The 72,089-nt window shown below is 40.7% G+C and overlaps 1 protein-coding gene across 1 annotated transcript; it reads right to left on the bottom strand.

Annotated features, from left to right (window-relative positions):
• Positions 1–19,810: 19,810 nt before the first annotated feature.
• On the bottom strand, positions 19,811–62,922 carry LOC146716532 (protein TANC1-like). The gene is made up of 13 exons (XM_085441570.1): positions 62,916–62,922; positions 61,997–62,323; positions 54,176–54,298; positions 51,482–51,763; positions 51,036–51,190; positions 47,521–47,752; positions 47,244–47,410; positions 42,008–42,615; positions 39,809–39,917; positions 39,449–39,571; positions 38,007–38,243; positions 20,279–21,022; positions 19,811–20,117 (listed from the first exon to the last, which is right to left on the bottom strand). The coding sequence occupies exons 1-12, from the start codon at positions 62,920–62,922 to the stop codon at positions 20,897–20,899; spliced, it is 2,496 nt and encodes an 831-aa protein (XP_085297696.1). The 3' UTR covers positions 19,811–20,117; positions 20,279–20,896.
• Positions 62,923–72,089: the final 9,167 nt, after the last annotated feature.

Here is a 72,089-nt window from a genome sequence, read left to right as displayed (position 1 = left end):
CTAAACTCATTTTCCTGTTTAGGTGTTGAGGCAAAGCCGCCCATCTACAATGCAGGCAACAGCAAACGGAGCTATTTTTGATTCCCTTTGAGTTTTTTCTACTTTTGTGCTACAAAATGTTCAAGCTGATTAAATTCATTAGAATAAAAGTTCAGATAATTTTCTCATATTAATGTTGGAGGTAGAAATTCAGGGAACTTTGCACAAAAACTGGCAGAAATTTCCTTCAAAGATGCAGTTTTTACTTTAATACTGTGAGTACATTTCAGAGCCTGGACTCTTTTACCTTTACTTGAGTAAAGAAGTTGAATCATTATTTCAGCTTTAAGAGGGTATTTTAACACAAACATCAGTCCTTCTACTTAAGTATGTTTGACACTTTGTTTAATCATCATTTTTAATGATCAAATATAATTATGTTTGTTATTTGTGGATTTTAAATGTCCTTGACAGAGACAGATGATGATCATTATCCTGCACTGTGGTCTCAGGTTTGGTCGAGCTAGCACAAAGAATGGCTATGTTGAACTTCCTCCTGGGATCTACACTAAGAAGTGAGTCCAACATTAGCAGGGTCTCTTTCCTTTATCTGATTCACTTTAGCATTCACAGTCACGTGAAGCTTGTTATTAACTCGATAAGTCAACCCAGGGTTTCAGCTGAGCGCTCACATGAAACATGGCAGCATCTGATCAATCATATTCATGGAGACGTGTATCAGCAACAGAGCAGCTGAGTTTGCAGAAGGAAGTCAAACTAAACCACAGGAACAATATTTGGAGATTACACACATAATAAAATACTAGCAGTAACACAGCTGCTGCAGACAAATCAGTCGTGTGATCGTGTGTGAGAGGAGAAGGACTGTAAAGGAGTTTGGTGTTAAAAGCTCTGTATGAATGTGGGAGACTTTGAAGGGCTTTAAAAAGGCCAATATAAAATAAAAGGCAGCAAAATTGCTGAGTGTGAAAGTCACCAGACTTATCAGACCTCTGTGATTAAGACCTGCAAGAACACCTGTTTGTACTTGTTGGCATTATATCAAACACACACGTATATTAAGCCTTTGTTTGAACTCTGGTTGAATTTGTTACTTTCAGACTGTGAAACATCACAGAGGCTGCAGCTGCAGATCTTTTATTCACCTGGAAATTTACTTTAAATGTTAGATGGAAAATGTGTTGCTCAGTTTCACCAAAGTAAGAACAATAATCCATAAACCTTCATAAAGACAAACATCTCCCAGAACATTGAGCTGCTGAAGTGTCACTGAAGGGAAAAACTATTTGTCCTCCTCCATCCAGCAACACCTGAAACACCTGAGTGGAAGCTCCTCCCTACACTGTGTTTGAAGCAAAGCACAAAGGAGACACCTGCTGGAGCAGCTGGAGTCCTACAGACACTCAGCCTCTTCACTACACAAACACCTCCTACAACATCCACTCTTTCCACTCTGACTGCTGTGTTTGTGGAAACACTCCAACACACACCGCTTCACACACCAACATAGAAATGTGTGTGAAAAAGAGCTGAGCTGATATTAAACATGAGGATTTATTCAAAAATACAGAGTCAGGAACAACATCTAGACACACATTACCTCTCAGCAGCAGAAGAACAGCCTTTAAAGTTTGCACCAAAATCCTTCGACCTGTTGCTCTTTAAGGAAACACAGCTGGGTTCAGGTCCAGGAGATTCTGGCCTCTTATTGATCCTAAAAGAAAAACAATAAATGTCACAGCTTCATGAGACAGGAAGGAAAAACTGGAAATATTAAATTAAAGACATGATGAACAATGTGAAACTCATAAAAATAATGTACTTACTCTTTGTCACATAACAGTCTTTTGTTAAATTTTACAATAACACCCTTCGACATGTTGCTCTTTAAGGAAACACAGCTGGGTTCAGGTCCAGGCTCTGGATTAGTTTCAGGGTTATGTCCAGCTGAGCCTGGTACGCCCCACAGCTCTGGGCTTTAAAACAACACACACAGAGGTATGAGTGTGAATAATGATGGCGCAGTGATGTGAGTGCTGAGCTGTGACATGGAGAAGAGTCATGGACAGTTAGAGATGGTCATCTCACCTCTGAGCTTTGGTCTGGCTCTCATGTTCCCCACACAGAGTGCTTTTAGAGGGAGGGACTCCCTCCTCTCTGTCCTCACACTGATCCATGCTGCTCAGTTCACATCAGCTCACACACACTTTCTACCTTCACCTGCAGAGGAAACACAAATCATTCATGTGCACATCAACTGAGAGCTGCAGAGGTCGTGTCTGATGTGTTGGACTAACATCCATCTGAGACGCAGCTTTCATCAGTTCACTACAAAAAGTGTCACAGAGCCCAGTTCAGCCTCCAAATCCTCCATTACTGTAGTCCTACAAAGCAGCAGGTCAAACATGGCTGCAGAGAGCAGCTTTATGTCAGTAACCATGTCCAGGACCGAGCTGACTGCTTACAGAGTTCATACTCTAACTGCTAGCTGCTCTGCTAGCTAAGCTAACTCAGTAACAGTGACTCTGACAGCAGTTACTGTGGAACAGCGGCCGAGCTCAGGACACATTCAGTGTGTTTAGTCTGAGTCCTGGACTCTGATTCAATGGATTCAATCCAGCTCAGAGTTTCATGTGTTCATCAGAATAAAATACATGTACTAATATAACAGAAGTAATGCTCTGAATGCAGGACTGTAATGGAGGATAAACAAGGTTTTTACAGCCTGAAAGAAACATTCAGTTCATATATTTGTAGACAGTGAAGCAGTTTTTAATACTGCAGCTGTTTCCTTCACCTGTGTGTGTGTGAGCCACACCTTCATGTGCTGCTTTAGAAATATGTGGTCTGACTGCTCAGACTGAGTCTAGGAGGAAAGTTCACACGCTGGAGAAAGTTTTGTTCCTAACTTTGTCAGAGTTCGGCTCCAAAGACAAAGAAGACGGAGCTCACAGTCTGTAGATGGTCCTCAGTGTGTGTGTGAAGCCAAGAAAGCACACAGGAGTGTGTTTATGTCAGCAAATCAGTGTGTGTGAAGAGTCTGAGGGAGTGTGTGAATGAGACTAAACACTGAACAGTCCAAGAAAAGCGTCTGGATTTCTTTAAGTTTAACTTAAAGAAGTCCAGACGCTTTTCTTTTTGTCTCCATAATGTCTCCATAATGCTGCAATGTTATCTGCCCCAGAAACACTGTGCAGAAGCTCTGATGGTGACACAGAAAAGTCACAGTGGAGATACTTCTGTCCACCTTTGATTAGACTCATTATAAAAAGGAAACAAAGTTTGAACACAGTCATGTTTCCAGTTCACTGACTTACATTTATTCCATGGACACTCACTCTAACCTGAAGCACAGCTACAACCCAACATTGTTGAGGCCTCATCTCCTCCTTTCCTGACTGTAGAGGTTAAATATGCAACAACCGACAAATAAAAGAATTTGGTTCATTTCAAAGAAATTCACACGGCGACCAAGTAAAGTAACCGTAGTAAAGGAGACAACATCCCGTTGATGGTGGGATTATTTGAAAGATTTGCTTTAGTCACGTCACCAAATGCAGTTGAACCACCCGTGGATCCATGTTTGACCATTCTACCACTCTGAGCTCTGCTTTTGAATCATTTTATTATTATCATCATTCATTTATTCATTCTTTGGAGGGGGGCTATTTCCTAATGCCGCCCTAATAAGCTGATGTTCAAGGGGAAATATAACAGAAACTCTTTCAGTGTTATTCATTAATAAATTAACAGATAAACTGTGAAGAAGAAAAAAACTGAGATTTAAAGGAGAGAGTGAGAAACTTGATCATCCATCCTCATAATACATGTTTATCAGTATCTGCTGTGACCATACTGCAGTAATAACTACAAGTCTACATTTCTGTGACTGTTGATCAATCACAGCAGGAATCTGAGCTCATCTCTGCACACAGAGCAGCTTCAGCTCTGGGATAAACTGCTCGCTTCACGTCCTTCTCAGCTCACAGACACTCATCCTGATATTTTCCTTTAACATTTGATGGTATAATTCATCTGAGTTTACACTTTATCTGCATAAATACAGAAAAACAGACCCAAACACCAGAAACCATCAGTTTCACGTTCAACGGGAAGTGGCTCAAACGTCACAGTTTCATAACGTCACCCTGAACTCCACTCACGGAGTTTCTGTCGCCATTGTAGTTTTTAAAGTCCCGTGATAAAGGCGGGTCTTTCTGTGAATCCGCACGCTCATTGGCTAATAGCTCGAGATTGACACATCGTTATCCAATGAGCGTGCGGGAACTTCCGACATAAAGTTGTTTCCTTTGAAAAACCAAAGTCTGATTATTTTTGCCTCCACTGACGGAGCCTGTTGTTCCCGCCACAGAGACACAGTAATGTCAGAGCGGTGTTAACACTCACCCTGCCTCAGCACAGCTCTCACTCTCCTCCTGCTCTCTCACACTAAACGGAGGCTCAGCTAAACTCACTTCCTCTCTACTTACAGGAAACCAGCGCTCAGAGGAGCCGACCGGCCTCACATTTCACCCACAGACACGAACAGCGTGGAATTATTTTATGTCATAAGAAGAAACATATTCATGTTAACACTCACCTGCCTCAGCTCCACCTTCCTCCTCCTGCTTTCACTTTCACTGCTGCTCCCTAAACACAGAGGATGCTGGGACTTGTAGTTGTTTCCTTCCGGTGCGGTCTTCCTCTTTGTTTGTTTGTGTTTGTGTTCAAGTTATTTCGATCATGTAAACATCAACAGAACACGTGAAGCCACACAGAGTTTGTATGTCGAGGTGGGTAGGAGGGTTTGAGGGTTTGGGGAGGGGTCAGAGGGAAGAGGTCTCTCAGTCTTGACAATCCACATTGATGGCATTGCATCTTTCAGCGTGTTTGTGGGTCGATTTGGATGCTCCAGGTGTGAGAGCAGCCACTCAGCCTCTACTGCAGATGTGTGTCACAAGTTCATCTAGTAGTAGGCTATGGCACTTGGCCACAGGTGGCAGCAGTGGACTGGCCTCCATGTGAGACTGCTCCAGCTGCTATGTGATAGTCCAGCTGCAAACTGAAGATCATATGCAAGTTTTGGAAATTAAACTGTACAATATAAAGCGCCTTGAGGCGACTGTTGTTGTGATTTGGTGCTATATAAATAAAATTGAATTGAAATTCAGAATATTCTTAACTTAGCTTTAAAACCAACCCAATCTCTCCTCCACACTCACAAACAAAGACAAACCAACTGACACATCTGAGTCCCTCACTTTCTTCAATCCACTCACTCTCACAAGCTCCACTTAGTCACACTGGCTCTGTTTATTACTAATTACTATTGTCTCCCCAGAAACACTTCTGTTTTCTTTTTTCCTATTTGTGTTTTCGTTTTTTGTATTTGTGTTTTCTTTTTTCCTATTTCAGTTGTGTTTTTTGTGCTTTTGCAGCGTTTTTTTTTTTTTTATTGCTGGTGTTTTCTTAAGTTGCAGTCCGTTTGGCCTCTCAGGGCCACCGTAGCTATAGGCCAAAAATAAATACATAACATCATTTCAAATCAGTTTAAAGGTTTATTTGCAAGACACAAAAACAGAAAAAATTAAAAGTTACAAATGTATTGTGCATGAAACAGGAATTCAAACGTGGCTCAGATGTGTGTCACAAGTTCATCTGGCTGTAGGCTATGGCACTTGACCACAGGTGGCGCTAATTGACTTGACTCCATTTGAGTGCACACAAAGTAAACTGCACACTTTAGTTGTGAAGCGAAAACACTGAAATCGCAGTAATAACACGCACGAGGGGAACGATAACGAAGACCAGATGCTCCTGATCGTTACTCTTGCTGTCCTGTGAACAGCATCGGCGTGGTGTTAATGGTTTGCTTTTGTTTTGGCGAGCGCCCCGTGAATGAGAATATGACCAGGTAAACCCGCGACATTTTTAAATAGTTTGTCGTTCAACAGCAACAAGACTGACGGAGTGTGTTTGAGGAAACCTCACAAATGTCACAGATGAAATATTTGGTGTTTATTTGCTGGTTTGTCGGTAGCAGCTCCTTCAAAGTAAGTCTACCACACATCTGTTTGACCAACACCAGTTGATTTGGATCACCGGTCCAAACAATTTGAACCATTGTTGTGTTTCCTTTTGTGTTGAGTTTGACTGATATTTGCTGGATAGCAAATGTTTTAAAGCTATGCAACCTTTATCTGCACATAGCAGTTAAACTGTTTAGATCAATCTTTATTGATAATATACATTATTTATTTATGAATTACTGTGTACACAAGAATAAGTTAATGTATTAAGTTAAACTGGCTGAAATCTTTGTATTATTCTTGTGATTTTTTTTATTGGCCCTGTTTAGTTACAGGCCAGGTGACCCTTTAGGGGTTTAAAATGCCGAGCCAATGAACGGCTGGGAGCAGGAATCTTTCTTCACTGAAGCTTCCACTTCCACGGGTCTGGTAGGAAGTTGTCCAAGCCAACAAAACAAACAGACAAAAAATCCATCTATCAATCACCTGGATCACCTGTTGAGAAAGAAAAAAGAGAAAACAAGCAAACAAAAGAGAGCAATATAATAAACAACAGCATCGCGATGATCTATGTGAATATAACTGTAAATACTAAATATTGAATATTATTGTGCAGCACGTAAGATCGACAGCGCACAGTGTGCTTTGAGGTAGCAGCCAAAATGCAAGGCAAGTTTCTTTATATCGCACAATTCAACAACAAGGTGATCCCAAGTTCTTTACAGAACATTAAAAAACAAAAATGGATAAAAAGCATGATTTAAACGTGACGTGCCCGTGAGCTCCGCCGGCAGCCAGCTGTGCCAGAGTGACCGAGCCCCAGGCTGAGAGGCCAAAGGCACCGCACCCTGAAGGAGCCCGAGCGAGCCCCAGGCTCCAGGCCCCGACAAGCAGTACCTGGACGCCCATCCCCAGACACAAAGAACCACCAATGCACCGATGTCTGAAGGCGTCTGCCACTGGCAGGGGGAGTGGTGGGGGGAGATAGGCCTCCATACCTTGGAGGGCCTGAGATGTCCCCAGAGAGGTGGCGTCTGATACCCGACCTGACATATGGACACAGACAAACAGGCACACACAGATACAAACATCCATTCCCACCCTCATGCTCTCATATGCAATTACTCAGCAGCAGGTAAGTGCATAGCCCCTCCTGGTACCCCTCAATGTCTACGTGTATTTAAAATTGAGAGGTGGGCAACGGCGCCAGGGGTGAGGTTGTACACCCTGATGTGATTCTGATCTTGGAAACATTAAAGACATTCATAGCCAGACTGCTGACTTTGTGTTTTTATTCAGTCGCCTAACAGAAGTGCAGTGAGAAACGATTTACCCCATCCTGATTTCTTAGCTATTTGCATATTTGCCACACTTACGTGTTTCAGATCGTGAAGCAAATTTTTATGATAGATAAAGATGACCAGAGTCAGCATAAAATAAAGCTTTTACATGTATTGCTGGGAGGTCGGCAGCTCCCTCCACTGCTTGGCCCTCTGTGAAAAACAACTGGGATCCAGCTTCCCTGTGATGCTGAATTATATAAGTGGACAAAAATAAATAGATAGAAGGATGGATGATTGTATTTTGTGTACAATCGTTGAAGTGTAAAAAGGGTTGGCCCTCCGTGGTGCCCTAAGCAAAGTTTGATTTTTGGGGCCCTTTAATAGTGCCAATAATAGTGATTAATGATCACCTACTATAAATGTATTTCATTTTCTAATGTTGATGTTGTTGTAATCCACAGTGAAAAATGTCATAAAAACAGATAACAAATTTGCAACTTTCATGAAAAATGTTTTCATTAATATTTAAAAAAAAAAAAAAAAACACCTCCCCCTGCTGGCCACACAGAGAAACAATAGATAAAACCTGAGAGCTGCACAGTTGCAGCAGTGTGGTTTATGTCATTCTGTTGTCAGCCTGTTTTACACATCGGTGGTTTCTTATTGACGTGTAAAAAGATCTGAAATCGTAGTAAATTCAGCTGCTATTGTGGGCTGCGGATGATTTACACTTAACATTTTAATAACTGGGTATTGAATGTCAGAGGCCCAATGTTCCCTCTAATTTTTCAGGTGTCTGAGCGAACACACAAACTCCCTGAGCGGTTCCTTGGACCACTGTGAGCGACAGCAGACGTGTGCACTGTGGTCACACCGGCATCGAATCCATCCAAGTTTCATGGTTTATTAAAATAATCAAATTACAGCGTTTACATTTATGTTAGACTACTTTTAATTAACTGCTTCAGCCCATTTACAATGAAAATGTAAAAGAAATCTTGTTCATGACCTGTGTAGTATGTTAACACTATTGGAAGTACAAATAACTTGAACTCCAATTTCGAAAACACAACATATTTTTTTTATAAAGCTCTGACTTGTATTATGAGTCCGTGGTCTGGGAGAGAGTCTGTAACTCTCTGTCTCCAAAATACAGGATATAATGACCAATGCTGGGAAATCAATCAATCAATCAATCAATCAATCAATCAATTAATCAATCAATCAATCTTTATTTATAAAGCACTTTTCATACAAAAAAAGTAGCACAAAGTGCTTTACATGGTTAAAAGCAGCCCACCCCACCCTGCCCTCCAACTAACCCCCCACACTCTCATTAACATAAACAATCATGAATGCACCCATATCCACCCCCCCCCAGCCAGGCTGAGAGGATCCCCAGAGCCCCAGCAGCCACGGTCGATCACAGCCCCGGTGCAGAGAGCCCCCTCCGAGGAAACACTGGAGATATGTCACAATAGGATATATACAGGGTAAAAAGATAAAGTAAATAAGAACGGGATACAATAGAAATAGTAAGAAGATAAAAAATGAGTAAGAATAAAATCAATAAATATTAGGTAAAACCTAAATTAATAAATAGAATAACAGGATAGAATAAATAAGCATAAAATAAATAAACGTTAGGTGAAAGATAAATTAAAAAGGTGGTCTTGAGCCTGTTCTTAAAAACATGTACGTTCTCTGCGGCCCTGAGCTCCTCCGGCAGGCTGTTCCACAGACGAGGACCATACCACTGAAAAGCTGCCTCTCCGTGAGTATGTGTGCTGTCTTTGGGAACAGTCAGAAGGCCAGTACCAGAGGACCTCAAGGTCCGCGAGGGTTCGTATGGTAAAAGCAGATCTGAGAGATAAGACGGCCCAAATCAAATTCAAATTCAAATTTTATTTGTCACGTATACAGTCGTACACAGTCATACACAGTACGATATGCAGTGAAATGCTTGGACAACTGCTCGTGACCTAAAGAAAAAAAACAAAAAAGGAAAAGGCTATGAATAAGATAGGAAATAAATATGAAAAATTAAAAAGGGTAAATTTAACTAGGAAGGAATAAAATATAAATTAAGGTTAAAAATGAAATAACTGTACAACACAAATTAGAATGAAGGGTAAATTTAACTGGGAAAGAATAAGATAAAATATATAAATTAAAGTTGAAAATAAAATAACTGTAATAACTATTAACTGGAAATGAAGAATATAGTGACCAGTGTTGTGCAATCCACATTATGTCTTGTGCAGTGCAAATATGCTTAAAGTGATTTAAGTGATGAAGTGAAAACAATGTCCAGAATGTCCAGTGTGTGTGTAAGAACCATATGTGTGGGTCAGTACTGTGTGGTGGTGTGATTGAGAGACCGTATCGCCTGCGGGAAGAAGCTCCTCCTCAGTCTCTCTGTGTTGGTCTTCAGGGAGCGGAATCGCTTTCCTGACCTCAGCAGAGAGAACAGTCTGTTGTTGGGATGGCTGAGGTCCTTCACGATCTTCCTGGCCTTGGTCCAGCACCGCCTGCTGTAGATTGAGTGCAGGTCAGGGAGCTCGGAGCGGATGGTGCGCTCAGCTGACCGCACAACCCTCTGTAGAGCTCGTCTGTCCTGCATGGTGCTGTTCCCGAACCAGGTTAAGATGTTTCCCGTCAGGATGCTCTCTATGGTGCACGAGTAAAAGTTCCTGAGCACCTTGGAGGGCAGTTGGAAGTCTCTCAAGCGTCTGAGGTGGTAGAGATGCTGTCGGGCCTTTTCACCACGGTGTTGATGTGACAGGACCATGACAGGTCCAGCGTGATGTGAACTCCGAGGTATTTGAAGCTGTCCACTCTCTCCACTGGGCACTCGTTGATGACGGGGGTCTGGTAGTTCCTCTCCTGCTTAGTGCTGAAGTCCACTATCAGCTCCTTTGTCTTACTGACGTTTAGAAGGAGGTTGTTCCTCTGGCACCAGTTCTCCAGATTCCTAATCTCCTTCAGGTAGGCCGTCTCGTTGTTATCAGAGATCAGGCCCACCACGACGGTGTCGTCAGCAAACTTGATGATGGTGGTGGAGCTGGTAGTGGCCACGCAGTCATATGTGTACAAAGAGTACAGCAGGGGGCTCAGAACACACCCCTGGGGGGCTCCAGTGCTGAGAGTGGTGGAGGCTGAGACATGTCCGCCCATCTATTTCTTATAACTCAGCAGTATAATGCATCATAAAACAATATCATTCATTCACAATAAATCAGCAGTCTAATGTAATGCAAATCAGTTTAACTAATGCAATAGTTTTACTGTTAGAGACAGAAAGGTTAAAACATTTTGGCAGAGGGCTAAAAGGGGCTAAAATTACCCAAAAAGAAATTCCATTTGACCAAAAACACTTAATTTTTAAAAAATTAAGTATATAGTTATGAATAATGAACAAATAATTAACAAACTGGGGTTTATAAATCGTGTAACACATCCTTATGGTAAGAAATTTTACCTTAATGCGTTACATGTGTTAGAAGTCAATGTATCTTTAACAATATACTCCTTATTTTATATCTCCTGATCCTTCACAGAGCTGCATGAACCTGTTGTTGATGTCAGAGAGTCAAACTCTGCTGAAGAGTGGGTTGTTTCCTGTTCAGCCACTGGTCGACCTGCTCCCACTGTAACACTCTCACAACAACACCTCAGCTTCTCACAGTACAACACTGTCAGTGTGTCCAACACCAACGCTACATTCACTGTCACCACTACAGCTGTGCTCTCAGGTTCACGTAAACACAGCACACAGGTGGGATGTGCAGCACGAGTGCTCTCTGCTCCTCACAGAGAGGTGATGGAGACGATTCCTGAGGTCCAGCAGACGTCAGATTATCAGTGATGGTGAGAAACTGAGATGCAATAACAATGCATTGTGGTAGTATGCATTTTCTCTTTGATCAATAATTGATGTATTCATTTTGATCAGTGTCACATTTTTCCTGCTTTTTCAAGTTTCCTCCTGGATCATTGTATTAGCTGCAGTATTGGTGATGATGGTGTTTGTCAGTGTTGCTGCTCTGCAGTAGGCTACTCTTTAAAGAAAAAGACCAGATAACTTTCATTTTTCATTTCTTGTCATTTTTTTCTACACCAAAATCTATCCAATAATATCTGCATAACATTTTCTACTTGTGAATTAGTTATTAATTCTTTGCTTCATGATTCAATCGGTCTTTGTCTAGTATTAAATTTTATGTTTCCCATTTAATCCCACTGGCTTTAAAGTGTTTCACCAGATTTTTACGAAGTATTTCCAGTCTTTTATTGTCTCTGTCCCAAATGTTCTGAAATGTGTTGCATGTATTAAAAGAAGTTGGACCAAAAAATGTACTATGTACTTATAAACTTACATTTATGAAAGCTGAACAAACATTGATGTACTTGACTTTTGTAACAGTGAAAAGGCGATCTGTTTTTATTGATAAATATATATGTTTGCATTACTGTTATTTAGATTGCCATGTTAGAACGTAGCAAACAACATTGTTTGTTCCTCTATGGTTTCTTTATTTTTACAAATCTAAATGTTTTTTGTCAAAAGATTAATAATTTCATATTGAGGTCAGATGGTCAGCAGTTTTGATGTTTTTGCAGAGATTTTATTTTTTTGCAAAATAGCACAAGTAAACATTAAAAGTAGTTCCTAAATCAAGGCATTTATTATTAAGGCGGCCATTATTATGGCCCTGTGTGGAAAAAGTGATTGCCCCCTAAACCTAATAACTGGTTGGGCCACCCTGAGTAGAAACATCTGCAATAAAGCGTTTGGGATAACTGGCAATGAGTCCTTTACGAGGTGGTGGAAGAATTTCTGCCCACTCATCTTTGCAAAATTGTTGTAATTCAGCCACACTGGAGGGTTTTGAGTATGAACCACCTTTCCAAGGTCACAGCACCTCAATCAGATTCACGTATGAACTTTGGCTAAGCCATTCCAAAGTCTTTCTTTTGTTTTACTTAAGCTGCTTAGAGGTGGACTTGTTGGTGTGCTTTGGATCAAGTGCACTTCAGCTTGTGGTCGTGAACAGATGGCCAGACATTCTCCTTCAGGATCCCAGAAACTGGATTCTGTTCATCTTGACGTTGCATCTCCAGACTGAGAGATCTCAATTACTTTGTTTCTTATTTGCTTCTGAATTTCCTTGGATTGCGCCATGATGTGTAGTTTTTGAGGATCTTTTGGTCTACTCTACTTTGTCAGACAGGTCCTGTTTAAGTGATTGATTCAGCACAGGTTTGGCAGTAATCGGGCCTGGCTATGACTATGGAAAAATTGTATATTTTCTATTGATGAATGCAAATATTTTATGTCTGTTATGTGCATTGCCGTGTGGAGAATATAAGGAAAACAATTGTGTGGTTTACCTTGTTTCTTCCTCTTAGATTTCTTGATTTTTTTTAAAAATTGCAATAACTTTATGTTAATTTCAGTGCACTTTCACATTTCTTTAAATTCAAACTACAGTCCTGTGAATAACTAGAAACACTTCTAGCAGCACAAATGTGAGCTAATTGTTTTCTGCTTGACTTTATCAGTCTCTCATATTGTTGTGGAGGAATGTTGGCCCACTCTTCATTACAACGTTGCTTCAGTTCTTTGAGCTTTGTGGGCATTTATTTAAGCACAGCTCTCTGAATGTCCCAGGTTGAGGTCTGGACTTTGCTTTTCAGCTATTCTGCTGTAGATTTGCTGCTGTGTTTGGGATCATTGTTCGACTGCAAGACCTAAACTTTACCTATTAAACAGTTAACTCTGTATTTTACACTTTATGTGAATATTGTTGCAGATTTCAATCATTAATGTTTTTATAACTTTGTTCTTTCTTATATTTAATATTATACAATATTTATACTTCATTTCTCTGTCTTCTTTTGAACACTCCAGCACAGCATCACTATAACTTTGTCCTCACTGACAATAAAGCTGTTTTATATATTTCATTGCAAATGTTTCAAGCAATTTGTAGCTGTATCTTAAGATATTTTGTTAATAATATAGTATTTTATATTGTTTTTTCCCCATATTTGAGAAATATTTAACATGTAAAAGTCTGTTTATGTACAATTTGGTGATATTAGCCCTGATTATTGGAGGAACTTGTACATGAAGCAGATTTCTGAGACTTCAGATTTGAAGGTTGTTGTCATATAATCTAAATGATGGCAGATTAACGTTCCCTACCTCTGTCCTACAACCACAGGACTCCTTTGCATTCGACTGATAGAAATTTCAAGCTCAGTGTTAATGAAGATTTCAAAGGCCTTAGTGCAGGGGTAGGGAACGTCTAAAACCTGCAGGGACACCGGCCCTCGAGGCCTGGAGTTCCCTACCGCTGCCTTAGTGTGAAAGGAATGAAGCTGTAGCGCCTCCCAGTGGTTGAAAAGAGGTACACAAGAGGTTTTTGCAACCTGCTGTTTAATGAAGGTAATCAGCTGGGACAAAGGTACATTATGAGAATAATATCTCTGACAAACCTCTCCCTCAATTAAAAGATGCATTTTGATTTACATGAATGCATTTCATCTTCTCTGCAAAGGCTACACAACCTTCTTTGCCATTTGAGTGTGTCCAGTCCAGCTGAAACCAGCTCATTACTGATGGCATGAAAACGATCTGTGAGGTAACATTTTTACTGTCATTCATTCCTGTTGAAAACTTGTCACGTGTTTGCTTAGGTTCTTCTCAGTAATCCTCCCGTATCCTGTGTAAAAACTACCCGAGCTTAAAGTATACAGACTGCCGGGAGGGGCGAGACGGGAATTTTCATTGCATATATATATATATTAAAATACAGATAGCAGCAGCCACGAAAACATAGGCAAGAGAGAGCATAGCAGTGTCGTAGATGTAGCCAAATAAGACAGATAAATTAAGATGGAAAATCCCCAAAACAAAACCCAATCTTTAGTGTGGGAGCATTTCCATGTCATTCCCAAAGGTGTAATTATTTTCAGCGACTGCAAACTGAACACAAACTTTTCATAACTGAGTTTGTTTCTTCAGTTGTATTTTGGTAATGCTGTTGTACAGCAGGGAAGCAAACACAAGTGCTAACGCTAACAACATCCAATCAGGATTTATTGGATAGATCAAAGCTAACATCTGCATTACATGTGAGCACTACACATGTTATTTAACATATATAACGTATAAGATTTTTACATCTTTCTCTTTCCCTCGAGAAGAACTGCTAAAACTGTAGAAATAACATTACAGAAAAGCAGGACATGCTCAAGCAAAACATTATAGAAAGTCTGTCACGGTTCTGGGTCAGTTTGACCCAGTATTTTGAGTTGTCATGTTTTTGCAGGTTTAGTTTAGTTCCATGTGTCATTTTCTGTCTCTCTCTCTATGTCGAGTCTGCGTCTTAGTGTGATGGTTTCTTGTTCCTGTTTTATTGTGAAGGTCTGCGTCTCATGTGAGTGTGTTCAGTTTTACCTCTGTCTCGTCTTGGTGATTATTCCCAGCTGTGTCCACCACCTGTGTGTAATTCCCCTGTGTTTCTCTGTGTATTTAAGTCGTGTCCTCTGTCATTGTAGTTGCTGGTCCGTCTGTGTATCCACCATGTCTCACCCGTGTGTTTGTGCTCTGTAGTTTAGTTGTTTCCAGTCTAGTTTACTTCGTGCTCCATTTGCTGTTTGTCCATATTTATTTTTGTGTTCAATAAACCACCTTCACTTCTCCACTACTGCCTGCGATTGGATCCTCATTTATTATTTTCACACGGCTCTCCTCACCCGCCGTGACAGTACGGACCAGCCAGATATGGATCCAGCGGCAGTCACCCCACCTAGGGAGCTTCAGGAGGCCGTTATCGACTCTGCTTCTAAATTGATTTACCAGCTGTTAGAGCATGAGGGAGAAGTGTCTCTTTACACTGTGGAAGCCAGCCTACAACACCTTATTTCCAGTTACCCCTGGTTATTGGACTCACTGCGTCCGCTCGTACAGAATTTTGTTCTTCACGAGCTTCACCTACACCCCCCCGCCGCTACCGCTCGCCTGCTCATGCAGTGATATCATCAGTGACAAGTCAGGTGATAGAGGCTAATGCAAAATGGTGTTTCAGTGAGGCAGAATTTATTATGACAATACATTTTTTTTAAATACTCAGTATGAATTAAACAGGTTAAAGGTCAATGCTCTGTTGTAATATAAAGACAAAATGATTGACAGCAGCCCAGCAATATCAGTAAAACTCAAATTAGCCACATGGTGCAATGTAAGGAGCTCTGTGATTGGTTAGGAAAGGACAGACTGGCCACCTCGATTTTTCTTCACTGCACATTGATCCATAGCTTTGCTCTGTAAAGGCTAACAAAGTGCTTTTGCTTTACAAAGACATTCAGCGTCGGTATTCACTCTTTTAAAATGCCACTGAACACTGGAGTGAAATGGAGCCCTGATCCTCAGAGTTTTATTGTTGCTAACATTTCTTATAGATAGCACAGATAGTGCCCCACTGCAGTAATCACTCATGTCTAGATATTCCTGTTAAAAAGGAGTTTTTCCTCCCCACTGTAACATGGCAAACATAGCAAACGGATAATCCAGCTGAAGCTTCAGACAGCAGTCAGACAGTGAAACACTGCCATCTGCTGGACGCGAGTAACACAGACGCTGAAGGAAAAGCACGCACACTTGGAAGACTTGACCATTTGCACAAAATGAATGGCTGACACTGGACAGATGAGAGAATGTGGATGGTCACACCCTCGTGCATTAAAGAGGGCTTTCAGTTCATTGAAAACACAAAACCAAACACACAAAAGACACAATGAGACAGCTGATCAGTTTGCTTCACTAAATCATCGACACAAGCCGTGTTGTAGAGGGTACTGCAGCCGTGGCAGGTTATCATCTTAATGTGGCCCTGACACTCCATCGTACGCCACAAAGCTGTGAATAAATGAAAAGCAAAGAGGCATCATCACTAACATAATAACTGTAGAAGTTATCCCGCTGCATTACATTTATCAGGATATCGTAATAAATGTTCATCATATGTTGCTTTGACCCATCATTGTTGTCATTAATATCGGTACGTGACACTGGACACTTCCTGTCATTCATATGTCCTGACTTTGTGATCAGTGTAGCAGCTTGAAAATAACTGCTTGGTTAACAGCAGGTGTACAGGCAGGTGCTCTGATCAAATAACATGTTTGGCTAAAGAAACAGAAAATAAAAACATGTAAATAGGAACACCCACATCTCTACTTCTTCTTCTATTTTCCATTTCACACTTACAAAAAAGTTCTCCTGTGTAGGTGTTGAGACAAATATATGTCAATTTAATACTTCAGACAGGCCCCAGAGCAGGTCTGAACAATTAGTCCACTTAAAATCAAAACTGCAATTTGAAACCATGCAATTAGCAATTTTGCAAAGAAAACTTGGCTAGGCTAAGCTAAGCTAACTGTTAGACAAAGTAGAGGAGTTGGAAGAGTAAAGGATTCTGGTTAACTCCAGTTCAACTTAACATTAAATTAAACTGACAAATATCATGTTTATATTCATATCTTAGTCTTTTGATGAGCTCTATCTTATAAATCTATTAGACAGACGAGGTCGGCACAGGGACAGGCCTCGGGGATCCAGGCCCACCCGGTGAAGTCCTTCTTCCCCAACATCTTCTGATGTACTTCATTTATACATTTTGGTAATGAAGTACTTAAACTACCACCTCACTGATTAGTTATTGCAGTGTGAGCTCAGTTCAATTAATCAGGTCACAGTAGTTTAGCACTTCTACAGCAATCATGCAACCAGCATGACTGAGGAGGACACTGGGTGGACGGGCTTTGCAGGTCAGACTTTGAAACTATCTTTTATTGTCATTACGCCAAAAGCAGTGAAATTATATGCTGTCCCATTCAGTGCAAATAAAGAATCTGTGTTTACTGACAGGACAAAGCACTGAACATGATTTCATCTGTTAACCTGGACAAATTCCAAAACAATTCCTTATTATTTCTTTTTCTTAAGTAAAACCAGTAAAAGCTTCTACTTCAAAAATATGGACTTAACACTGAGATCCTGATATTTTAGACCAGTTGAATTTAGATGATCTTTTTTAGTTCGTTCAGTTTGCTGGTTCTAACGACGACGGTCTTCATCAGTTTTAATGTCACTGTGACTCATATCTCTGCATGGCTGTTTTGTTCTGAGTGCACTGTGACAATGAAGTTAAGATCCGGTGATCAGCACAGCAGCCTGGGAGTGACTGCTTGGTTAACGACAAGGTTTACAAGACCTGATCAAATGTCACACTGGAAATATTTTGCAAGTGAAACAGCAAATGAAAAAATGTAAATATGTTAACTGGACCACCTACATTGTTTCGAGAGCAGGGGTGAACTAAAGAGTGCGACCCATCACTTCAGTTTCAGCATATAATTTCTATTTAACACTCAAAAAAATCTGTTGTACAAGTATTAAAAATATATTCACAAATGAAATTGACATGCCTGAGATGAAAACATTACTCATACAAGTTGTCAGGTAAAGTCTATAGCACTGTTACATCTAAATATGGACACTGAGCTGGGACGATGTCACAGATCTGAGCCTCTGCACCTTCACTATACGTTTGTGTATGTCAGGCCTGTCCTGTATCTCTCCACCACCTGATCCAACACACCACCAAATCCTGATCAGCTGATCATCTCTGCTCCTCTAATCACCTGAATATCCAAGTATCCGAAAGTGTCCATCGATCTGACAATACAATTGTAAAACCGATCATTGACCTGTGCCCTAATGTGTTCTGTGCACTTGTGAACACACTTCCTTATGGAGTACGTTTATTAAGGACACTCTTTCATTAGCACACAGGTTCAATAACACAACAAATAACCTCCAATAAACCTTTTAATAAACTGTCATTGGAGGCTGATGTGTTCTCTCTTGGCTTGTTTTCTTGTTGTGTGCCACACAGAAAATAAATGCATGGTGTCTTAACTCACTGATACGGGGATATCAATGAGCACAGAGTCCAGCCAACGATGGCACAAAGTCAAACCTCCTTCAAGGAAACTGGAGAGTCCAACACTGGCATTGAGGCTACCCCAACAATATCAATATGGTGTAACTTCCTGCTCTAACTCAGGCTCCTTCCCCACAAGAAAGATGATATTTTATGTACTCGAAGTCAGACCTGGAATCTGCGGGTCAGACTTCCTGGGCCCCCGACCCCTGACCTCTGAGATTTTCATGTCTTGTATTTTATAATATTTATCTTTTGTTCTCCTGCCAAAATTGTAAACACTGTCATCATGCCATATTGCACTGTTGTTCGATCAGCTTCATTAAATATACTTTTATATATACTTTTATCCTTTGTTTTGTTATACATCCATTTAAATCCTCATATGAAATTATTACAACCAACTGGTAGTAAAACAAAAATAAAAAGATTGTTCAACATTTTAACTGCAAATGGTCAAAACATTCACTTTATTTGCCAAAAATTATACTTAAAAAGGGGAAAAAAGAAGTGTTAATAGTTTATTTGAAAGGTCAAAATATACCAACACATCTTTTTATTTTAAATCTATTTGTTTGTGCATTAATTTTTTTTCTAAAGCCAGATGTGGAAAAACAGGCTGCATCTACATGCAGGTTCTTGTGGTCAGTGGTCATCATATTTGCATTATCTTTCTGAGTCACAAGCAGGGAAGTGTTAAAGTTTCCTAGAAGTGGTGGGCCAGTGATGTAGGTGTGGATGCAAAGGATTATTTGAGGTGGTGCTGATCAGAAGTATAAAAATCAAAGTGTCCAGATCCAAACACACTTTGTTCCTCTGTGACAGAAGTGAACTAGAACTCACAGCAGCATCTGAACTGCAGAAGAGATCTCTGCTCATCTCCGTCTGCATTCCTCTTTTGCTAAGAACTTATTATGTATCATTTAAAATGATTTTCCTTTTAAAGCTGGGCAGCAGGCTCACGTTGAACATCTCCATAAACTGTCATAATTCTGCTGCTACACTAAACACTGCATTCGGTGAGCATACTAAACTTACGTAAGCTGTATATTTGCACGGTGAGAGACCTGTTTTTGCTGATTTGTGTTCAAATACAACAAGATCTTATTTAAACTGACTGTCAGATGTTGCCTATCCAGTTATGTAATGAACCCACTATATACATGAACCACAGACCCTTCACCACATCTTCATCACCTGCTGTTCCAGACAACCAACTTATACCTGAACCACTGCAGGTTAATCATCATCATTAGTAAAGGAAAAAAAAGGTGAGTGTCTTATTATTTTTATTTTGCAGTGTGTCATTGTTACTACAGAGCACACTGAAACATATGACAGGAAAGAATAACTGAGTGCAGAAAGGCTTTTATATTAAATCGGATTTAAACTTTGTTCTTAATGAACCGGATCTATTATGACCTGGACTTTTATCTATAAAATGGGCTTGTGAAACCCAGAGAAAAACTCTCTCAATATATCTGTAGATATAAATATATATTTATCCAAATCACATCAAGTAAAAAAGGCAAAATGACAAAATTAAAAAAAAGAATAACAAAAAGTATAAATGAAAACACAAAATTTTAAGGCAAAAACAAATATCTTGATGTCTTAATACGATGAATATAAAATATAAAGTAATACAACAAGGTTAAATATCTAAACATTTAAACTACTTCAGCTTTTCAAAGCTTCTTTTTCCAGTTGAAAATGACATCATCACGCCTGAATCTGCTTCCAGGAGCCGTCCAGATCAGGCTTGTTCAGGATATTTAGAAATCGTCCTAACAGTTGAAAAATAAAAAATAAACAGAGAACAAAGTAATATATATGATTAGAAATAAATAAAAAAGAAAACTATAAATAAAACGACTTCTTTCATTTAAAGAAAAAGGTCTATCAGTCCTCTTGTCGTGTGTGTTTGCAGCTCACAAAGACGACTTACTGAGCTTCAGGATCCAAAAGGATGTATCTGCCAAATTCTTAATGTGGAAAAACGTCCATGTGTTTTCTTCTCCAGGAGACGATGAAGACACTGTTTGTCTGCACGATGCTCGTGCTGCTCTTTGCTTCCGGATTTTCCAAAGTGAACAATTTTCAACCAAGCGAGCACCGACCTGAAGAAACACCTTATGAAAAGTTTAGAAGACAGCATGTAGATGCTAAGATGACTGAAAAGCTGTGTAACACAGAAATATCAAATAGGAATATCTACAAAATTGACAACAGTTGTAAGGAAACCAACACATTCATCCTCAGCATTCCAGCAAAGGTCAAATCCATTTGTAGAGGTGATGGGAGCTACGATGAAAATAGCGGCATGACGTATAGTACCGCAACGTTTCGCATAATTAAATGTAAGCTAAAGCATCAGGGAGCCAGGAAACCCAGCTGCCAGTATGAAGGCAGGCTTCTCACTAACAGGATCATTGTGGTGAAATGTGAAGGGAAGTTACCTGTGCACTTCGATCAGGACCTTCTACCCTCTGAGCGCAACGATGGCGAGCAACTATGAGGAAAGAGTGGTGTGGAGGGGGGGCGTGGTCTGCGATGCTGCTGCAGGTCAGATGGATGTACCTGCGCTGCATTTGCTATCACGCCTCGCCAACTTAAAAGGCTTTGTGCTGTCTGAGTTGTTGGTGTTGTGGATGTGTTGGCTGGCAGTCCACAGACAGACTGATTTACACAACTGTGGAAAAAATTAAATTAATAAATAAAATAAATTGGAAAATATAGATGTGTCATTATTTCATATAGATTTCAAATAACATACCATTTGATGTCAACATGTTTTAGTTGCATTTGCAGTGCTCGTGCTGTTATATTCTTATGATTCTGTTCATTTTATGAGTGTATCCTTCAGCCTTGCTTCACATATTTACTGCTGCTTGATCAGCTTTAGTCCTGCTAGCATCAGCACAGGTAGAAACAGATCACACATCAGAGAATCGGCCGTGCATCTAAATGCAAATGGAAACTAAAAATGAAAACATAGATAACTGAGCTGAACTTCATAGATCTGAAAGTTGACCAATGCATACATAGTGCTAAAAATCAGGTATCGGGAAAACACATTATTTTATATTAAGCTGAAGTCAATTGTTATCCTTTTTTAAAACTATATCATATAATAAAGTCTGTTTTGAAGTTTACTATGGTAAAAAAAAAATATTTTAAGGCTCTTCAGATATACTGTAACTTCATAGGTATGAACCATCAAAGCATTTTCATCATAAATATAAAACTTCATTAGGTAGATCTGTTCAAATACTCATTAATGCAAATATCTGATCAGCCAATCACATGGCAGCAACTCAATGCAGGTGTAAAAGGTGAGGTCTAAAAAGAACCTTTAAGAAAATATGAATCATCTTAATCAGTCTTTAATTATGAAGCAATGGCCTAACTCCCTCTGACAAACAGACCTGTGGCAAAATTTATAAACCACTTTTGACTTTTTCCAAGGTGAACATTGTCTGGCAGCAGGTGCCCTTCCCCTCCCAGATCACGGTTCATATCTGATTTTCAGCTCTAAAGTTTATTTTTCTCTTCATAACAACTGTGCAAAGGATGATTTCTGAGGATGATGACTCATTTAAAATGCTTGGATGCTGACAATTATGCAGAGTCAGGCATGGAAAGGCTGCTCTTTGTGACAGGTGGGTGCTGTCATACATGGGTGTAGCTGCCAGCTGTCCTCGAGGCTTCACCTCTGCTAAACGTGTGTCTCTGAACTTGACCTGGTCTCATAAACTCTCCTGTGATTTTTATTTTGCATCCTTGGTTATTCAAATGAATGATTAATATATTAATATGAATCTATACAGATTTGTCCACACTGGATATGACAGTAAGAGTTAGTAAAGCTCTGTTAACGTGTCCCTCTACAGCCTGTTGTTTCTTAGTTTCACCAGTGAAACTGAATTAAAAACAAAACATAGATGACATATTGTCGCCTAGGCAACCACCAAGCTCCCAGTGCCTACAGACATTCACTAAAACATGCTGGTCATTGGATCGTTTGAATAAATACCTTTAACTAAATATCAATGTTTTCGACATGTCTTAGTTTACATTATTACACAGTTATTATGAGAGAGCATGTCTAATATTTTTCCACTAAACAGTCGTCTTCTCCTTTGGTTTGTTTGTAACAACCATTTATAAAAACTTGTGTTTTGCTTTTGTTTTATTTTTAACTGCAATTCTGGTCGAGTAGCTTTTATAGTGTTAATTCAACATATACTACAAAATAAAATGACTTTTTTTAAAGTACATTTGTGGACATTTTATTTTCAAACTATCCAATCACAGAATCAAATGCACAAAGCCTGTGATGTCATCAAAGGCACAAAGCTTGTGATGTCATCACATTCTGTCATTGGAAGGAGAAATTCAGTCAACTGTAGCAACTCTTTGGTGGCAGAACTACAAAACAACCTGTTTGTTAAAACCAAGATAAGGAAGACACAGAGACGCAGAAGCAGACGCAGAAGCAGACGCAGAAGCAGACGCAGAAGCAGACGCATATAAAATGGCAGAAGCACAGATGGAAGTGGTCGTGAGCCCAAATATAACAGTTTTGCAAAGATCGGAAAATGACCTCAAAAAAGCCCAAACACCAAATCCTGAAACACGTCCTCTGGCACAAGTTCAAACAGAAGTGGTCGTGAAAGGCAAGAAAAAAAGGGGGCAAAAACAGAAAAGAGTGGCTGAAGAACCCAGACGACCGATTACTCGGGCGTATGCTCGGGCTCTTCTAGAAGCCCAAAACAACGTGGCTGATGGAAGCAACCTGAGAAATGAAGAAGTGTCAGGAAACCCTGAAGGAACCTCTGAAAGGGAAAACCCTGAATCCCTCCCTATGTCAGAACCAAAGGACGATGTGAATATGGAGACAGAGGCAAACATGAATAACGCCAGTGGACAAAACCCTGGGCCAAATGGAGGGACGTGGCAACATCAGCCAAATCCCAGATTTATACCCCATCATGGCAGAGTCCAGTATGATTCATGTTGTGAGATTGCTGCTCTCAGGCATCAACTACAAGCTTCCCAAAACCACCAGAACGAGCTTTACTGGAAACTGGTAGCTGCTAATAAGAGGGCTTCTTATTACCAGTCTAAGGTGACCAAACTTCATGCACAGATGATCGCCGACAAAAAACAGCATGAAGAAACAATTAAAGAGCTCATAGAGCAACTGGAGGAGGCTAATGATAATAATAAGCCTGATAAGAGCAAAACAGAGGTTCAAGCAAAGGACAACCAAGCAGTTGTCATGCTGGATGACATGATCCGTGTCCTGCACGAAGACGTCAGCGACCCTACCACAGAGCAGTGTGTGGATTCTTCTACACAAACCACAGAGGCTTCACACACGGACTGTGTAGGTCTGAAGGAGGCTCAATTTGAAGTCCAATACAAGACTCAACAAGAGCAAATAGGAACACTCCAACAACAGCTCCTAGAAGCTCAACACCAACTCAAGGAACAGGAAGACAAACATAGGCAGGACCAGGAGACACTGAACATGGAAATCAGTGAGCTTAAATCCCAGCTCTGCTCCAACAAGGAGCTTCATGACATGAAAGTAGAGACTCTTTATCAAGAGTTGAAAGAAGTCAAAGCGTCCTACATTAAAATCACACAGGAGCAAAATGAACAAAATTCCAACACAGCAAATGGAAAATCTGAGCTTCTGGTGGAAAAAGACACCAAAGAACAGGACAAGGAAGAAGAAGAAGACTCCCTGACATCAACTGAGATGTCTCTGCATGACTCTCTACAACAAACAGAAGACAGAGAGAAAACGATAACTACCAATCCAGCTGAACTCGAAACTGAAGCTAAGACTGTGCCAGAGAAAAAACCCAAGAAGAAGAAGAGGAACTGGCTGCGTCGGCTTTTCAGCTGTACCAGTCCACAGACAGACTGATTTACACAACTGTGGAAAAACTAAATAAATACAAAAAAAATAAATAAATTGGAAAACATAGATGTGTCATTATTTCATATAGATTTCAAATAACATACCATTTGATGTCAACATGTTTTAGTTGCATTTGCAGTGCTCGTGCTGTTATATTCTTATGATTCTGTTCATTTTATGAGTGTATCCTTCAGCCTTGCTTCACATATTTACTGCTGCTTGATCAGCTTTAGTCCTGCTAGCATCAGCACAGGTAGAAACAGATCACACATCAGAGAATCGGCCGTGCATCTAAATGCAAATGGAAACTAAAAATGAAAACATAGATAACTGAGCTGAACTTCATAGATCTGAAAGTTGACCAATGCATACATAGTGCTAAAAATCAGGTATCGGGAAAACACATTATTTTATATTATGCTGATGTCAGGGCTCTGAGTGCGGGCAGGTGGAAATGTGGATCCAAATGCAGGACTCCGAGACGAAATGTAACTAAAACCACAGCTTTTATTGCTGGCATGAAACAAAAACAGAAACCAAACCATGAAACCAAGCAGGAACACACAGGCAGGGTCTGAGGGTACGACGCGACACCAAGCATGGGAAAACACAGGGCTTAAATACACAGGGTAGTAATGAGGGAATGGGCCACAGAAGGGAGACACAGCTGGGGGAGCTGAACTTCATAGATCTGAAAGTTGACCAATGCATACATAGTGACAACACATTATTTTATATTATGCTGAAGTAAATTTTTATCCAATTTTATAACTATATCATATAATAAAGTCTGTTTTGAAGTTTACTATGGTAACAATTCATCTTTTTAGGCTTTTCAGAAACACTGTAACTTCATAGGTATGAACCAACAAACCATTTTTCATCATGACAATAAAAAATAAATCTAAAGGAGATAAACATCACAACTGTTCAACCAAGCATTAAGTCCATTTTGAAACAAAGAACGATGTACACTCAGCCAATCACATGGCAGCAACTCAATGCAGTGTAAAAGGTGAGATGTAAAATAAAACAATTAAAAATATTAATTAATCTTAATCAATCTTAAAATATGAAGCAATCTTCTAACTCCCCTTTACATACAAAGCTGTGGCCAACCTTACAAACCATTTTGAATTTTTTCCAGCCGAGGCGTTCAAAATAACCAAACTGCTAATAGTCACGGTTTAATTTGGGCAGCTGCCTGCCTAATATAATGTAAAATCATCACAATATTTTACACAAAGAGAGTAAATGTATCCTTGTACTCAGCTAAGACAGCTGGGCTGCTGTGGCTTGTGTTTATGTTCAGAGTGACATCTGATTTAAAAGCAGACTGTCATGGTTGCGGCTGTGTGCAGGCAGGATGAGGACCCAAACGCAAGCTCACGGAGGCAGGAATGAACTCAAAACACAGCTTTATTGCTGGAGAGAGAAACCATACAACCTAAACGAGGAAACTATAACGTAATACACAGAGAAACACACGGCCATGAATGAGGGAGAACGCGACACAGAACTGAGGGAGACGCAGACATAAATACACAGAGGGTTAACGAGGGAAGTGGGAGCACACGGGGAACACAGGTGACACTGATAATCATAACAAGACACGGCAGGAGTGAACGCAACACTGACGGGAGACTGTCAAAGTAAAACAGGAAGTACACGGAGGTTCAGAGAGGAGGAGAGACAGCACGGGGAGAGCACGGACATAACGGGCTGGGAAAACATGGAATAAAACTCAAGGAGGGGAAACGAGGGCTCACAGATAAACAGAGGGGCACACAGGAGGTAATCAAATAAGGAACATCTTAACAGAAACCATGGCATAAATAAAGAACAACACACAAAACATATGAAAACTAAGAATGCTGGGCCAACATGGCCCAGGATCATGACAGACAGCAAAAGACACTGAGCAGCATATCAGTCAGCATGGGAAAAATGCCATAGATTTAAGGAACCAGGCTAAAATAGTTGGTTTCTAGTGGGTTCTATTGTAAGTGCTCTATATTTCAGCATGACATACTGTATGCATCCTACACTGAGAACCCTTGAAGCTGATCATCAGGGTATGCTGTGTACTTCTTACACAGAAGATAAAATAACATGCAAAGATTTTAGATGGTTGTGGTTGGTCCTTACACACAGATGTAAGGTCAAAAAAAAAAAAATCACCCACAAAGGATCGTTCACAGACGCTGGTCCAGTGGAACCCACTTCCACAAAGGCTGCACCTGCTCTGGCAGAACAGGAAGCATCAACTACAGAGTAGCTATTTTCATAATTAAGACATCAACTATAGGTGTTCCCAAAATGTGCCATGTTGTCTGCACACCTGACAGTTCAATAAGTCCTGTGTTGATAACAGATGGTGGTTGTTTCCAGAAACAGCACTTGCATAAAACAAGTACAGAGCACTTTATGAGCCAACCTGCTTCTTTAATGAGCATTTAGGTTGTTTGTATTCAGTGTTCACAGATAATATGCTCATTAAAAGGGGGGATCCACTATGTCCTTCTTCACAATCCTGTCTGCCAACTTTAAGAAGAAATCAGAGTGACGCAGAAGCTTTAAAACAGTGTTCAGAATAATCAGTGATGCTTTTATCTGAACTGATGACAGATAAAGATGAGCGTGAGTGTGGCAGAAGAGTCAGTTCTCCCTCTTTCTTGGAAGTATACGAAAGTCTGTTGTTTCTAAAAAGTTCATAAACAAACAACAAGTTCTTACAGAATGAGACGTGAAGCCTGGAGACGAGCAGTTCAGACACGCTGTTATTAAATTCTACCTGAGCAGGTTATAGTTCACCTCAGTTACGGAAGAACAAATAACACTTGGCTCTGGGAGCTTCAGTTTTTATACACTGTCGTAGCACCACCCTAAGCCATCATTTGCATCAACACCTACATCACTAGCCCAGCAGTTCTAAGAAACTTCTCTGTTTGTGGTTCAGAACCTAATGTGACACCAATGAGCACAACAGCATGCAGCTGCAGGTTGTTGTTCATACCTGGCTTTACAATAAAGAGCCATGTTTGCAGGCAGCTGTTTGAAGTTTTGTGTAAAATATCATTTTTATAGAAATAAACCAAATGTGTCTAAATATATTAAGTAAACAATCAGAATAAGAACATTTTGAAATAAAATCCAAAAACTGCATCTGGCTTAGTTTTTGTTGAATAAATAATGACTCTGTGTAATATGTCATGTGTTGTATATGTAAGTTGTATTTGTACAATGAAGCCAGGCTTTCTTTGTGTTAGCTGCCTGACAAAACCTAAAACTCTAGTCAGAGATTGCAGGTGTCACAACAGACATGATCAGCTTTCTCTGTCGATCCTATCTTTCTGTTTCACACTCTGTGCACTCATAGAAAAAAATCTTTAAAAAAAACAATCACATGACTCTTCTTCCACACAACATGATCCCTGAGTGCCGCCTGCTCCAACCAGACATGTTCTCACAGCGACGATGGTGATAATTAAAATCTACAAAGAACGTGATAAACATTATTAAAATGCAGCACTGTTAAAGCAACGTGATTAATGCTGCATTAAAATGAGCCTTTAGCACATAGAGATGATTCAACAGTTTCATTTGACTTCATTGTTTCTAAGGCAGATGCTACACCAGTGAAGGTGCACTTAGTTTTCACACACTGCTTCTGCATTGTGTCTTAGTTTTAGTGGATTAAATAATGACACAGTGTTTGTTTGTTTTTCTTTAGTAACAAATGACCTCAGACCAGCTTATAATATTTTATAAACAAATAAGCATAAATGCATAAACTCAGCCTGGAATCACATGGGATAAACATGGGATGTGCATTTTTTTATTTGTTTTGTGTTACTGAGTCTTGCAAGAATGCCAACCTTACCAGCAGCAGCTTGGTTTTTTTGTTTGTTGTTTTTTTAATTGAATGAGTGCTGAAAGTTGAGCAACAGCTGTGACAGCGAGAGAAGATGGAGCCAATCAGAAACAACTGTGAAAATGTACAATATGCAAGCTAAGAAAGCAAAGTGTAGCAATGTTGCCATCATTTTTGTTATTGCGGTATTTTTTTCAACATTCACTGAAAATCACTTCTCTCATATTTCCTCTTTATTATTTTCATCACTGTTTAAGAAACGTAACAAAGTCTTATAAAGCATCTAAACCAGCATCATGAAGTGATGTTTAAAGATGGCAGCAAGCTCACAGCATCTCTCAACTCAAGAGCAACATTCAAAGTGCACAGGCTGAAGGAAATGATTGATTTTATCACATGCAATTACAATACGCCTTTTCATCTGTATCTGGATGTACAATGGGTATCGTTGTTTGTCCCAGCAGTTTACAATACAGAATGTGCACGTCTGTGGGGCTTTTATAAAGATTTCTATTTGCATTGATACAATTGCTTGGATCACAAATTGTTCTAACTTGATTAAAGTCACCAATGATAAAGGTATTCTTGCGCTTACAGTTACCATTATTATCTCTGTTTGCTATCAGATCATCACATCCCCCTTGTGGGATCATGTTGATGATATGCTGGTTTTCTGAACACGTCCGTTAGTCATGCAGAGCACAGTGCCAGAGAGCGCCACCAGCAGGAACATGGAAGTCTTCATTGTATTTCTATATGGAAAAAGTAAACAGAGTGAATATATAAATCAGTATTATTTCATTTCATTTATTAACTTGTTTATTTTTCCATTTTCCTAAATGTTAATCGTGCTTAACTATTAAAGTAAAAATACAGATAGATAGGAAACTCTCTGAAAAGTCAAACTGTTTTCAGTGAGTTTATATATTTGCCAGAGGAAAGGTCAGAATCTGCATATCTGACCACTTTGAATCAATTTATATCTAAACAGAAATCAGTAAAAGTTCAAATCACTTTTATCAATATCCTCACTTATGAGGATATTGATATCCGTATAACTGGAGTTATTATAGATTTTCATACATGACATTTGTGAAAAAGGCGAGGGTGTCAGGGTCCCTGTGTCTACCCGGTCGCCTCAGTGTGGCTACATGTGTTTTTTTGTTTTGATTTTGTCCCCGCTCTCTCCCTCCCTCCTTCTCTCACTGCGTGGGCGGAGCTCATCTGTGGGCTCCTGCCCTTGGCCCACGCACCTGGTGACACCTGTGGCTCATCACCCAACAGTGTTCCAGTCCCCTTATAAGATGGCAGCCCTGTATTTCTCGTCGCTGGACCGTTGCCGACTCTCGTCAGTGTTAACCCCAGCTCAGTTCGTTCTCGTGTTTCCCTAGCGATCTTCTTACAGTAACCTTTTGCATCTCTGTGAATAGATTTCCCTGGACCTGCCCCTGTGTTACCTGAGCGATCAAGTGTGTGAGGATTGGAGCGAGCTTTTGTGTTTCTTGTGGAGTGTGAAGAGGAGCGTGGAGCGTGGATGGAGTGAGGACTTTGGAGCGTGTGTGGATTGCAAGTGTCTTTCCCCCCTCCTGTTCGTGTGTGGATTCCCGGAACCCGTCTTTTCCCCACTGTGTAAATAGATCACCTGGTGCTTCTGTAAATAAAAAACCTTTATTGTTCCCCACTCAGAGCCTACGCGTGAGTCCGTTCAGTCCCGTTGTGACAGAGGGTAAGGACGTAAATCGACTGGTAAAGAGGGACTGGTGAAGAGTCTGCAGCCGCAGCACCGATCCATCTGTCCATCTCCTGTTCCCTTCTCTGATCACTCGTGAACAAGACTGCGAGTTTTGTAACTTAATAAAAGCAGTAATTTGTTTGCCAGAGGGCCCCTTCCACATCACACCCTGTTCTTTCCTTCTTGTCTTATATGAAAATTCACTTTGTGTAGCTTTTTGGGAAATTGTTAAACTTCAGGAAGATTCTGAACATGCCCCATCGTTTAGCCAGCTCTTTGGAGCTGAGCAGGTTCAGGCCTGTTGTTGTAAGTTTTATAAAACGATCTCATTTAAACGGATAATCCAGCTGAAGCTTCAGACAGCCGTCAGACAGTGAAACACTGCCATCTGCTGGACTCGAATAACAAAGACGCTGCTTTGACGGGTGAGGGAGTTTCAACAAGTCTGCAACGACTCAAGCATCAAACTACAGAACTATTGTAGCGGACATGGTGCTCTAATGACTGCTTCATTAACGCAGCTCAGAAAGGATCAAACATATCAATAAATTATGAAATAAAAAAATTACTGTTTCACTGCACACACAAACCTTCTCTTATTAGCACAACACTGCCCAGGCCTCAGAGTGTATTCCTTATAGACTATTAAACCTTAGCATGTTATTTTAAAGTCTTACAGGTGAAACAGCCAACCAGTGATCCTAACTGTAATTTAAAATATTCAGCTGCAAAAATGCTTTTAGCAAATAGTTTTTTATGACTGTGCTAAGATTCAATACTAGATTTTTGCTGGTCTGATTAAAAGGTTAAATGTAGAAGTTTTGGGATCATATATTAATACTTCCAAAACAATAAAGTTGTTGTAGAGAATCTATGTTCATTATTGTTGCTCATCATGGAAAGACAAAGACATCAGACTCTGCTGAAAGATTTTACACTCCTACTCTCTGCACACAGCGGTCTGAGGGACCTTCCAGGATCGGGGATTTTATTTATTTTGTTCTTTTTCGGTCTTACTGGTTAGTAGGTTGTGATTTTCTACCTGTTGATCTCTCATTTGGAACATGATTTGCTCTGGAGCAGATTAGGTTCAAAGCATGAGTTGACCTGGCATTATGTCTTGGATTACAAAAAAATCCCACATTAAACCTTGAAGTTAGCCGGATAAGACAGCGTTCTGTTTCACAGTAAAGGCCTCAGAGAGTTGTTGCTAACCAAAGTCTATCTTGTACAGCCACGCAGCATCTAATGACGTTTTGTAACCTGTCACTACAAAGGAGCAGTGAAATGATTGCTGTTTTAGCGCACATACACAGTGTGGTGATCAGTATAAGGACATTAAAGTGATGTTGCAGAAAGCTGCATCTGGTCAGAAGGAAAAAAAACACGCACACTTGGAAGACTTGGCCAGATTTGCACAAAATGAATGGCTGACAGTGGACAGATACAAGGATGTGGATGGTCACACCCTCGTGCATTAAAGAGGCCGTTCACAAAACCAAACACTCAACAGACACAATAAGACAGCTGATCAGTTTGCCTCACTAACTCATCTACACAAGGCGTGTTGTAGAAGTAGAGCAGGGCGATATGGCCAAAAATATTCATCACGATATAAATTTGAAAATGTGCGATAACGATATAACTGACACGAGACAAAATACTTTACAACTCCACTTCATTTGTGCAAAAAAAAAAAAAAACAATCAATGTATTTTCACTTAAATAAGCAGCTGCTTTTCATGTGCATTAAACTTATATAAAAATGTAACAGTGCAAATGCAAATTCCTCGCTGACAGTTTAACCAAAAGGCATTTCCAGTGGAAACTGGCCGACATATCCTCAGCACAACCATGTATAATATCCACAAAACTTAAAAAGAGGTTAAACAAACACACAGTACAGTGATATTATGTTGAAGCACAGTACGTATCACTCCGCGGGGCTCCTGCCTACGATAGCCGTAATGCTCCAACAATCCATCAAGCGGTGCGGCTTCATAGCTTAGCAAAGTCGTACTAAAACATTTGACAGATTTTCGAGCGCTGTGCACATAAAATCGTTTCCAGGTCAGTAAACACAACCAGGATTCATACAGTGGCTTGCAAAAGTATTCGGCCCCCTTGAACTTTTCCCCATTTTGTCACATTACAGCCACAAACATGAATCAATTTTATTGGAATTCCACGTGAAAGACCAACACAAAGTGGTGCACACGTGAGAAGTGGAACGAAAATCAGACATGATTCCAAACATTTTTTACAAATAAATAACTGCAAAGTGGGGTGTGTGTTCAGCCCCCTTTGGTCTGAGTGCAGTCAGTTGCCCATAGACGTTGCCTGATGAGTGCTAATGATTAAACAGAGTGCACCTGTGTGTAATCTAATGTCAGTACAAATACAGCTGCTCTGTGACGGCCTCAGAGGTTGTCTAAGAGAATATTGGGAGCAACAACACCATGAAGTCCAAAGAACACAGCAGACAGGTCAGGGATAAAGTTACTGAGAAATTTAAAGCAGGCTTAGGCTACAAAAAGAAACAACGTCCCACGGAGCACTGTTCCAGCGATCATTCAGAAATGGAAGGAGTATGGCACAACTGTAAACCTACCAAGACAAGGCCGTCCACCTAAACTCACAGGCCGAACAAGGAGAGCGCTGATCAGAAATGCAGCCAAGAGGCCCATGGTGACTCTGGACGAGCTGCAGAGATCTACAGCTCAGGTGGGGGAATCTGTCCATAGGACATCTATTAGTCGTGCACTGCACAAAGTTGGCCTTTATGGAAGAGTGGCAAGAAGAAAGCCATTGTTAACAGAAACCATAAGAAGTCCCGTTTGCAGTTTGCCACAAGCCATGTGGAGGACACAGCAAACATGTGGAAGAAGGTGCTCTGGTCAGATGAGACCAAAATGCAAAATGCTCTGTGTGGAAAACTAACACTGCACATGACTCTGAACACACCAGCCCCACTGTCAAATATGGTGGTGGCAGCATCATGCTCTGGGGGGGCTTCTCTTCAGCAGGGACAGGGAAGCTGGTCAGAGTTGATGGGAAGATGGATGGAGCCAAATACAGGGCGATCTTGGAAGAAAACCTCTTGGAGTCTGCAAAAGACTTGAGACTGGGGCGGAGATTCACCTTCCAGCAGGACAACGACCCTAAACATAAAGCCAGGGCAACAATGGAGTGGTTTAAAACAAAACATGTCCATGTGTTAGAATGGCCCAGTCAAAGTCCAGATCTAAATCCAATCAAGAATCTGTGGCAAAATCTGAAAACTGCTGTTCACAAACGCTGCCCATCTAATCTGACTGAGCTGGAGCTGTTTTGCAAAGAAGAATGGGCAAAGATTTCAGTCTGTAGATGTGCAAAGCTGGTAGAGACATAAGGCAAACCGGATTATAAGGAGCACTGTCAATTTCCAGAAAAATCAAAGGACTGATTTTTAGAGTGCCTCATTTTCCGAAAAGCACAGTAATAACATAATAACAACGGCCCGCTAGCATGCTCTTGGTTGCTGAGGGCTATGCTGTGGCTGAGCTGCAAGATTAACTCTGCAAAACCAACTTTCATCAAGTAACAGGGCTCTAGAGTGCAACCAATTTGGTCGCAAATGCGAATCCGTGTAAATGAGAGCAGGTACACTGATTCCACACAAAGACGTAAATACAGAACGGACCGACGCATAAGAATCAGCTTTGTCTTTCTCGGCTTTCTCACCCGACGGCTCGTAGACGGACACGCTGTCGGAGCTTAGCGATCCTGATGCGTCCGGTCCGCGCTGCGATTACGTCTTCTTGTGCTGATTCTGAGCTGCAGGTTTTGTCTCTCCAACCTACTTGGTAAGATTTTGAGTTTTTGCAGTGCATGTGACAATCTGATTGGCTTAGGAGTGATGATGTCACAAGGATGTCACAAGGATGTCACAAGGATCCTTTGAAGTTTTTCTATAAATAGGGGTGAGAAACAGCAATTTTCAGTTCGTTTCTTCGCAGCCTTTGTGTTTGCAGCCTTCAAACGTTGACTACAGAAAAATTTGGAAACCTCTCAGAGTCATCGGATACAAACGCCAACATGTATCCAAGATTACGGCAACCGAGACAAAAAGATTTCGCCGCCTCTCCTTCCACGCGTGGCCGGCCAATTTCTCCAAATGGCCTCTTATCCATCCAAAGGGCATTACAGGAGAGTAGGAATGAAAACAACCATCTCCAGAACAAAATTCGACAAATTGAAGAAGAAAAACGTCACCTGGAGAAGAAGTGCTTACAGATGGAAGCACAAAACAAACACCTGGAAGAAACACTACAGCGCCAGCCCGACATCAACATTATTAATGAGGGCTGGGGGATCAAGTTTGCTCAAGCCAGAGAGCAGATTGTATCCCTCATCAAAGAAAACAAGAAAAAGAGCGCTGAAGTTAAAGAAATGTCCGAGCAGCTTCAAGGCAGGAAAGCGACGATTGATAAAATGGAGTGGGATCTGCAATACATGGACCAAATGAATCACCTGCTCCAAAGAAAGCATGATGAAGCTGAAGAAAAAAATAAAGAAGTCCTCCAACAGAAGGAACAACAGGACACAAAGCAAAAAGACCTGCAGCGCGAGCTCCAAGGCATGCAGGAAAAGTACAGAATGGTGAAGGCAGAGTTGGAACAAACATTGGTCCAAAATAAAGACCTCCTTCAAGAGAAAGAGCAACAGAAAGAAAGACTGCCAGAAGAAAAGTGCATTATCAAGGACTTTGAGAGTAAAAATCAAAAGTTGCAAGGATTCTGTGATGAACTGAAGGTCAAAACAAGTGAGCTGGAGGGAGAAAAGGAAACACTAGAAAAACGATGCTCACACATGCAGAAAAAGATTGATCACATGGCCAAAAACAACTCAGAGCTCATTAAGGGGATATTGTTGGAATTCAACAACTTGAAGCGGGAAAACACAGAAATGCAGGCCCAAAAGCAAAAACAAGACAAAACGCATGAGGACCTGCAGTGTACGCTCCGCGATATCCAGAAAAGAAATGAGCAGCTAGAAGGCCTGCACAAAGAAGATCAAGTGAGAAATGCAGACCTGCAGAAGGCAAAGCTGACACAGGAGGCAACATCCAAAGACCTCAAAGAAAAGCTTGAAGAAACACAAGCAACATTAGAACAGGTGGAACAAACATGCAAGAAACTAGAGAGGCAAAACACAGAAACCATCGATGAGTTGAGAACCCTCATCCTGGACAAAAAGGCGCTCGTGGAAAAGTCCATGAAAAAGAAGAAAAGATTCTTCAGCTTTTTCCGGTAGAGGGACAATACTGCTTCTTCAACTGATGTAGCCTCGTCTTGCTCCACCTCTGTTCACCCCCCCAACCAGTCCCGGCAGTTGACTGCCCCCTCCTGAGCCTGGTTCTGCCGGAGGTTTCTGCCCGTTTAAAGGCAGTTTTTCCTCCCCACTGTCGCCTAGTGCTTGCTCAGAGGGGATTGTTGGGGTTTCTCTCCTCTGCCTTGTTTCGTTATTTACTTGTTAACTTTTTGCTCTTACCTCATTTAACCTTGTTTCTTTATTTACTTGTTAACTTTTTGCTCTTACTTCATTTAACCTTGTTTCGTTATTTACTTGTTAACTTTTTGCTCTTACCTCATTTAACCTTGTTTCTTTATTTACTTGTTAACTTTTTGCTCTTACCTCATTTAACCTTGTTTCGTTATTTACTTGTTAACTTTTTGCTCTTACCTCATTTAACCTTGTTTCTTTATTTACTTGTTAACTTTTTGCTCTTACCTCATTTAACCTTGTTTCGTTATTTACTTGTTAACTTTTTGCTCTTACCTCATTTAACCTTGTTTCGTTATTTACTTGTTAACTTTTTGCTCTTACCTCATTTAACCTTGTTTCTTTATTTACTTGTTAACTTTTTGCTCTTACCTCATTTAACCTTGTTTCGTTATTTACTTGTTAACTTTTTGCTCTTACCTCATTTAACCTTGTTTCGTTATTTACTTGTTAACTTTTTGCTCTTACTTCATTTAACCTTGTTTCGTTATTTACTTGTTAACTTTTTGCTCTTACCTCATTTAACCTTGTTTCTTTATTTACTTGTTAACTTTTTGCTCTTACTTCATTTAACCTTGTTTCGTTATTTACTTGTTAACTTTTTGCTCTTACTTCATTTAACCTTGTTTCGTTATTTACTTGCTTGTTTAACTTTTTTTTCAACTTATCTAACAAAATAAAACAGTTGAATTTATCCTTTGAGTATTGTTCATCTAATCTTTACAGAGTTTTTCCAAAACACTTTCAAACATTCAGATCTGTCTTTCATTTTCTTCTTGAAACCTCATGAACGGTGAACTAAAAACTCTGGAACATGGTTTGAAACACTGAAATTGTTTCAGCTGAAACTGGCAAAGTCATACGTGCGTGTGTGAGTGTCACAGGTGATATGGTGTCATTAGTCCGGTCATCATGTTTAGGCTCATTCACTCCAGAATTATTTAGGCCAAATCTTTAAAACAGTGTCACTGCACACACATTTCAATCACACAAATGCAGGATTAATTCTTTGCAGTATTTTATCTGATTTATTATGAGAATGTCACGCCTGATCATTTGCACCCACAACATCAAAAATGGGGGCAAAAGAGAGGAGACCACGTTTAATCGATTATAACACGAGGTCAGAAATATAAGTGCTGACATGAGTAGTGTCCACAGAAACCTCTGAATCTCAGCTAAAAACTCATGTAAACCATGTCTACAAACACCAAACAAAGCAAAGACACCAGACAGTTAAAAGAGCAGTTACTGCACCATGAATCTGTGGACAGGTAATATCCCTATTTTGATTTATGATTTTCTGGAGTTAAATGGGAACCAAAGCATATTTTCAAAGGTGTTATATGCTATAAAATACTTTTAAAAATTAGGTGAGGGAAATAAAAAATCTATTTTTCTATGTTTGAGTCACAGTAACTTTTAAAGTGTTTGTGCTAATAACATCATGTACAGTAAGACAGGCATGGAGAACAGCATTGACTGGGAGAGCCTTTGAACAGATGACATTCAGTTCAATTCAACATATAAGACTTTAAGAATGAACAAGCATCTAAGTCAAATCTATTTATTTAGTCTATCATCTGTGATATTATTATGTATAATTATAATGTATTGTTCACCTCTCTTAAATAAACAGGCAGCCTTAATGTATGAAATATTCATTCATTAAAACACTAAAATTTGTCTGTTGTCTCAGTGGCTGATAGTGCCCACAGGCATCAATAGCTTGAAATAGCTTGAAGCTATTTATAATTTTTATGTTTAATGGGTGGGTGCTCACGATAAACAGATTTTGAATGAAAGCCCGGGAACTTCAGTACCACAAAAAGTGGCTATTCTCTGTGCCCATATGGATCAGTCCCTCTTATTACCATTATTCCCTTAAGCCTCAAGTTGGCTAGTTAAGTATCAGACTAACGTTTAAAGCTTTTACTTGAGTGAAGTAACTCACATTACTGCTACTGCTAAGTAATGTTAGCTATGTTTACAGCATATACCATAAATCACCATGCCATAACCAACTACTGTACTATCACACTCAGTGCATTTCTCCAGCACGTTTGATAGCTAGCAAAATAATAATAATAGTTTTAAAATTAGCATGTGTTATGTACACATACTCGAAAATTATTTACTAGGACTCACCTGTCATGTGACTCAGAGTGCAAATTCCACCAGTGTCGTTTTCCATCAAACACTCATTAAAACAGCAACGTCAAGTTAGTGCACTCATCCCCAGGGGGAGGGCGGGGTCACACATTGAAACAGACTGGCACGCAGAGGTGCAAGGCAGACCAGATGGAGAAATTTTGCTTTCACACTTTGTGACTCATTCAGTTATTTGTGCTGAATGAAATATGGTTTCAACCACGTTTAAGCACCACATCTAAAATTCAAGCACTATTCAAACCTTGAAAAGACAATATTTAAATTCAAGCCTTTTTTAATGATTTCAAGCACCCATACAAACCCTGCATATGAAAAAGCCAGAAATCCAGAAAGATGGCCAAATGAAACCAAATGTCTATGATCACAAGAAAACTACATCAGTAGAGTTGTCAAGTAGTCACAATATGAAAAGTCCTCACCTTAGCCTCCTTTTTACAGAGCAGCATGACTTGTCCCAAGTGTCCTGCAGCAGCTGAGAAGCAGAGGGGGCTCATGCCGTTTTCTGAAACAACATCCACGCTGGCGCCGAACTCGAGCAGCAGTGAGACAATTTCCTGGTGACCGAGGTGACACTGGACGCAAAGCACTGGTGCGTTGTTCAGGACTTCTGTGCGGTAATTCACGTTTGCCCCTCCCAGCATCAGGAGACGGCTTACCTGATCATACAAGCAAAAAAATAAATAAAAAATGCAGAAAGCATTCACGTTTGAATATTTATTTCAAGGTCTTTGCAAAGAAGTGAATTTTTTATCACATGTACTTAAAGGTGAAAGAAATCTGAATTAAAAATAAATGTTATTCTCTTAAGAAGAGATGACTGTTTAACTATTTTACTCTTTATTGGCTAAATTATACACTTAAAAATGTGAACTACCACCCATGTTTGAGCAGCAGAATTGTTTCCATTACTCATTTTATGGCTCATACAGAGATCAAACTTCTTATTCTCATCTTCAGATTTTTCAGACGGCAAATGAAACGGCCACATTCTAGCGAATGCAATTATCAAGTGTGGTATTCGCTTTCATTACGAGTAAATCAATAATAAAGGCCTAGTCAAACAAAACCAAAGAGTGAAATGAGTGTTTGACGACAGGAGATGAAAGTGTGTGTTATTTTCTGGATCCTCTGTAGCATAATTAACCCCCCCACCCCTCCCCCAGAGGAGAGAATAAGGTCATTTTGTAAATGTCTGTTTGACTAATACTACACATTTATACAATAACTCACAAACAGACACCAGGTGATGGAACGCCCTCTGAAACAATAACACTAACGGCAAAGAAGTACGGAGGATAATTTTTCTTCGAGCCAGAATGCATCATGCTGGCAGAACAGCCTTTCCAGGAAAGGCCAAATGATTATCGCCCTTCGAAACACGACTGAAAAGCAGTACACAGGAAGTTGGCTCGTGCGCGAAGCTTATTAACATTTACCTGTCAAATTATAATTGGACACATTAACAATATAAAAGGACAGCGGTTATTAATAAAACATTCTCTGCGTGGAGCAACATTCGGGGATTAAAAGTGTAACTAAAATCTAAAGAAAGTTGCAGTTATTTCTGAGATGCATTTGCTTTAAAATGACCTAACCAGTGTATATGATTATATTACTCCAATGTAACAAAAGGGTTATGAAAATGCTGAAAATTGGATACATATACTGTGTGTTTAATATATAGTGTTTAAAGGTTTCCTATATCCCCTCAAGAAGCTTATACTTTGCATTTCAACAAAAGCAACCTGTTGCATTTAGGCATTTCAGGTTATCAATAATGTGTTTTTTTCATCGTTAGCTAATAAGCCGATTGTTCTGCATTCAACAGACGCGCAGGAGCAAACCTGAAGCAAAGGCTTACCTTGACATTAGGTGTGTAGAGGTTCCTCAGGGAGGCCAGGGCTGCAGAAAGGCCGTCAGTGCTGCAGTTTATCCACAGAGCCTGAAGGACACTGGATGACACGCCTGTCTTCTTGCTCAGACCCTGCACGCACGCCGATGCATAAATGCATGAGTAAATACACAAACACACATATGTAAAAACCAGCGAATCTGAGGGGCATAAGCTGTCAATGTTGCTTTCCACATCCCACGGCTTATCCTCTGGTGAACCATTGTCACAGTGCATAAATCAAGAGAAAGTGAACACCAAGAAATTCCTGCAAGGGATGGATTTCAAATAAAGATGAATGCATAGACCACGTAGGTTCCACATCTATACCTTGAAGATGTGTGCTTTGCGTATGTGGTGTCCCAGCTCCATTGTCTGCTGCCGATTCAGTTTCCCCTCTTGGCGCGATAACATGAAAGCCATGAGAGCGTGACCGGTCCTGGGTTAGAAAACAAGGGAACAGATAGGATACTCAGTCGTCAACAGTAGGAATGATTGTTCCTCTGCTTCAAACGACATGAAAGTACTGATTCATTCTGCTGATGACGAGGAGCCTGGCACTGTCATGGAGAACTATTGTATTCTGGAGCTAGTGTGAATAAGCTAAAAATGTTTGGCAATGACCCTCTGAACAACAGGGGGGAAGAGTGTCACTGAGGCACTAATTAATGCAGAACTTCATTAAAAAGGCATGCATGATTGCGAATCCCTTTGATCTGGATAAAAATCCTCTCTAGTTGTGCCCAGGCACAAACAGAGAGGCAGTGCAGGAGGCTTTTGTCTCTCTGTGCATCTCCTGCGCCAGACTACAAGCCTTTGTTTTTTTAATGATGGAGCTGGAAGGCTGTGAATGACCAGAATACGAAGCTCAGCTCTCGTCCGTTTGGAGGCATCGCCGTGTGAGCAGAGGTGAGCAACAGGGAGGAAAAAAGTGACATCATTCAATTTATGAAGTGTGAATGACTGAAATCTCTCATTTGCGTGTGGCTCCAGCATTTCAATTAGGTAAGCACTGCAAGTACTGCTAAAAGAGATAAGCCTGCCTCGCATTGCAACATGCAATATCTGCAAAATGCATAGGTCAGTACCCCCCCTCCCTCACAAAAAGCACTATTTATTAAAACAGGGCAAATCAGTGTGAGGCTGCAAGACAACAAAAAAAAAAAAGCACTGATCAGGAGTCAAAAGTTGTGCGGGTGATCTACTAACAAAGCACAAATTCATGAGCACAGACGCAGCAGTTCATTTTACCGATGACCAATGCAAGCTGCCAACAGCAGCGCAAATTAGTGGGTTGCAAACAAGCAGATGAGGGAGCGAGTAATCCACTAACAACGCTGGTGCGGCTTGTTATTTGAAATTTGACAATTATAATACGGTACCAGCACATGTGAACAATTCAGACCGGGGAGAGGCAGTGGAAGGAGAATCGATGTGTTTGATATGAGGGTGAAGTCTGCAGTCAGGCATCTGAACTCGGATGAATCCTGACAGCTCCAAAAGAGCACAGGATTTATCTGCAGAGGTGCTGCTTTATTACAAACAGCTTCACTGTATCAAAGGTGCATTCTGAGATGACCTTTTGAATGTGCTGTACGTCGCAAACAGGCCTTGTGCTAATGAATTTAGTGCTGTGATGTGTCTGTAAATGCTCACATCATCACATCACTTCACACTTCACATTTTTTTTCTGCATGCCGTGTGTATTTTTTCCGAGACAAAGGAAAGACTTTGGCATGCAACAAGCTGACACCAACAAACAGGACTTCAGGGAGTCTAATGTTTCTGCAAAATCTCAAATTACATTCAGTGAAGCCTGAATGTCATTGTTGCAAGATTCGAGCATTAATCTAACATGCTTCACTTCCACAGCTGTATTCTCACATTCTCACAAATGTTATGCAATGGAGTCATTATGCAAGAGAAGACGACTCGAAGAAGTGAAACAGCCTGCTTGAAATCTGATCTATGATGTTGCAGGGCTGCGTATGCAAACTGCTGACTAAAGGGGTTTATTTACAAATGGAAGCTTTGGTGCAGTCTGCAGTGTTTATTATGGACCGATTTCTGCGCAGATATGTGAAGAAAAACACTGAATTACTGCCTCTAATACATCCAGAGCCAGCTATTCTCCCCTTCTGCAGACATATCCCACGTTAAATTCTGCTCTCCTGCATTAAAATTGAGGACCGGAAATAAGCAGGACACTGCTTTAAACATTTTAGGTAAGAACTTTGTGACAACCGACAGGATGGACACCAAATTTAGGCATGATTAAAGCTGTCAGAGACCTAAAACAACTAATTCAGAAGCACTCTGAGATGCAAAACTTCATTCACATGAAGACACGTTTATCATATTATTCTGCAGCATTAGTTGTACTTTTCTTACTGTCCTACATGCCTATTTGTGCAATTCAAGAACCTTTTCTAAATGCATTACTGAAACATACGCAAACTCTAAATGCATTACAGAAGCCTGCAAACCAAATTGAGAGCTGCGAAGTTATTGCATTAGCAGAAAACTGACCTGGGGTCACAAAGGAAGTCCATACTCTCTCCATCAGCTCTCCACACCAGCCACTCTCTGAAGGAAGGGTGACAAAACATGCGCGTCTTGTCCCTCCGTTTGATGAGAAAGCACGAGAGCAGCTCCATGCGTTGCTGAAAGTCCTCCCATTGTAGCTCCCCCTGGACGAACCCCGCGTTGATGGCGTTGAACAGCTGCTCGTCAGTCAGGGGGTGCAGCGAGGCGAGCGATACGTTGAGGATCGGCAGTGAGCGCTCAAAGGCTGAATTGGTCATGAATTTCATGTTACACTGTAACTGGTACAGTTCTGCCAGTGAAACAGGCACGACTTTGTAACTGGCACTTTTGATCACGAGGTGGCCTCTTTCAAACAGATCCAGGGTGAGTTTGAGATACAGGTAGGACCCTTGGCTGCGGGAGATCAGGTGGCTACTTAGCTTGCCGACTGTGATAGGATCGGCCTTGCCGTTCAGGCTAATATTGTTCATGATGTCCTTGCTGCCGTTGATACGATACTGGATATATGCGTTGAGGTCATTGCTGATCTCTTTGTTGTCAGAAAAGTCATCCAGGGAGATTTTGGAGAAGGGCAGGAGGCTGGTGATCTCCTATTGAAGACAAGATAAAGACAGAGCGTGACATAAAAACATACATCTGAGCTTCAATGTACTATTAAAGTGTCAATGCATGAAAAAAAGTAATTTGGTGCAGTGTTTGCATTACAGACACAGCTGTATTACTCAATACCACAGCCAATAAATAAATAATTTAATTAATTAAAAGCAAAAATATTCTTTGCATCCTGAGCTGCCATTAAGAAAAACAAAATCTGCCTGTGTACGTGTATTATCAGAAGAGTTTCTTTGAGCAGTGGGGAAGCAAGCATGCTGAGCTATCAGGCCAAAGCAGACACTTGTTACTGTTCAAAATGTGGCTGTGAGGAAAACAGGAGTGGGGAAACTGAGTATTAAGAGGCAGGGGATGGATGGGATGGTAGCTAGCGGGCAAGCAGAGGTCTGAACTAGGGCTCACATTTCAATCTGTGTCCCAGGGGTTGGAGAAATCAATGCACCTTAATCCTCCAATCCTCTGCCTGTCTGAGGCTAGAGAAACATTGCCTCCGCAAGATAACATTTTTCCTCTCCCTCATCATGAGAAGGCAGCGCAAACAGACAAACACACACAAGCACATGTATGCACACGCTCAATAAAACATACCGAACACAATCCACAAGATTGGGGGGAGGGGGTGCAAACAACACCTCAGAGATTGTCCAGATATTAGTCTAGCAGGCAAGGGCCAATATATCGAACCCTTCCTCCGAGGTGAGATGCTATTTGTCTGTTCAAAGCACAAAACAATAGCGTGACAATTTCATCTCTATGCACAACTCTGATTCTGTCTGCAAATAAGAAACATTTCATGCCTTCATATTTTCTTGTCTTAACAATGCTATCTTGATTATTCTTCCATGATTCATTTTTGCTATGCCCCGAGTTAGTCGGGCAGTAAAGCAGATAAGCTTTATTTATTCACTGAGGGGTTTTTTGCAAGAGACACCTGAGTACAAGCGACAAGTACAAATGTACACGCATAATATTACAAGTATGAAGTGATAATGCTTTAAAGTCGATCATTTAGTGCTTCCAATTTCAAGCTAAATTGCAGCTTATACAAACACTAAGCTGCAGAGTTTCTGAACTTGTAGCCGAAAGCTTAGATAGCAAAGCCATACACACACAGACGCAGGTTTACCGATGGCTTTTGCATATTAATGATGGCCAAATGGTTCAGATAACTTACAAAGCCGAATGTAACCACTGTCTGCACTGAATGGCAATGCTGCTGACTGCTGTGTCCAGAGCTTTAATGTTAGGGGAAACGGTATGAGAATACAGCATGGAGCGTACAGTTTGTGCTTTTGATCTTTTGTAGGAACTTGCTCTAAAAACTTTTGAAGGAAGTAGGAACCATCATCATTAGCTCATATTTCAGTTTCAAGAACCTTTGAGTAATGCAAGTGTATGGTCATTATAGTCTATTGCATGGAGCAGGACTGACAACCATCATGTCCAAACAACATTTTATATACATTTTCTTTATTTACTGTATTTATTTCTCTATTTATTTTATTTTGAATGCTGTGCATGGTCCAGTTATCGTAGAATATCTTCAGTTTATCATTAATTCTGTTATTAAGCATTGTGCTGTCGTTATGTGTCATGGCATGTGGTTGTACGCAGCCCTGTTTGTTCATTGTTTTCATTTTGAATTCTGCTTTTGTAATATTTCTCATCATGTCCCACCGGACATAGAGAATTCAATTTTGGAATTTCTTTGTGATTTTGCAACCATTTCCTGCATCTTACCCAAATATGTGGACTCGTAGCCCCCCCCCCCCCCCCCCCAAAAAAAAAATAAACAATAAAAAGAGAGGACATACAGGGTTTTTCTGCAAAAGACTGCCAACTCTCTTAAAAACTATTTAACTGACTTCTGTTACATTTTTGGAAAATTAGACATTTTCAGTCAGTGACTAACAGCCTTTCCATTGCACTTAAAGGGAACTTACTGAACATCATAGGAGCCTGATTTACAAAAACATTGTCAAACCGACTCCGAGGTTTTCACATGCGAAGTCGTCATATAGCTCCCATTAAAACAACAGTGCCATTTGATTCATTACTGCAGACAACTGCTAAGTGGTTACAGTGGGAATGTGAACAAAACAGAAATATAACAAGAAAAATATGATTACAAGAAAGTAAAAGACACATATGGCATGGTTAACAATGTGCTATCCTTTGCCACAGACCAGCATGTGCACAGGATTCACTAACAGAGGTTATAAAAAAAACAGCTACTGTTACATATGCCTTAAACCACACGTTTCCTTTCCAGCACAGTTGTTACTATGAAATCTACCACACGGACAACAAAAACACATCTCCGATAACCGACTGCAACCTTGTTGTTGTTGCTGTTCTTGCTTTGCCAGCCTCCAGGTGGCTAAAAACGTCACCCTAGCAAATTCACACAAACAGTAACTCCCTCTCATTAAACACTGTTTCACTTTGTCAGAAGACATTACAACACATATGTTGCAGTGTTCTGCTTATGGATGGATGGATGGATGGATGTTGCAGTGTAGTCGAAATGTATTACTTTAAGTGCAGTCACCTGGAACATCTTTCCACGTCAAAAAACCAATTCTAATGCATTAATAGAAGAGCATAAGAGGTGAATACAAAATATCAGCGCTACAATATATTGATTCACCACACTGACAGGGCCTTGCCTGAATTCTTAATAGCTAGGCTGAATTCACTATATAGTACAGCCCACACTGATGGACAACACTCGACCCTGGCTTCTGACTGAGCAATAATAACTCAAATTCCAGATGTCAATCAAAAACCACATTATTATCCAAGGCTCAGTGCTTTCTTTTTTCCCCCAGCAAGGAAAATAAGTTTTCATGTAGTTCATCAGTAGTGTCAAAGCCTCAGTTGTCAGCAGCGTGAATTTAATCCAAGTCCATAGCATTTCTGGAACTGGTCAACCTAGTGTCAGCTCAAAGTGACTGACTCATCTCTCTCCTGCCCTGCAGGTCATGTGTCTCAATTCTTTCTTGAATGTTGCTGGATATGCCTGACTCTGTAAAGAGTAGAATAACAAGAGGGAGCAGCTCAGGAAACACTTGTCAAAATGTAAAAATGTGCAGGGTCTGGTGACAGTGAGTGAGTGCCTAGAGAGGTGACGGCATGTCCAGCTAGACATTTGTTAAAATGAGAGAATTTTGATTCATTTCTTTTCTAGGGTTGCCACAGTGTTAGATTTTCCGATTTAGGATATGAAATGTTCTGGTCAACAAATCAATAAATGTGTTTTACAGTGTTTTATGGATTGGGAAACAGGGCCAGTGTGAACTGTAAGTGCAGGAGGACTGTTGGCTACAACCGGCATACTTTTTTTTCCTGCACTATAAGCCGCACTTAAAATCCTTTAATTTTCTCAAAAATCGACAGCGTTGATGCTTTATCAGGTGTAACTATTAAGTTCAACATCCAAGCATCCATGAAAACAAAATTTATTAAATTTAACGGAGTTAGAAGTTAGCTCACTAGTTCCACCTAAACATGATATACATGACTAAGAGATTTCTGAAAAAATTTAAATGTACAGCTCTGCCGTCCCTTTCGACATAAATGAAGACAGAAAACTAAACAGCAGTGACATTTATAGGGTTACTGAAGCTTGGCTAGCTGGTATAAAATGATATGCTAGCGACACAGCTATGTTAGCATAACATAAACAGTGAAGCTAGAGGATGAAGGCTAACTTTTTTTCACTCATAAAAGTTAATGTGAGGGTTCCCGAGGGTTAGGGACAAATGCAATCGCATGGCGGGATGCTGTAAACGGACCAAACTTCAATCAGGAGAACAACTGAGGTAATCCATCCACAATACAAAGGTTAGTCATTAATATGCTGCAACAACATGGGAATAGAGCAGCTGCAAGAGAATTCAGCATTTATGAATCAATGTGGATTGGAGGAAGCAAGAAGAATGAGTTGACTTATCTGACTGTTTTGTTTCGCTTAATGCGCCTTATAATCCGGTGCGCCTTATGGTCCGAAAAATACAGTATATTAAGTAAGTGAGCACTAATAACATTAAAATATATTAAAAGGTAAGACTGTAAAAGCACTTAGTTAAAGATGCTTAGTTAAACCAGCCTGTGCAAATTTCATTCAATTTGTATAAAAAAATATAACAACAGAAGTCTTGAGTGTTCAAACTTTTTGATAAGCTTCAGCTCAGAGCGCTTGGAAAGCAGATAGTAGAGGATAAGAGCAGACACGAAACTGGTAATTAAGTTAAGAATCAAGCCCTTAACAGCTTGCCTGTATCCAGTACTTCACTCAACAGTGTAACAGCCAAACTGCACCTGTGTGAGTTCAATGTGGGAAGCGAGTCTCTGAGTGTGTGAGAGAAGCAGCTGCAGCAACAGAAGAGTGAATGCCATTAGCAGTAGTTACTTTAATCAGCCGTAAAGTGTGCGGATAAGCAGAGTAGTTACCGAGAGGGAAGAAAGAGTGATAAACTTTTTAAAACTAAAACTCATCACCAGTATAATGTGACATCTGTAATTCTGACTCGAGGTGATTATAACAGTGAATATTTTGTCATCTGAGTGAACTCAGAGCCATGCTTTATAAGTTCTTTCTTACCACCAAGTTGATTCGAACAGTGACAACCAGTTTTAGCCAGGAGGGGAACTTGGCAATGATTTTTGTGATGAAGGATGCAATGGTGTCTCCATAGTCTGGTTTGTGGAACTCCGCTTCATTCAGCCCGTCTATTAAGATTATGTAATCTTCCTCTGGAATCCTTCGCTCTGCAAAGACATTTACAAATAAACTAAATATTAAAATACTATGAAATGAGATTAGTGGTCTCATACACGATGAAAATGAAATAGTGCAATATACAACTACAGTGTTTTACCTTTCCGAAGGTTGGCCAACGGTTCCAGGACTCCTCTCCGGAAAGCAGCCATGGGGTCTTGGACACAGGAGCGCAGACTGAGCATGCTCTGGAGGTGGGGCTCTTTCAGCAACAGCTCCCGGTACGCACTCAGTTGATGAGCTCTGCACAGAAGGGCTGCGATGCTGTGCACAAATTCTGGGACCAAGCAAGTGTACGTGTTATCTGCCTGGCAATAATGATAAGCCACCACCTGGAAGACAAAAGGAACGAGAACAAACGCGAGTGAAGCCATTGCTTTTTGAGAATCAGGAAGAATTAAAAATATGATTCACTGACTGATGGGTACATTTGATAACTTTAAAGCGTTTACAAACACCAACATCTCTGGTGACTGAAAAACTACCATGACAAAGTAAGTAAGTGAGGCTTTTGATACCAACAAGCCTCCATAAAACTACATATTATCTCTACAATGTCAAAGACATGATTTTATCCTTTCATTATTTCACACAGAAGGGATGATGAAGAGATTGGGCAACGGATGAAAAGCTATAAAAAGAAGTGAGTAGATCCCAGGTGGATATCTAAAGGTAGAATCTTCTGTACCTGAGCAGGTTTCCGCAGCATTCAAAGGAGGTCTGATTTAAAAGGAAAATGTAGGGACAGAGGTGGAGAAGAAGGAAGATGACTGTACTAATTACAGTCCAACCTGGAGGAGCTGACACACTTCCAGGCCCACAGGAGGAGGAGCAGGTGATCGGTTCCTCTGACGGCTCAACCTCAGCTGTTGCTGTTTAGTTCTCCACAGAAAACCGATGACCAGCTTCTAGAAAAATGACTAAAGCCTCAAGATATGAGACTTTTTTTTTTAACATTTAGCATCAATAAATGTTTTGGACCCAAACTTCTCCCCACAGCACAGATCTAAATGCATATTTATGGTTCTTTCTTTTTCAAATAATAACATATAACTCACATGCCAATAAAGGCACAATTAAAGCTAGCGCAAATTAGAAAAGAGGGAGGTAAGATTTTAAAAATTATAGCTGAACTCCCTGGATGTATATAACCCATCTTTAGTAAGGAAAACATGTGACATCCAGTCAGAAGATGGACCAACTGAAACAATAACACAACCACTGATTCACATCTTCTCCAGAAACTGTCAAAAATCACGACCACCAGAATTTTTCTCTGATGTTATGCTTTACCCTAAAAGCAGCAAACGTCTGAGAGAAGTCCGAACACTCCTTTCTGTCATTTTTGCGTCACGCGTTTTTTGAGCTTCACCACAAATGTGACATAACAAAGAGGGAAACTGATATATTGAATGCCTATTATTGTACAAAGTCAAGTAACCTGCTGTGTGCATGAACACAACTCTTAATAAGCCCCCTACTGCAGTGATGATTTAATTTAGCATACAAGTCACGCAGACTACCGCCTCATCAATGAGCAATACGAATCTCGACACACGATGATGCAAGGCTCTGCAGTCAAACCTCGGTAGCTCATCTGCTGGCAAAACAATAAATGCATTTTCAGAAATGTTACCTAAAGGCACGTCTCGATAATAAGAATAAAGCAGAAAGGGTAGTAGCCTCAGTGCTCCTGTTATGAGACCACTTTTAAATCAATGATTAAAAAAGCACTGGCAGAATCTGACAGAAGCTGCTCAGCGTTGCATCACACATCACAGGAACAGAGCCCCTGTGAAGGCGCCTATTGGAAACACTTTTCACCATAATTGGCTCAAGAGATACTGCTTGAGTTTCACAGACATTTACATGAAGCTCACTGCATTACCCTAGCTGTCTGGTGCATGAACTGTCCCCTTTGACAGGGTCACTAATTAGGAGGCCTCCCTGACAGGATAAGAGTATTAAATTCTAAAGGTGTTAGAAGGACAACAGGTTGTAATCAGTACCATTAAACGCAGCAGAATCAGTAGGAGACGTCACATCCACTGAGAAAGTCCTTCACAAAGCTGCCACCTATTAAATTACCTTACAACCTACCATCACAGCACTATTCAAACTCAACTGACTACAACAGTGGATCACAAATCTTCTCTGAATCCCGGTGGCCCCCAATCATCTTTATTAGACCTGCTACAAGGCAATAGCAGTGCCAAAGTCATCAAATGGTGCTTTTAGCAAGCAGTATTTCCAAAATGTAGTGAACGTGCACCTGCTATGTGACTGAACCCTCAGCAACACAAGAAGAGGTGGTGCGAGTAAAGATGCGGGAGTGAAAAATCGACAGAGAAATTTCAGTGGAAACAGAGCGAACAATTCCAAAACTAAAATAAAAGAGTCGTAGGCAAAAACCGCACACTGCTTAGTCGGCGTGCATCGAGAGAGGAACATTTTAAAGTGAAACATCGAGGACTTGTCTGTCCACTTCACAAGTCTGAAAGAGAAAGATGTGCAGAAATATGCTCAGTGTCTGGTATGCATGTTTGGGGGGGGGGGGGGGGGGGGGGGTTCGGTCACAGACAAGTGGTTAACAATGTTACTGACGGTGTGGGGGAGTAACAGAACACATGTAAAGCTGTTACCGTGCAGTACTTTATATCTTGTGAAAAATGTTGACAAGCTTATACAAGAAAACACTTAATCTTCTGCTCAACAGCGCTGACACGTAAACTTCCCAGAGAGGCAGTATTTAGACTTTATTTTGCGATCCTTGTAACGCCAGAAAAATCAACAGATGGAATATTCATCTGTCAAAAAAGTAAGCACTGTCCTCAGTAGTCAGTGTTGCTCCGCTTCATGGAAATTTGAGGATCCTTATCATGTTCAAACATCCCAGTTCAACACTTGAACAGGCGGCCTTACAATATATTTAAGCACCTATTTGAAGTTGACACAGGAACGGATACCAACCAGTAATTAAGCAGTAGTAGTGCCATACATGTCGGTATAACTGATAGCCGCCTAGATAAATGGTGTTGCTATTTGAAACGTGTGTTGATGTTTGTAAATTCCTAAATGACGTCTAATATTGATGAAGCTGGCTCTGTTTGACGTTGGTGTGTGTTTACATTCTGTGCTCTCAGGTCATGGCTGACAGGGCTCGCTGTGGGTTGTTGCTCCCTGAGGAGGTTCTAATCACTGACTAGTAAACTGCAACCTACCCTTATTGTTATGTATAATTTTATGCATCATTCAACAGAATATATCACAATTATCTGTGGTCACTATTAAAGAGGAGTTTTCAGAAGTCAGACTGAAGCTGTTGTAGAAGTACTTGGTAAAACCTGAGATGCTTTTTGGTCGATTTTCCTTCTTTTTCCTTTTTTTTTTTTTTTTTTTTAAAAAGAAAGGAAGAAACAACAAATCCATCCATCAAAAACAAAAAATAATCTACTCACTGTTGAAAATTGTTAAAATTACTTTTTTTGATCCAGTGCACACACCAAACATTTTTTCCCTGAGTAAACACCACCATAACTAGTGCAATCTTTTTTCAGCTTCTTTGATTCCTGCTTCTTTGTTACTGTGAGCTCTCTTAGATGTTGAAAGGCGCACCTTTGCAGCCAGGCGTTTGACAGCCTCCTCCCTGTGCCGCTGCATCTCGGGAGTTCCTGGGCAACTGCTGGTCCTCAGTGTGTTGGCAGCACTGGATGGTGGAGTGGGCTGTGGAGGCTGGCTGAGAGGAAGTTCTGTGCTTTGACCTGGGCCAGCTGGAAGACATGCACATGGTCACCAATATATAAAGTTATTACATTAATATAAACTAACATCTCTCTATATATGTATATGCTAGCATTAATAACATTAGTTGTGTGTGAGGGCATTCTTTTGTAAGGTAAATGTAATATTAGTCAACTTGATTTTATATTGCCAACGAATATATAATTACTTCCCTCCCACACTTTGCAAGCTAATGTTGAAATGAAATTATAATAACATTAGCTAAACACGAGCAGTTAATGTAGTGCTCACATCCAAAGGCAAATACTAAAACTAATTACTTTTCAGGGAGGCGCTGGGACTGTTGGAGGCGATCTGACGCATGCGTCCTCCATGGCAGCTCAGCGCCACAAGTCGGGAGATGATGGCCGTCTTCCCATACCCCACGCTGCCCACCACCACAGCACCGTGGTTCTCTGTGGACTCGCCGGCCTTCAGGACATCTTCCAGATGCTGAAAGAGCCAATCTCGGCCCACAAACACAGAATCTGTGGTGATGCTGGGAACCTCGAACAGCAAAGGTTTGAGCATGATGTCCACGGGTTTGTAGGGAGCAAAACGCGCTGAAGGAAACGGGAAAAGAAATGAAACAGATTAAAATTGTTTACACTACTTCTATTTTTTTTCCCCATGTCTCCGGGAAGTTAACAAATGATTACTTCTTTTAAATGCTGGAAACTTTACTGTAATAAATCGTTTTCCGTTGCAGTTAACCTACAAACATGCTTTGAGCATCTCCCGCATTCTTCTTCCCAGAAGGAGCCACATACATGAAAAACCCTGAACACTGTAGAGGATACATTTTCAATTAAGTGGAATCAGAGTGAAGACCTGAAAGAGGACTCTTATCTGGTCTACTTCAGCACTAATTAGATCTCATAACACTTGTTAACTAACATCACTAAATGACTGCTACCTTTAGTGCTAATGCACCTTTCAACATTACAACTATCACTGCTGTTAGCTGCTAGTGTTTTCACCTTGCGAGTTTGCCTGTGTTCACAAAAGCCTATTGTAATTGGAGGGGCAGTTGAGAGTGTTTATATTGGCAGGTGTAGGTCTGTTTATGTTTCTAGTGCCCTACAATGAAACCAAAAAGCGAACGAGCTGGTTCTGAGACACTTGAAATGATCACCACCTTCTACTATACCAGCAAAATAAGTACAGTGTTTGAAAAACTCTAACTTGAGCAAAAGGAGTATCGACGGGAACTAGAAAAAGAGTTATCTTTTATTAACCTCTCTTTATTGGATCCCCTTAGATTTCAAATCCATCTTCTTGAATATAAAGCCCCTAATGACCATGACTTGCTTTTTCAGTATCCTAAGCCGGAATGACAAGCAGAGGCTAAAGCTGCTTCGCTCCTGTGGAACCAGCTGGCTGTTTAGGGTTGGGAGCCAAACCCAATCTCTAATTTTAAGATTAGCCTCAAAACCTTTCATAGATTTATAGTTAAAGCTCGCTCAGCTAACGTCTGAATCACCCCTTACTTATTATGCTGCGACAGGCCTTTGCTTTCAGGAGGCCTCACATGGTGCACCGACATCCTCACCTCTTCTCCATTTCATTGTTCATGCATGTCAGTTTGTGTATTCTCTCTCCCACAGTTGAAGCTTTTCTCCTTCTCATCTTTTTTTCCCCCTTTCTTTTCACTCTCCTCTCATGGCAATCAAACGAGTGCTGCTCATCCCGAGTCTAGTTCTGTCGGAGGGTTCGCCCAGTCAAAAAGGAAGTCACTAAATGTTGCTCAAATCAGAACTGTAAGGTCCTCAGCGTACTAGGTTGAGTTTCCTAAGATGGCACATGTTGGGATTTTTGCAATATATGAATACAACTGCAATGAACTGCACTGAAATGTTGACCTACTGTTGCAAAATTTAGGTAAAGGTGGTGCCATCACACCCAAATCTGAAAAACAAATACCATAAATCATATAGATAGGGCTGGATCAGCTGACCCTGAATCCTCCCTTAGGTATGCTGCAATAGGTGTAGGCTGCTGGGGGATTCCCATGATGCATTGAATATTTCTTCTTCAGTCACCTTTCTCCCTCAAGATGTGTTAATAGACCTCTCTGCACTGAATCATACTTGTTATTAATCTCTGGCTCTCTTCAACAGCATGTATGTTATCCTGTCTTCCTTCTCTCTCTCCAACCGGTTGCTACAGATGGCCGCCCCTCCCTGAGCCTGGTTCTGCCAGAGGTTTGTTCCTGATAAAAGGGAGTTTTTCCTTCCCACTATTTCCAAAGTGCTTGCTCATAGAGGGTCATATGATTGTTGGGTTTTCATCTGTATGCGTTATTGTAGGGTCTACCTTACAGTATAAAGTGCCTTGATGCGACTGTTGTTGTGATTTGGCGCTGCATAAATAATACTGAATTGAGTTGAACTGAATCTCCCATAAAATTTATAGAAAAGAATCCAATTGTTTAAGATTGTTGCGTATGTACGAATTCATGTAGAAAAAACCTGCTCAGAACCACTGACCATATGCTTATGTATCAGCTTCATGTTTGAGACTGAGTGAAAATGAAAGAGGACATTTTCAAAAGGAAGACTAAATAGTCTGAGTATATATCCAGTGATGACTTATTCAGTAATTCATGTTCCCATGAAATATTTAATCTGCAGGATCTCTCAGAGGATTCAAAACACATAACCAAGATAAAAGTTAGCTGGGAAAAAAGGCATGATTTAAAAGCCAAAAAAAGGCTTTTGAGGATAATGTTAATACCCATAAGTGCTGCATTGTTTACATTGCAGTGTTCAAGTATTTGCACAGTTTTGTTGTTGGCTCTGCACTCAGACGTGGTACTTTGGAAACTTCAGAACTACCGTTGGCTGCCTATTAACTTCAGGGTTTTTCAGAGTCATACCACATAACATTATCCTATGTACTGCGATATTTTACACGTTTATTTTACAAATATCTCCCCTGAGTGCCTACAGCAGTAGTATGAATAGCCCAGTCACCTTTAGCGTCCTGAGGGGGCCTTCCTCCTGTATTATGCCAGGGTAGGCGAATGGATGTCCGGAGGGGGGTATTGCGCTGTTCATCAAGAAAGCTCAGGTCTTCAAGCTTTGTGGAACTGGTGGCTGTAGACAAGAGAGAAGACATACACACACACACACAAAGAGTGAAGCTGACAGTCTAGTACCTCCCGAGTACATTTGTCATCACAACTATAAAGAGAAAGACAGAAACACACACTAGAGTAAAACCTTGTGGCACTTATGCCATGTCTGAGGGTGGATGAGTGAGGAAAGAACAAAGCCAGTGCGCTCTGACATTTGCAGGGGCAGTGTGAGCAGCTACCAGCATATACTGTGGCAGGAAGAATAGCAGTATTCTAAAGTCAAGAGCAATATGCACCGATTCTCTTTGATTTGAGCTGACAGCTGGACACGATATAGCAATGAGAGGTCCATCCCCACAAGCACGCCTGCTAGGCTGTACGGAGAGGGCAGATTACCTTTACCTTTCATAAAACTACAACGAGTTATAGAAATGCTTCACCGCGGGTTTGGCACTCATCACTGTCAATCTACAGGACGCACAGGTGTAATCTCAGGACTTTTGTGTACTACAAACTACAATATCTGTAAGTCATTTGACGTGAAATGAAATAATAAAATTAATTAAAACCAGATCACAACTTGAGTTGTTATGGAGTTCAAATCTACTGAGATTTCATTAGGATTTAGCTTCATTTTGAAGCAGAGAGAGAACAAGTCTCAAAGCAGGCAATGATTTCCATCCCCAAACACAGGATATCTCCTGAAACTACTAGTCTACAGATTAAAACCACTTGATGAGCCAGTGATTACAACTCAGCTTTTAATTTGAAGTCTAAGACATGGTCTGTTAACATAATAAAAATGTGCATTAGTGCGGCGAGGCCTCTCCTCCAACTGCTGCTCGTTTTTCAACTATGCTATCGCCGTTGCGATCCACGCTCTCCTGGGCTTAGTGAAGAGCAGAATCAAAGCCTCTCTTCTTCTTCTTTATCAATATCAGCTGGGAAAGACTGTCACTAACGCTCACTTCACTCCCCCACAGCATTAGGCACTTGCTAAATGAACGCGCTGCCTTCCAACAGAGCATCACCCTCTCTACAATTTTAACACGTATGCGTACATCATCTCTGTCCACATGCTGCACGTACACACACACACATAAATAACTCGGTATGCAAGCAGCAGAGGGGGAAATTGAGAATATTAGAGGAAATATAAACGGAAAACCAAGAGATTCACTTCGCAGTGGTTGATTAAAGTTTGTTATCCAACGGCTGCAGTATTAATCAACAATCCAGACTGCACAGAGATGGGGTTAAAAGAGGGGAATGTGGAAAACAATGAAGGCGAAAAAGCAGCAGACTCATAAATGAGTGCAACAAAGAGTATCACGTGGATTTTGTGGGAGGTATGGACAAGACTCAAAAGAGAATAAAGAGAAAAATCAGCTTTATGCAACAAATCGCCACTAAATCCTCATACTGACACAGGAGGGCCGCAAGATGTCAGTCTATTTCCCCCCCTTCCTTCTTTGTTTTGCATGGAATAAAAGAAATAGCACAGTAGAGCTTTATTCAACAGACACGTAATACCGAATTTGACTTGCTAAAGGAGCTGCATAGCTGCATAGACTCCTTGATTCACGTCCGTGGCAGACAGCGCACCCAGCACCATAACTACATTTCTCTTTTGTTGAGTCGTTATCAACATTTTTTCCCAAGGCCAAGATTTCCCACACGATTCCTCCTCATCCCTCAAATCCTCCCCTTCATTTCTTCTCCTCTTTTTACTCCCGAGTTCCCTCCTATTCTTCCTCACCTCTACTCATTGATAAAACATACATATGATACCTTGAAGTCTGCACTTGCAGTCACTTTGAAGCTGCACAAATGTGTCAAGACTGTATTCTGATGAAAATGGGATTCTTTTTTCCTCGGGCAGATCTGCCCTTTGAAAACCCCCTGTTCTGTGTTTCCCATGACAGAACAGAGAAGAGGACTGAGCTCCTTTGCTCTAACCACCCCCACCCTCCCTCCCCAACTTGACTCCCTCTCGCCTCCTTACAAGGTGAATCTACTAAAGAGGAGAAGGGAGTCAAATACTCCCTTCACATATCTTCCTGTTTTTATAGTAGCCAGTTACACTTTACCCATTTTGTGATTTTGTATGAATAAATCAGTTCTTGGCTGTTCTCGGCTTATAGCCAATGCAAATACCCATTTTCCTTTTATTTGGTTTGATTTTGCTGGTATAAACACGCCTTAATAGCTTTTCATGACGAACGTTTGAACATTCAGACACAAATGAGAAAATCTGATCCCTCATATCGATAAACGTTGTTTTATTTGCAAAGAGGCTGATATCAGCACGCACTGATGTTTGGTCCATTTGTCTGCCTATTACTCCTAAGACCCGAACTCTTCCACGGCATGCATTTTTAATTTCTCTTTGATATTTGGTCACATTGGGGCCCGATGAATGTAAAAACAAAGAATTACCAGATTTTCTTTTTAACCTTATTTTTGTTTTTTTTGAAAAATAAGAGCCACATATATTAGTTTAAAATTTTGAGAGAACAGTAGCAGTATAATGTCCTCATAAGTGGATATCAGGCCCTTGTAGAGCAGAATTGAGTATTTTGGTCTAAATAACCCAAAATGTGATGTGGTAAATATTAAGGGATAATTATTATTGTAATAATTGCATAGCCTTATGCTAAGATCAACAACATTTACTTTAAAAAAAAACAAACCACCACTGTAACTGCTCCATAAGCTATTTCATATATATAAATGCCTCTGTGGTTAGCTAACGCTCTGTTCCTTTTAAGATTGGGCATTTGATAAGCCCTAATCTGTCAATGGAGTGCCGAGCACAATTTTAAAAGGGGCTTTCAAACAGATTGATCTGTAACAGATTTTATTTTTCTCCTGCTGTGACAGCTGGACCAAACAATTCTCTGAAAAAAGGGCACGTTAGAAGATGTCTCTGTGACCTTTTCATGCTCGAGAAAATGAATGGGCTTTCTTTCCTCTTTTTGTTTTCATTTTAAACTCTGCACTAAACAGATCAATATATACATGAAGCCAGAAGCAGAAGTGACTCCCGTGTCTACCTGGAGACATCGCACACACTGTTGGCATGTCTTTAAACATGATCACACAGCCTAAAACAATACAATAGACCACATGGTCTCAGAAACTACTGGGAAAGACAGCAAATGAGAGCAAATGAGATAAATCAGTGTGAGATTATTAAATTTAAGGGCTACGCCACTTTATGAGTTTGTAATTACTGTGTGACCTTTGCAAACATCTTTAAATCATAGGTTGTATTTATGTGGAAAAGGTTAAGATGATTTTAGTCGTTCTAATAAAACACAAAAGCATTCAGATGTTACCTCATCAGTGTTTTAGTAGACAAACAACATATCCTCGAATTTGCCTGTCAGCAGTCCACAGTCTTGGCTCCGTTATCATTCGTGAAGAGAGCCCGGCGCACGAGCTTTGCCAGAGGAATGTATGACTTTGGAGTACAAGCGAGCAATGAGTGCGCCATACCTGACTTTGTCTCAAACCACAAAGCTCTGCTGAATAGCTAAACACCACACAAGCATTGTAGCACCATTCCTCCGCCACGGTGACCCTCACTCAAATCTCCCTGTCTGAGAAACCCAACCACAAGCAGCTCAGGCTAAGATTTCAAAACCATGGAATTCCAGTGGCCAACACTAATATGGCCCTTTGACTCTGTAAGCCTTTATAGAGGAAAAAAGAAAAAAGCTCAACTCCAATTACTCAAAATTAGGATTCTTATAAACTGAGTATATCACCTCAGAGAGGAGGTGAAATTCCATCAACAACTCTAGTTTATACAGAAGATCTTACAATAGAGGCGACAGATAGATGTAAATAGTGGATTGCAAATAATAAAACAAAGAAAACACCAGAGCATAGAGTTAATTTACAAGTGCTTATTACTAATCCTGATGCTGAAATTTGACATCAAGTTTAATTTACCACAGCACTGCTTTTTGGTTTGATGGAACTATTTGGGGGAAACAGGGCAGACTGGCTTCACTTTCACAGAAACTGATATAGAGAAGTTCACAAAGCACCTGGAAGCCCGGGAAAAAGCTGTTCCCATTTATTTCAGGCTCTTAGTGCATCTTACACCCAATGCACCTGCCACGTTTGTTAGATTTAATGAACAGCTGTTGTAAACATGATTACACGTAGATTATTTCACGTATTAGATCTTTAAATGCAATATTTCGATGCCAGATGAAAATCAGTAACAATTTTAACAACCTTTTAAATCTGCCTCAGCAGCAGTTTCCTTTAGGAGGTGGACAGTAATATACAATCCCTAATATAAAGCTCTGCTAAAGACAAATCTAAATGAATTCATGTTGTTCTTGTAACATTTGTGCAATTTGTCACAGGACATGTTGGCACCAAAAAGTGGCGCTCCCACCAAAACCTAGGGACACCCACGCTACATGCAACATCAAGGCAGTGCAAACGACAGTTCTCAGCAATATGCAGACATTCCTTCTACATAATTACGGAGACTTCAAGAGGCCCAGCAATGCATCTGTTGATCGGCATCAGACAGATGGCCAAAATACACTCTGACACTAAGAAAGTGTGACCTTTGTCCAACAACGAGCCATTTTACAAACAACTGTCTGGTGAGTCTTGATTTCTGCTGTGACACTTGAATGCTTAAGGTGAGAATTTAGCTTAAACAACATGAAAGCATTGATCCATTCTTGGTGGTGGTTCTCTGCACTTTTTAGCCTGTTAGTACCAACTGAACATGGTTTTAAATGCCACAGGCCACCTGGGTATTGTTGCTAACCATGTCGATCCCTTGTGTCCAAAGTGTACTCATCTTCTGTCTATAAAAACGAGTTTACAGTACTCACTCTACCTCCACAGTCACCAGATCTCAATCCAATAGAGCACCTTTGGGATGCAGTGAAACAGGAGATTCACATCATGGATGAGCAGCAACTATATCATGCCATAATTTCAATCACTCTGAGGAATGTTTCCAGCACCTTGTCTTTTTGGTGGAGATAATCATAAGATAAAATTAAAAACTAATAGCAATACTGTAGCATGAAGCAATTATGCCCTAAATGAACTCATGATTATTTGTTTGCTTCTGCCTTTAATCTCTGTGCTCCTATTTAATATCTATCAATAAAATAAAGAGAAATTTATAGATTAACCAGACAGCTCATTATCTCAGATGCTGTTTCACAAACACAGGACAAACAATAGTCACCAAGGTTCTGGCACAGAATGAATGCACTAATGATGAATACATATTATGTTTCGCCGTGGTAGCTTCTTTTCTCTCATTGCTTCTTTAGACTCGTTACTTTTTGGGGGTTTTTACCGAATACAATTTCCTTGAACAGAAGTGCCGTCTCTGCTATGCTGTGACCCAAAGAAAGATTTTACACTGTGTGACGAAACCCTGGGAGAGAGCATCAAGGACGCGATGAGACAACTTCATTTATGGCCTGAACCAATCTAAGGTGCGTGTTCTGCCGGTCTCAGAGGGCAACACTGCATAACTATGACATCAGCCCATAAACTCTGGGAGGACAGACAGACACAAGCACACCGGTGCTCACACGCAAACCAACACACATAAACAGCCAAACATTTTCTGGTCTGTTAAGCTTTATGAGCCACTGTGCGCCTGGACCGTCCAGGTTTATGTCACACACAATAATGATGAGATGTAAAAATGGTACGGACTCTTGGAACAATAGAATCATCAGGGAACAACACATCCAACTGTGGGCTGCAGAAAATATCAAAGCAGTGGCCACTGTGTAAAATACATGCGCAAGCTATGAGCTATGGTATGCAAGGAAATATCAGTACCGTGAGCCTACCATGTACTACTCCTTACTTCTTCTATAGCTTGTCCTCATCCCATCTTACTCCATTACTGCCTTCACAAGTTAAATTGCTTACCTGCTTCTAATTGTAAGGGCCTAGAGTGGACATTACACAGTTGCATTTCTCTGGTATGTTGAATAGGAACTGGGACTAGATTTTATCAAAGAGAGAAAACAGTCTAGAAGTAGACACACGGGAACTGTTACTATATTTCATCAAGAATAAACCCAAGGGAGGCAGGAGTCAAGTATCTGAACTTCAAAACATTGGCAGCTGCTACATACAGACTAAAGAGGTAAAGCAAAACAACATATTCAAGGAAGATTCTAGAGGAAAAAGTCTCATGAGGTCTTTTAAACTTTGAGTCGTCTCTGTCTAGGCCAGGTGTTTGACCTGAGTCACTCATGTTTTTATGCTTCTTTTCACAGCTCAGCCCAGGTTGCCCCTGCTGTGATTTTCCCTCACTGGCAGAATTGTCTGCTTTCAAAATTCAATGTAACAAACATTTCATCTGTGCTCTAAACTGTTTGTCTTTTCTTCTCTTTCTGTTTGCTCCTTTGAGTTGGACTCTAATGTAGTCTCACTCTTTTGTTTCTACAGCCTTACAGTTAACATACCACTCTGGTCCGTCAACGTTTATTCAAGTGTACATTCATTCTATCAACAAGCATGGGCAGCCCTGCTAATTACGGAGTAAAATCATTAGCATAAGCTTGCATTAACATTTGAGCCATAAAATATACTCCTGATTAGTTCAAGATTCACTTACGTGTCAAAATACAGATGCACCGAGTCTATGTCCATGCGGAACATGTACACGGCGGTGCAGGCAAATAGTCGCAATCAAACTTATAGCTACATGCTAATATGTTGCTAGTGTGAAGTATGTCAGGGAAAGCTGGGTATAATTCTTTGTGCCTCTTTGCAATAGCAGAGCACTTTATTTTCAACTAAGTGTGAGAAGATCTTGCAACTTACTGCAGCTTGAGGGAAAGTTTGATCATGTCTTTTGTAATAAAAAATAATATTTTGCATTTGAAAGGTAATTTTTTTGGGGGGGGGGGGGGGGGGTCCTGCGCATCTCTAGTCAAACCTGTCCAGGGCGTACCCCACTAGGATAAACTGCAGGCAACGCCTCCAACCCTGAATGGGATAAGGAGTAAAGAAGGGAGGTGGGTGAGTGAGTGGATGATAAAAGCTGTACATGACTCATACTGTCAGCTTAGCTACAAACTGCATTTAGGCAAAATTATATATAGGAAAATGCTAAACGTACTGCTGTTTGATTCACCAAAAATAGGCCGAGGTCAAAAGCAATAAGGTATGAGGAGACCTGGGAATAGTATGGGTGAAAAGACATAAGGGAAAAGGGGGTGAAGGGGGAAATATCAACAACTGTGACAGCTGTGTGGATATGGTAAGCTGAACCACAACAGGGAGGCTCCAGGGCAGGAATGCAGAACAGATCAGCCAGACCGGAGCGTGTGCTTAGGTTTGACATGGCGAGGCAGTGGCGAGCCACACCACACAGCAGCTGTCTAATCCCAAACTTCTGCCTTGATACTCCTGTTCTGAAAAGCACAGTCCGTTCTTTGAACTATTGACTTCTTATTTCTTCTAAACCTACTACAGATGCTCTCACTCTTCGGTGTCTATCACTCGCTTGGATTAAACTGACATGCCACATGTCAGCCTCTGGCACGCCACATGTCAGCCTCTGGCACAGGTCGTATCTCACAGTTACGATCTTGACAGGCAACACAATGCAGTCACAGATGAAAAGTATACAGAGCATTTCCTGTATACTTCTTGAGCTCCAGATGTCAAGACCTCAAAAACCAAGGAGTCTTACCTGCTACAGAGTTTGGCCTCGGCATCATGAGGGAAGCTGATGTCTGTGGCGGGTACGCAATGGGTCCCTCAGGTGAGTGACTTGGAGGGTGTGGTGGCCCTGGAGCACCCGCAGATATGTTAGGGTGCTGCTGGTCTGTCCTGGATGGGGTGTCTGCAGGTGTTGCTGTGGCACTGCTGGAGTCTTCTTCGGCCACAGGAGAGCAGGTGTCCGCCCGCACGCTCTGTGCCAGGCCATGGCGACCGCTGCCTCTTAGGCTGCCATCTTTACTCCACTCCAGGCTGGAGCCGCTGCGGTCATCATTCTCTGAAGAACTAGTGATGGTGGCTGAGAGCAGATTTAAATTAAAAAAAAAAAAAAAAAAAAAAAAGAGAGAGAGAGAGAGAGAGAGAGAGAAGGGATTTTCAGCAAGTGAGGGAGGTGAAATGAGGGGAAGAGGCACAAGATATATCTGAGTAATGGTCTTTATGTGCGATGAACATTTATCCGTCTTAATCTCTAGTGAGACACCGAGCTGTAATGGAACTTTCAGCTTTGAGTGGCTTGGTGGTTTTGCTGATTGCCCTATCAACAGTTCTCAGAAGCTCATTTTATATTTACAGCGATCGTCTTCCTATACTCGTGAAACTCGGAAAGTAATATTGCACAGATTTATAGAACGTAATGTATTGTTATTGTTAAGAATCAGCGTTTGAATGATTTGGAATCATCCAGTGCAAACAGCAACTGCAACTGCAACAACTAGTCGGAGGGGAAAATGCAAAAGAGCAGGAATAACAATATAAAACCAAACATGGACATTTTTTTTTTACCCCTTCAGTTTAGACAGGTGTCTCTTCTAGAAGAAGAACTCCTTTAATCTCCCCTCGAGCCAACACAGCGACCTACCACAATCTTAAAAGCAAAGGAAAGGACTAACTCTCCATGATGACAGGCAGCTGGATACAGGAACATCAGCACTGTTAGTGGACTGGAGCCGGCCAGCCAGCTGGCCATGTTTGCATCACACACTACTAATCTGGATTTCATAATGGCGCAGCACGTTGCATCACCACTAATATTAATACAACAAACACATCTTGGACCCTGTGATTCCTGCGCTGGTTTCCTGGGCAAACATGAAGTCCTCTCATGGCAGCAGTCACGATAAACCCTGCTCGGACCACGGCATTAAAAGTCATCGTGATCTGACTGGCTAAACTACAGGACCTTGCTAAGAAGAATATGTAATTATTTATTCAAGCTTAGTGAAAATTTGAATTTTTATTTTATAAACAACTACATGCAGTCAAGTCCAGGCCCCTCGTGAAGGACCTTCTGAGGGAGCTGTTTCGTAAATGTTAAGACATTGCAAAGTCTCACTAATTCCATCAAGGAGCTTTTAATGCAAAACAAAGCCAAATTAATGTGCTTCTGAAATCAGAGTCAAAGTGAAACTTCAAAGAACAGAGAACATTAATCACAGGCATCAGTCTGACTTGTGGACGCACTGTGACTTTGTTCTTTCTTTTCCTTCCTGCACAATTTTATTAAGGAGTGTGGGTGGGATGTTGTAGACCAGTGGTACTTTACACCCCCTTCCCAAAAACACTCCACCCGCCCACTCAAGTACATAGCAGACTAGCATGCCATAGTCACCGATGTAACAATTTAATTTAACATCACTCTGCTGCAGATTTAAAAGCCCTCTGCTGCAGATACAGCTCAAGAATCTGCTGTTAGCAGTGAAGCAGCCAGTCAGTCACAGCTTCAAAGGATAGCTAAACACAGCTAATTAGACTCGAAAATTACATGCACATGGCATTTCATAGTTTGTAATGGGTGTACAATAAAGGGGTCGTAGAATTAGGGATCAAGAAAGGAAAACAAGCTGACCATAGTTATAGCACATGCTGCATTTCTGCAAAACTGTGTTCTGTCCGTTTCAAAGTTCAGGTGTTTGATAGTTGCTCATAACGTCTTCATTACTGACAGATTTTGATGCACAACTAGTGTTACTTTCTGCATGTCTGTGTGGGTCTGTGGGTTTGAGCAGCTAATGCACCCTCCCAGCAATCTGTCTGTGACCACAGCAAAGAGCTGAGAGAGACGGAGGCACCGATTTCCATTAAGAACTGGGTTTTATGCAGCATGACTTTACTTCATACCAGCTCGTTTCGCTAACTTTCCTGAAACCTGCTTACTGAAGTTAACAACCACACTTGCAGAGATGGCATTCTCTCACAAAACTCATTTTGAGTTAACTAAAGTAACGTAATTGCGTGCAACTGACAGCAACACATTTGGCACCAGTGCACATCTTATCCTGGGTGGTGTCAAAGCTGCAAGCTGGAAGATACTATATCGCAGCTTACATAAATTATTCAGCACGTTAGCAATGATATTGCTTTGGGGGGCAGAATGACTGAATCATGGTAATCATTTATGTCAACTCTGGAGTATTGGAAATCCAAATTGTTGTGTTGGATCTTGCTTTGGCATGCATTACTTTCTCCTGCATAACTATAATTTTCATCAGCAAGTCCGATATTCTTATTAGTTCAAGAATATCAGACAAATATAAGGGCAAGGGAAAAGTTTAAAATCTGGCACCCTGTCCTCTAGTCTAGGAGTGCAGTCAGGGAAAAAAAAAAAAAGGGGGGGGGGGGGTCAACAGTGGATAAATACAGCATCATAGAGTTACAATTTGCTATTCATTCCTCACTCAGAATGGAATCCCAGCATTTTTATAGGCACTGGAGGCTTTGTGAGTAGGAACGGCAGTTGAATTAATGCATCAATAGACTATGCCATCTTCCTGTCAGCTTGAGTAAATCCCCTGACGTCTTTTAGGGCTATAGATACAGCACAACGTCACACTGTGGCAACTGTCACCTTAACGCCGTCTCATGCCGATACAGCTCTGTCTAAACCCAATGACGTACATGGGGAAGGATGAATATAATGTGACACAGATGGTATTCGATCCCAAAAGGTTTCACACAACGAGTAGTGACTGACACTGCACAGGTGTGTTTTCTTTGTTCTAACTCATAGTGCAGATGAAGCAAGTCAGATTGCAAATTAAAATTAGAAGAGCTTCACAGGAAGTGATTAGTGATTATAAGCAATGCTGCAAAGGGGACTGGGTGTCCATGCTAAAGTGCAAACTAATAGACTACTAAGGAATCAGCAGAGCTGTTGGTATTATTAATGTTCTCATCAAACCCAGAAACCAGTGCAGGCACTGGTAAGCTACAAGTGATAAATTGGAGGCTGGTGTTACATTTTTGTCATTGCTATGAGCTGTGCTACTAGTGCATCTCGCACCAAGCTGCTCAGTCATGCAGGACACATGGTTGAAAGGGTGAGGTGGGGACTAATTTGCACAGGTCCATGCAAACTAAATGAGGAGGCAATGGTGAGGCCATATTTCTGAGCTATGCACAAAAGAAATTATTTTCACTGAAAATTTCTTTTTTAGATTTATGTAATTTGGATTAAAAGAGATGATGTGAAAAGTAACAGTTTAATCAAAGACCATTCATTTAAATGAAATTTAATTGCCACCTACTTCCACCTCTGACCTGTGTATAGCTGCTAGATTATGAACAAAGTAAGACATTTTTAAATGCATACAGCGCAACCCTGAACTTCTGTACACATTACCCCGTAAAGAGTATTCAAATATCCTTCAAAGTCGACATTAAATGTTGTTTAATCTGTCAGATCCTTAGTACAAAGTACAAATGGACCGATCAACTGGCCAGGGATCGGAATCAGACGATATTCAACTTCTCGACATGGAGTAGTGACTGGCTGATCAGCTTCCAGTATGTCTGATTACAAGCCAGCTAGTTTCATATATGTGCACAGTGCCACAGACATATAGGCACACACACTCACAGACACACACTAACCTGTTGTTAGAGGCAAACCGCCTCACTGTGTTTCCAACATCAAACTCCACAGACCCTTAAATCACCCTCACCCAGCTGAACATTGAATATTTTAAAGAAGGTAAGGAAGAAGAAGATGTTGTTAAAGTTAAAGCTATCCAGAGCTCATAGCCAGCCCCAAGCCAGCAGCCTTGGTATGAGTAAAGATCAACACAAAAGAAAAATTCCAGAGATGAGTAAAAAAAAAAAAAAGCGAGAGAGAGAAAGGATCAATGCCCTGTGATCTGGTGAAGTTCCTGACATTTGTTTTGGTATATGAATCTGTTGTACCTGCTTTATTTGTAAAGGTAAAATATGTCAGGCAGTGTGGATGCACAGCAACTCATTATTAGACAATTCTTTGAACTTGTTTCCAATAGACACATCATGCTCATCTGATCTGATCTTCTTTTGCTTCCTTAAAAAACCAGTCAGCTGCAGACCTTTTTGGCCAGAGCGGCGATAACGACGCCCAGGTTGGACAGTGAGCTGTTGATGGCGGTCATCTCTTTGAAACGGTCACCCTGAGACTGGCTCTTCACCATTCGCTCACTGCCAGCCAAGTCCACCAGGCACAGAGTGGCTACACACACAGAGAAAACCAACTCTTATAGGAAGCAGTGATCCGTTTTTCCTTCCATTAAAGGTAGTTTTAATACTTTACAAAACACTTCTTTTAGCGCTCAGGGGCTCAAACATTAACGTTGAGTCATCAGAGCAGATTTTGCACTGGTTACAGTAACAATAACTAACCAGACTAAATATTATAGATCCAAAAAGAAGAAACCACATTCCTGATGCTGGTACTTCCAGTGTGATACATTTGCACTTGACATCCCTGCCAGCATTAACTCCCTCAATATCCAGCTGGAAGACTGAGTGGGAGCGAGACGAGCGGTCATTCTGGGCTGTCTGGGCAGTGGAGCGATTCTGATTGGCCAAAGCAATCAGACGGAGAACCTGAGAGGACGAGGGAACGTTTTAAAACATAGAGCATCGATAAAGTTTGATGTATTTTCAAAGTTTGGTAACAATTTGTCAGCAGATTTGAAATTAATTTGTTCTGAGCTACAGATGTCTGTCTGCTGTACCTGATCCTCATTGGAGACCCGCTCATAGGTGAGATTAGTGATTGTCAATTCGTTGCTGGCTGTCTTGCGGATCTCATGCTCAGGTCTCTTGCTGGACTTGCCGGTGAACACAAGGTCCCTCAGGGTCTCATTGTAAATTTCGACGAAGCTCGCTGTGAACGTGAACTGTGAAGTGAGTGGGGGTTAATGCCCCACACTCTTTTCTGTCACTGCTTTGAATGCACAGACTGGTCTTAATGTTGATCTTTGTAATCTTCAGTGTTACGACCCGGCTCAAAAGCCGCAACATAAAAACAGAGATGAATAGCAGAGTGTGGGTGAGAAGAGGTTTCATCCTAAAATGGAAAACCAGGTTGGCTAAAATGGCTGGTGCCACCAAGGCAAAGACTAGTGCACTGCCGGGAAGCTTGCCTCAGGTATGCTTTTATCCACACCTGACTAGGTGTGGCCAATTAGCACCAGCTGAAAACACTGAGACGATTAGAAGCTGCAGAGGGACGTAACATTCAGTATTGATATTTGTAAATGTAAACTATGAGGATTTATTTATTTTTAATTCTTTTCTTTTTTTTTCTTTTTTTCCCTCTTTTTTTCTTTTTCCAAATAAATGTCCCGATTGAGTAATGAAACTAACCCAAAGGAGAATTCTAACAATATTAGACAGGCCATTCAATATGCTTTATCGTGGACAACTCGTGGCTAAAAACCCACACACACACACACACACACACACACACACAAACCTCTAATCAAACATGAAAACGGATAATCCAGCTGAAGCTTCAGACAGCCGTCAGACAGTGAAACACTGCCATCTGCTGGACGCGAATAACAAAGACGCTGCTTTGACGGGTGAGGGAGTTTCAACAAGTCTGCAACGACTCAAGCATCAAACTACAGAACTATTCTAGCGGACATGGTGCTCTAATGACTGCTTCATTAACGCAGCTCAGAAAGGATCAAACATATCAATAAATCATAAAACACAAAACGTCTCTTATTGCCCAGGGCTCAGGAAGTGAGTGTGTTCCTTATAGCCTATTAAACCTTAGCAGGTTATTTTGATGTGTTACAGATGAAACAGCTATCCAGTAACATTCAGCTACAAAAACGCTTTTTTATAATTACTTTTTTACAGCTTCGCACTTTTACACAAGTTTTATCATCAGTGTCACAATGGCTGCTGCTAAAATTGAGTACAAGATATTTGTTGGCCTGATTAAAAGGTCTTGATGCGTGCTCAATCATCAGGGAAGTAAATCTCCAAAAGTTGATTCTGTTCTTCTGGACGTAGCGTTTTCAGTCAGAGAAACCAGCCGACTGAAGGAACAATGGGCTGGGAGGTCAGTTCCTTAATCATGATTATGCAAATTCTCATGACCATTGATCAACAACCACTGATCAATGGTCCTGAGTACCATTCACAGAGAGTTGGAGAACGGCTGCAATCACAGCATTGTAAGATGGTGACAGATGTACCCTTAGGCCCCCTCCTTGATTCAGAGAGGGTCTTTCCCTTTTCACGTAAATGGCCTCCTTGACTCCGCCCTCAAACCAGCGTTCATTGCAGTTATTGTTGACAATCACATTGTGTCGTGTAACCATCCAGCTCACATATTCTATGTAAATGATTTGTTGAACTGAAGACATGATGAATGTTCCTGCATTAAAACACATCCAGCCTAGTGTTCTCACTCTCCCTAAATGGATCTGTTACATTAGTGATATGTGGGAGTTGTGTTTCAGTCTTTTCCACATGAGGACATTTACATTTAGTTTTTGCTTTACTGATGAGTGGCTGGTTAACCTGCAGTGGTTGAAGTATGTGTCGGTCGTCTGGAAGAGTAGGTGTAGAAGACGTCTTTAATGAATGTAATGCTCTGAAGGTGTCAGTGATTACTGTGAATTCATTATAAAAGTGGATTTCAGTGAATAAAGTGAATAAAGACAGGCCCTCATGGTGACGCTCAGGTGTCCATAAAGTGTAACAGGAGAGCTTTGTCATACTTTCAGAGATTTTACATGAGCCAGTCTTTCAAAAATTACATAAATAAATAATTCATTCATTCATCCACAGGAAACACAATGCTCATATCTGAAAGTAAACTCTGATATATATCCCCGACTAGAGTTACTACTAAATAAAGGATCGCCCCAAAATGACTAAATATATAAAGACACTCTCCAGAAGAAGTTAAAGGGATTTTATTTATTGTACAAGCAATATCTTCATAAGAATTACAAATTCTGCAGACATATTACCTTCTTACTGAACCTGAACAACTCACACACAGACGTGTCTGCTGCTTATCTTTGTTCAAACATGATGTTTTATCTTCTCTTCAAAACACATTACTCATCTTTCTGGCATCGTGTTACATGAAAACACCTGCATTCTACCTGTGTCATTGTACCACAAAGACAATGATTGCAACACTGTGCTTGCAAAATAGAAGAAATAAGACGACCAGCAAATACATAAAAGATGGTAAAAGTGATTCCATCTTTGTGTCTCCTCCCATTGTTTCCCCAGTCTGTCTAGTTCCCATATTCCCAGGACACCGCTGGACAACAAGTGGGTATTCCAAGACTGAGAGACAGCCAGAGTTGGCAAAAGATCAGACATTCTCCACTTAAGTAGAAGTAAAAATACTATTGTTCCAGTGAAAGTTAAAGTACTGATTCAACTTCATTACTCAGCTAAAGCAAAAAAGTACAGGCTCGAAGCGCTTACAGAGAAAAGCAGACAACAGAATACAACAGAATGCTGATGGCGGCAGTAACACACACTTGGAGGAGAGGCTCCAGCCGTCCATTCCAGCCCTATCCCTAACATTAACTCTAACCATAACTTTAACCTTAACCCTATCAGGTCTTGTTTTACAAAGCGATTCATGATTAGAACAAAAAACACATTTACACATACCGATGATTTGTCACATAGCATCGTTACCTGTTGGGATGAGAACGTGTTGTTTCCAGAGCACCACAAATTGGGGTGTCTGTAGCTCAGGTAGAGCAGGAAACCTACTAATCAGAAAGTTGCTGGTTCAATCCCCGCCTGCTCCAGCCTGCATGCCAAATATCCTTGGGCAAGACGCTAACCCCAAGTTGCTCTCCGATGCATCCATCGGGAGGATGAATGCGTATTAATGTTAGATAGAAAGCACTTACAGAGAAAAAGCATAGAAAAAAGTGAGTGCATGAATGAGGCAAGTTGTAGAGAGTAGAAAGGTTTTATACAAGAACCAGTTCATTTACCGTTATATTTTAGTTTCATTTTCAGTTCTGTACTTTTTACATGTAATATTGATTCATTAGATTGACTACATGCATTAGACCTAACTTGCTGACAGCAAATTTAAACAACCGTAATAATTTATTTTCAGCGTCTGAAATATTTATTTAGTTTGTTTTTTGTTTTCTTTTTGGCTCCTGATATTAGTCAACTACTATTTGTCAATGTTGAACTAATAATGAATCTAAGAAAAGCTATTTGTCACGGTTGGCCAGCGTCAACCGTGGGGATGTGAGGAAGGAGGAGCCAGGCACGGAGCTCTGAATGCAAGCAGTGCGTTTATTTACAGTGAATGGAAAATAACAATAAATCCGCAGTGCGTTCCCGACTCCCGTGAAATGTCCTCTTCCCAGTGCTAGTGTTCCTTGTCTCCGCTCCTCAGTGTCTGAGCACCCCGTGCTCGCTGCCCTCTCATCTCCACGCTTCTCCTGGGGAGATAACAAACAGGCAGCCGTAAGACACATACAATGCGGCAGACTATCCGTACTGACTGGCTGAGAGACTAACGTGAAGTCACGCAATGATCCAGCGTCAGAGAGAGCGCCACCGCATTCTCAAGTAGCTCCTCTGACAAGGCTTGATCAGCTGTGTGATGGTCTTCAAGTGTGGCCAACCACCTGGCAGGGCCACACCCACCAGGCCTGAAGGTGCCTGTAAACAGGTGCTCTCAGAAACTCCGGCATCCACACACACACACAGATATACCTGCAAGCAGGGAGAACGAGGGACAGCACACCAAAAACACACATGTCCATAACTGCTGGGTCGTTTAGACTCCTGAGCTGTGCACGAGGGGTCGAACACCCACTGGAAGGCCGGGCACTGGTTTTCAACCGTAATATACCTGATGTGCTCAGGTAACCTGTAGCGCCATGAAACCACTGTCACACCAGGGCGCATAAAAATGATGCTTTAAGAGACTGATGGGATCGGGCAGCAGGGAAAACATCCACAAAATGCTACTTTCAGTTTGACTCCCTAAGACTACCTAAACTAAGTAGAGTCATTACATGCTTGTTAAAAGCAAACTCTCATATAGTTTTTAATGTGCTTCTTTCATTACAATGACTAGATAAAGAATGTGGCCCTGTCTCTATTTAACACTGGCTACCCCAAAATGTTTCCAAACCTTAGAGCTGGGCGATATGAGATTTTTTCATATCACGATATGTTTTTTTCATTTCAGGCGATAACGATATCTATCACGATATAAGCCAAATAACTATATTTGTAAGATTTAAATGTGCCGTTGCTCACAAGTAAAATGTGAAATAATCAGCAGCTTGTTTTTATTTAAATATTTATTTCCCATAATAAGTTCAACAGGGTAGATGTACTTAAGGAACATGAGACTTTTTCAGATAAATAAAGGCAAATATTGCAAACTACACAAAAGGCAGCCGCTAAAGCGTTTAAGTTTCAAAATAGAACAAACGAAACAGACTAAATTGTCAATTCCACTTAGAAACAAAATATTAATTCTAAAAATAAATCTTAGTTTGTTTTACAGAAGAACAGACAAAACTGACTAACTTTTGTCAATATCAAATAAACTGAGAACTAAAAGGAAATTCTCAATCTCTCCTTGTTGTATAGCTGAGCTTTTCAAACAGTTTTAACAGTTACTTTAGTCTGACAAAAGCCGAATGACGAATTAGCGCTTCCAGTCAGAGACTGAGGCTACGTCCACACGTACACGGGTATTTTTGAAAACGGAGATTTTCCATTTTCGTTTTAAAAAATAATCCCGTCCACACATAAAGGCAGAAATGAAGGAAAACGCTGCT

Source organism: Copadichromis virginalis, linkage group LG3 (assembly GCF_057382275.1).
Source record: "Copadichromis virginalis isolate Kocher_CV1m ecotype Utaka linkage group LG3, C_Virginalis_male_GT1.1, whole genome shotgun sequence".
NCBI lineage: Eukaryota > Metazoa > Chordata > Actinopteri > Cichliformes > Cichlidae > Copadichromis > Copadichromis virginalis.
Note: the sequence above shows the minus strand (reverse complement) of the source record. Positions and strands in the feature narration are given on the sequence as shown.

Excerpts from the sequence above, each read along its gene's own strand:
- LOC146716532 (XM_085441570.1), bottom strand. Across the intron at positions 54,299-61,996 it reads GAGGCCAAACTCTGTAGCAG|CCACCAGTTCCACAAAGCTT; the intron begins GTAAGACTCCTT and ends TCTTGTCTACAG. Across the intron at positions 47,411-47,520 it reads GTTGGCCAACCTTCGGAAAG|AGCGAAGGATTCCAGAGGAA; the intron begins GTAAAACACTGT and ends ATGTCTTTGCAG.